The sequence below is a fragment of the Erigeron canadensis genome, chromosome 5, assembly GCF_010389155.1.
Source record: "Erigeron canadensis isolate Cc75 chromosome 5, C_canadensis_v1, whole genome shotgun sequence".
NCBI classification, from domain to species: Eukaryota; Viridiplantae; Streptophyta; class Magnoliopsida; order Asterales; family Asteraceae; genus Erigeron; species Erigeron canadensis.
In genome coordinates this window covers 9,833,048-9,905,136 of record NC_057765.1, presented here as the reverse complement: position 1 = coordinate 9,905,136, position 72,089 = coordinate 9,833,048, and the positions used below count along the sequence as shown (strand labels likewise).

Genomic DNA, 72,089 nt, shown 5'->3' with positions numbered 1-72,089 from the left:
ATGGATAAATGAGATTTGATGATAGATAATGATGGATGGATGATTGATTTTTGATTGCAAAAGAAAAGGGTTTTTATTTGGATGATGTATTAAAAGAAAAAAAAAAATGTGACGTGTGTTTGTTCTTGTTTTTGATGTTGCCTTTTTTTTTTTTGTTCAGTTCAGTCTTCCTCGAAATATAAGACTATGAGGAGTAAGACTTCCCCTTAAGACCCATCATGGGGGCATCTCATGCCATGTGACATCTTAGTCATCATGGGACTTTTTTTCTTATTTACTTGGAGCAAGGCTTTAAATAAAAAGCCTCAAATATGAACCCACAATTTAATTCATTATATATTATTAATTAAATAAAATAATTTTAAAAATGGGGAAGAGTAAAAGAAAGTGGAAAAGTATCGGGTGGGGCTCATGAAAAGTAATGTTTGAAGAGGCGTTCAAAATCTCAAGCCTCCCTCGTTTCTCTATTCAGAACGCCCCCTTGGGGCAATGTGTAGGCCGTCCGAGGGTGTTTCAGAGCGTTCTCACGCGTGAAAAGGGTAAATTAACGTCTTGCTACGGATAGTCTAAGGAATCCCTCAAAATAAGATTTGTCTACTTTTTCTTGACTAATAACCCTCCACGTTTGTTGCTCGTGTTAGGATAATACAATTTGTCACATACAAATAACACGCATACGCAAAGGAAATAAATATGTATTATATAAATTAACAAAGTAGTGAATTGTGTACCTTTTAGCAAAGCTCCAATAATCAATATAATAATTAACTAGGGTTTAAAGTAAAAACCCATCTACAATCGCACACACGACACCACTACGTATGTATATTAATACTCGATCATGAATCTCACAACCCCTTATGTTCCTTGATGTAGTCGAAACCCAAAACCCAAAAAACCCTTTTTGTTTGATGTATTCGGCCAAACCAAGGAGCGAAAAGAGATAATTATTTAGGGTTTTTACTTTCTAATTGTCTTACAAAAACCATAACCCTTAACTCTTTTATATAGGGTAAATAGTTAGGGTTTTCAAACTTGGTGAACAAGTTTGTGTTGGGTTACAAAACCCTTAACATAACCGGCCCCTTATTAGTGAAATCAAGAAGCATATGTAATTCCTAATATTCACTTAAGTCCATCTCTTTTTACATTTTTAATTAATAACCGTATATTTAACATTTAACAAACATTTATTTAATTATTTCGTGAACATATTAATTAATATATTACATTAACACATTAGTTAATTATATAGTGTATTTGTGTCAATAAATGTAACCCCATAGGCTTGAACATTTTCTGGACATACATTTATTTAACGTGCTCATATTCCTAACAAATGTTATATCCTCCTTTGTTGCCAAAATGAAAATATAATTTGTAAAACCTCCTGGGCTGTTGGGGTGGGCTGAGTTATTACTCTATTAGTAGTCAACTAAAAACCAAATTCTCCAAATGATATTTCAAATGTTAAGAATGGGGCTAAAAGGTGGGTGACAGTGATTGGTTGGTCAAAATAAAAGTCTATCAAAAACAAAGATTTTTTAAGTAAAAGATAACTAACAATAACATCATTAACGATTTCGTTAAAATAAAAACAACTTTACTTCTATTAAAGATAAAAAGACTGCTTTCTTGTTGAGAATGAAAGATCAAAACTTTGACCTTTGTTTCTAAAAATAAAGAATACAACACCGATCCGACTTAATTGGTTTATTAGAAACAAAGATTTTCAGTTTTCCAAATGAAAAATGGGAGTACGGTGTGTGCGGCTCGGCTAGGAATCATCAAACAGAACAACATATGGCATAGTAAATATTGAAATGCGGCTAAAAAGATAAGGATGAGCCGCTGTTGTGCTGCTGCGTGCTTTTAACTAACAAAACTTATATAAAATTATGTATAATAGATTTAGATAATATCAATATAAATAAAGGAATAACCGGTATGTTTCTAGAATCATATAAGTTAGGTGCTTATAAAGGTAAACGAAGGATTATATGTTTATATTTATAATAGTTAAAGGTTTGAAAATATAAAATTGTATTAAAAAATTATTTTAGAAGCACCTAGTTAAAAGCATATATGTTATTCTCTATAAATAATACTTTTTAGCATTTCATAATAATTAATAAATAAATTATTAAAAATATATCTTAATAAACAACCAAAGAACTTATCAAGATTTTAATTGAACGGTAATCAAATACACATAATTCTTTATATTTACATCCTAAAAAGTACAAACCTTATTATCTATACTTTTTTAATTAAAAAGAATAGACCCTTGTTGAAAGTTACAGGGGGGAAAATGTCAGAATTACCCTTCATTAAAACAATACCTCATAAATACGATATAACCCCACTCTAAATGAAACAAAAACACCATTAGTCTCTCAACCTTTAAAATAACTATATTAACCATTATATTAATTAAATTTACATAATAGCTCACACTACTCGTCGTCACCACCGTCAGTCGACACCACCGCCTGTCACCATCGCATTGTGGCCACGCCGACAAGTGTTTACTTCTGTTGCCCATTCTCAGGCAAATGGCCAAGTAGAAGTTATGAATAAGGCAATAGTGGGAGGAATTAAGGCAAGACTAGGAAGATGTAGATCTGGATGGGTAGATGAGCTTTCTGGAGTACTTTGGGCTCACCGGACCACCACAAGGGGAAGTACAATGGAAATACCTTTTAGTCTCGTATATGGAACCGAAACAGTCATCCCACCTGAGTTAAGTATTCCAATCCATCTTGTCATAAACTTCAATCCAACACAAAACGAGGAAGCTTTGAGAGAAAACTTGAATCTCATTGAGGAGAGGAGAGAAGTTTCTCATATCAAATTGGCTGAAAATAAACAAAAAATGGCTAAGTATTATAACAAAAGAGTCCACCCCATGTCTTTGAAGCCGGGGGACTATGTTTGGAGGAAAAATGAAGCAAGTAGAGTGGAAGACTTGGGAAAGCTTGGACCCATCTGGGAAGGACCATACTTGGTTATAGAATCAAATGGAGATGGCTCATATATTTTGGCTGAACTTGATGGTTACTCCGTGCCCAGAACATGAAACGGGATGAATTTGAAAAAATGTTATGTTTAATCAACAATATCATGGATCTATGAATCCCATTTATCTTTATTTGATCAACGAATCATGCTTGTATTTATCTTTCAAAGGAAAGAATATTTCCTTTATATCCATGAGATTATGAATGAAAATTCCTCTTTATGGTCTGATCTATGTATCCCATATATATATATATTTCATTTCATTTTATACCACAAGTAAATATATTTCATACCTTTTATTAGTCGCATCACTTATAACAGGTCATCTTCTTCAAAAAAGTTTAAAGTTACTTGGAATTTTTGCAATTTGAATTCACAAGTTGAGAACAAAATCTTGAACATGGGGTCAAGTATAGGAAATCAAAAATGCTAGCTAAAAATTTCCCAAAATCCCAAGGTACATCCTTGGATGAATTATCTTGTAAGATATAAAAAGCCAAAACAATAGGCTGAATACATAGATAATTTTCTCGTCTTTTTATCTATTGGATAAAAGGCAAGCATTTCCTATTGGGAAATGATACTCGAGTAATAAATAAAACAATAAGGTTAACCTAAATAGTCTTCATTCATACCAAGTTATGAAAGACAAGTCATTAACCAATACATCATCATTGTCAATTTGCAAATCACAAAAATATGAGTTTGAAAACTACACCAAATGTAAAATCATAACGCCGCAAACATTACAATAATAATCAAGTCACAAAATACATAAAGAAACTAATGAAAACTAGTGCAAAGCACCATGAGGTGACAAAGGTGCAAAAGATGCTGGAGCAGATCCCAGGGTAGAAATCAATGTTGGACTAGATCTCTATGTGGAGGCAAGTGTTGAGGATGAAGTAAATGAAGAAATATGCTACAAAAGCTGAGAAGTACCCATGGAGCGAGCTAAAGAAGGAACCTCGTCCACAATGGGAAACTTCTTAGCTTTATATGTCTCATCTGCTTCTTCTAAGGTCTTTCGGATATCCTTATTAAGAAAAGGAAAGTCATGAAGAAAAGGAGAGTCTGGATGATTTTTCTCTATCCACTTAAATACCTTAATACTACACGCACACTCCCCAGCTAATAAAGAAGTCCCATTAAATGTCTTAAAGGGAGAAAGAACATCGGGGTGACTAAGAAGTCTCCTAAACAAGTCGGGAAAGGCATCAAGAAAATCCTTTCTTCTCTGGGAAGAATCAGACAACTCCTCCCTCATACTCCTTTCCATGGCGAGCTCCCTCCTAAGTCTCTCCACCTCAGCCTAAGATTCAGTGAGCTCCCTCTCCCTATCTCCCAAGCTAATACTCTTAGAATCTAACTCAGAAGAAAGCCTTGCATTTTCCTTATCTTTTTCTTCAATGTGCAAATGAGTTTATAAATGTGAACTTTTGGTACTTAATGAGATCTAATATTAACACAGGTTCACGGAAGATGCAAACTAGGGTAAATGGCATATATCTATCAACTCAATATGAAGGCCAATGGACTTTACAACACACAAGAAGGCGAAACAGAAGTCAAAAGAAGAATATCTGTAAGTTGCGGAGCAACCAGCGCCACTAGGCGACCCACGACCAGAACCGACATTGTGCCTTATAAATAAAAGAATAAACCCTCAGACTAAAAAAAGAGCAGTTTTATAGCCACCACACGTCCCAAACAAACCCTAGGTCGATTTTGGTAGCCATCAAACAGGATTTGGAGCTTCTAACACCTCTGGATCTTCATCATCAACTTAGATTTTCATCTTTTTTTACTTTAATTGTTGGTAAACAATGTCTTTAATCTTTTCAGACTTTGTTATTCCTTTAATAATGTCTGGCTAGTAGGCTGAATACTTGTTTGGATTGATGTGATCATGTAGACTTTTATTTATCTTGTTTAATTGATAGATCTGTTGGATTGTATATCTTGTTTATTTATCTTGTTTATTTGTCGTAGATCCATGGTTAATGAGTTATTCATATTGTTCTTGATTCTATATCTTGATACATTAGTTTATTTTTGATGATCGGTCTTCTAACATCCGTAAATTTTGAGCGTTGACTATTTGTACAATGTAACTAGCAATTTAGTTAGTAATAATAATTGATGTCATTTGGAGGTGATTTGTATGCAATGTGTCTATTTGAGGTCAATTAGTCCTTTTTGTTCATGCAAGGACATAAGATATTCAATAAACTTTTACACCTTTGTGTGGTATGTGTAAGGTGGTAACTAGCTAGTTGTTTACACTGTGTTGGCCTTGTGTGTATGTGTGTGGTAGTGCCTAACCCCCCCCCCCCCTCCACTAATTTCTCACATACTAACTCTCTCACTATCTCTTTCTAAACACAAGAACACCCACAAACACCATTTTCTTTCTTCTTTTTGGATCCAAAAATTTATGGTTTTGAAGTATTAAATTGTTAATTAATCATTGTATAATAATAATCTCTTGCAAAACTTCAAGATTTTTGGGTCTAATTAAGTGTCCATCCTCTTTGAAGCTCCAAAAATTGGATTTGAGATTTCGGGTCGAATTGTTAAGTGTTCTATGGCTCAAAATGTTCCCTGTAACTAGTAGAATATTTCCATGTTATAGATCTAAGCGATTTGTGGTCGATTCGAGGGTAAAACGGTTATTTTTGCTTAAAAATTGGTTTTGAAAGTGGATCATGAGATTTAAGAAGTGGGTTTTTGTTTTGAGACATCATTTATGCTTGTTTATACTTGTATTAAATTGCGCTAAAGTTTGAAGCTTGATTTTGACGTTTGGTGGGTGGATTTGAGGTCAAAAACATGTTTTTTCTGCTTTCTGAAGCATATCGCGTCGCGATGCTGGTTTGTCGCGTCGTAAGTCTTGCCTAAACTTGAAAAATGGTGTTCAAGTCAAAATATCTCTCCGGGATATCAAAATATCGCGCCGCAAAGTCAATATATCGCGCCGTGAAGTCAATTTATCACGTCGCTTTTAAACCGTCCGTAACTTTTAAACCGTAAGTCTGTTTTTGACGATTCCAGTGGCCATGGAATCGTAAATGAGTATAATTTCTAATGGTATAGGCCTCTGAGTCCAAAACATGGTTTGATCATACCAAAAGTTTTGATTAAGCATTAGTGGTCAAGTCTCGACTAGTCATTGTGAAAGAAAACGTAATAATTCCTTCTCGGTTGGATCAAAGCCTTATAAAATGGATATAGTAAAGCTTTTATAGTAAAATTAGGTCAATATTGATAGGAACTTACCTCTTGAGATGCTTTAGGATTAATGTGATATGTGTATGATAGGTTAGGTTTCAGCTATCTTGGGGATTGTTTTTGCTCATCACATGTGAGTTTTGTAGCTCCCTACTCAATTGAGATTCGGGCTGAAAAGTGTACAACTGTTGTGTGTTCACTTGCTTGATTGTGCAATTATATGTTTGTCATGATTGATGACATAGTTCAATTGTGCATACGCTTGATTTTCTTGATTGATGACATGATTTGATTGTGTGTATGTTTGAGTGTCTTGGGTGATGAAATTGTTTACTTGATGGTCTTTGATGGGCATTTGTGGGTCATTTGAGAGCCATTTGTGATGTGTAGAGGGACATTGGTTAACATGATGAACATGATGACAATATACGGGTACTTTGAGTACTTGATGACATTATGGAGGCCAATAGGACAATTGAGGGACAATGGGTGCATGCGTGAAAACATAGAACTTGTTAAGATACTTGATGATATCATTATTACTTGTTCTTGCTTACTATGCCTATCCTAACTACCTTGAGTAGAATTCATTATGTGAATATATGTGTGAGGGTCATTGATGGACATAGTTGATATGGAGACATTGATTGATTTATGGATTATTTGAGTATGGATTGATTGATTTATGGATTGTTTGAGTATGGATTGATTGAGTATGGATTGATTTATTTATGATTAGGATAGTTGTACATACATGGAAGACAACGATACATTTAATGAGTTGGAGATGTGGTGGGAAGGCTGCGGCTGACCCTATATATACGCATCTATGACTCTTTAAATGTAAAGTTGTTTGAAATGTATGTGCATTGTGGATGGTTGAGTTGATGGACATGATGACTTACGTACTTGATGACATTAAACGGGTTCTTACGTACTTGATGACATTAAACGGGTACTATATGTACTTGATGACATTAAACGGGTACTATACGTACTTGATGACATTATATGGGTACTATACGCACTTGATGACATTTGGATGACATGGGAACATTTGTGAGGCATGGATGGACATGTTTGAGGTCATAGTACTTGTTTGATACTTATGGTTATCGACATTATTTGTTCTTGCTCATTATACGTATTCTAGCTATTGTATAGTTCGTTTAAGGGATGCATGTGTGATTAGGTTGTGCCACGAGCCAACCTAAATTGAGTGCTTGTACCTTTTAAGGACTTACTGTAAGTAAATTATTTGCTCATTATTCTTGTTCATACTGAAAGTGGCATTGGCATTAGAATCTTGTCATTCTTTTCTACGAACTCACCAACCTAGCATTGACCTTGTTTAGTACACTTTTTAGGTACTCTTGCGAATCCAAGACGTGATGGTCGATTGATGCTTGTGCTAGGACTTGGGCTTAAACTTATATGGTTCCAGGATTCATTTGCCCCTTACTTTGCATTATGTTCTTGTTTGTTGATGTTCGATTCACCGAATCCGTTTTTATTCATATAGTTCATGTTCTACGATAATCCCATGCCTACGCTATACAGTAATATTCTGAGCCTAGCTCGGGGTGTTACAGGTCTATAATCATTCACTAGGACTAACATACTTAGGATGAAAAACACTAATCGGTCTATAATTAGTTGTAAAAGTTGATTCAGTTCTAGCGGAAGGATCCAGAACCATAACAATAAGAATAAGTTGAACTTGAACAGACATGATCTAGTGACATGGAAACGTGCACTATGACCACCAGAGAGAATTAATACACAGTCATGGCTTAAGAGCTGAGTATAGTTAAATAGTGAATCTAATGAGAATCTGTTAAAAGGGTAGTGTGAGTCCAACTACAGCACTACTACATAAGCAAAGTAAATCTAGGTAGAATCTAAACCGTGAATAAGTTTTCCAACAGACTAGCAATGGATAGGATAGTAATTGTTATATTACATGTGATCTGAAATGGCAAACAGGTATTTGTTTTAAGTTACTTTTACTGCTTTTCAATTCTTAGTTTCTAGACTAAAAGAGGCTTCTCGCTAGACCAAATGGTTGCGGACTTCCTTTACTTTTATTGTTTTTAGTAGTTTCAATAGGAAATCGTGACAACCTCTAACCACTAGAATTAAACACATTATTAGACTGGGTTGTGCAAGTGTCCCTGCGAACGATCATGTTCTTATCACTTACTATACTACACCTAACCGGGTTCTTTGCTCGTTATTTTATTTTTAGTTTGACTTAATTACTTGTACAACTATTTTTTATAAATTTAAAACTAGGGTTTATTTCATTTTAAAAATTATTTTTATTTTTCTTAAACAAAGTACACATCACTTCTGCTTCTAAAACTAGAGTAAAATCTTTGTTGTGATATATACATAAAAAAAATTTGAGAGTCTAAAAGTGAACAAGATTTTAAGAAACACAAAGTTTTGCGTCAACAACAATGTTCATAGTAAGACTACTAAGGAGTACACAAAGGCGTTCAATCCTTCGCATCTTACATCAACAAGTTGGATGCAAATAAAACATTTAAGCACAAATTTAACTCAATCAATTGTTCAAGATGAGACAACTAGGGAGTACACAAAGGCGTTCAATCTGTCGCTTCTCATATCAACAATTGAGAGTAACAAAATCTTTTGAAAAGAAGAAAGAAAAAAGAAAAAAAAATCCTTTTGAAAATAAATAAAACTTTTTAAGAACGGGTTATACTCAGAGTATGTATAAGCCATAGAGAAATAAATAAATCATTTGAGCACGGGTTACATACAGAGTATATGTAAACCACAAAGATATAAATAAAATCTTTTTGTTATTTTTCAAAACTTTATATTTTTGTATTTGATTTTTATCTTTTCAAAATTTTGTATTTTTTTTTTTTTAAGAATGTATCAAGAACAAAATAAGTTAAGGTTCAAGATTTAACATGCCAATCTTAGAGATAAGAAAGTTAAACCTTTTCTCATCCAATGGTTTGGTGAACAAATCTGCAAGCTGATAGTCAGTTCTCACAAAGTAGAGTTCGATGTCACCTTTCTCAATATGATCTTTGAGAAAATGATATCTCACATCAATATGCTTTGATCGAGAGTGGTTTACTGAGTTGACTGCAATAGCAATGGCACTTTGAGAGTCACAATAGATAGGGATATGATCATATTTCAGACCATAATCAGTTAGTTGCGTCTTCATCCATAACACTTGAGCACAACAACTAGCCGCAGCCACATATTCAGCTTCAGCTATTGATAGTGACACACAATTCTGTTTCTTGGAAGACCAACTCACAATTTTATCACCTAAAAATTGTAAAGTACCAGAAGTGCTCTTGCGATCAAGCTTACAACCTGCATGATCTGCATCTGAATAGGCAGTTAAATTGAATCCAGTATCCCTTGGATACCAGAGACCTAAATTGGGTGTACCCTTCAGATAACGAAAGATTCGTTTCACTGCTTGAAAATGTAAATCAGTTGGAGCAGCTTGATACCTAGCACACATACATGTTGCAAACATTGTATCTGGGCGAGATATTGTAAGATACAACAATGAACCAATCATACTTCTATATCTCTTTTGGTCAAATGGTTTTCCATTTTTATCGGCATTAATACTTGTACGAGCAGCCATTGGAGTTGAAATTGAAGAACAAGTAGTCATATCAAACTTTTTCAACATGTCATGAATATACTTACATTGTGATATGAAAATACCATTTGGTAGTTGTTTGATTTGAAGACCCAAAAAGTAGTTCATTTCCCCAATCATGCTCATTTCAAAATGATTAACCATTAGAGATGAAAAGTTTCAACAAAATGTTTGACTGGTTGACCCAAAGATAATGTCATCTACATATATTTGGACAAGAAGAACATGCTTACCATGTTTGCGAATGAACAGGGTAGGGTCAATTGTGCCTTTGGTAAAGCCACCTCTAATCAAGAAAGTAGATAAAGAATCATACCATGCTCGGGGTGCTTTCTTAAGACCGTAGAGAGCCTTGTCTAACCTGTAGACATGGTTTGATCTTTTGGGATCAACAAAACCTTCTGGTTTGTTCAACGTAAACTTCTTCTTTGACATCACCATTCAAGAAAGCTGTCTTCACATCCATTTGAAACACAGTGAAATTTCTGAATGCAGCATAAGCTAAGAAAATCCGAATGGCTTTCATTCTTGCAACTGGAGCAAAAGTTTCGTCGAAATCAACACCAGGTTGTTGGCAATAACCCTTTGCAACTAATCGAGCTTTGTTCCTTACTACTACTCCATTCTCATCCTTTTTGTTCTTGAAAATCCACTTTGTGCCAATAGGTTCATCTTTTCTTGGATTTGGAACTAATTTCCATACTTTCAGTCTTTCAAATTGAGCGAGTTCGTCTTGCATAGCTTTAACCCATTATGGATCTCGAAGAGCTTCAGAAACAGTTTTGGGTTCAATGTTGCTAAGAGAAAGTGCAATAAGACACTCATTGACTGAAGTACGAGTAGTTACTCCGGCTTGTGGATCTCCAATGATTTGATCTGTAGGATGATCTTTTCGTATACGTGACCATTTGCGCTCATGAGGAAGAGGATCTTGTTGATTGACATCAACATCATCATCATTAAAACTAGAGTTTTGGTGAGAGATGGAATCATAGCTTGGTAGAACAGCTTCCTCGTAAGATGGATGATCGAAATCAAGAGGCACATATACATTTGGAGTGTTTATCGGATTGGTAATCTGGGTAAATTGGGTAGGTTGTTCTTGAACATTCACTGGAGAAGAATTATCAGGAGAGGATTGAGAAAAAGAATCATTAGAAGAGGATGAAGAACTACTACTTGAAGAAGTAGCATTTTGCTCAGAAGAACTTGATGATGATTCATGATGGTTGTCAGGAACTGGATCATGGTTCGAAACTGGTTCAACGATGACTTGAGGTTCTTCATCATGAATCGGTTTAGAATTGTAGAATTCTTCAAAAAGAATATCTAACTCATCACTTGTTGGAGCTGGAAACTTCTTGAATTTAGATGCCAAAGTAGAAGTCCTTGATGAAGTACTTGAATCACTTGGATCATTACTTGTTGGTAGCAAACTTTCTTGCTCAAAGATCATGCCCGACATCTCATTAAACTAAACATTCATTATTTCTTGAATTGTATTTGTTCGACGATTGTAGATTCGATAGGCAATCGATGTCTTGGAATAACCAACAAAGTAACCTTCATCACCTTTCTTCTCGAACTTTCCAAGATTTTCCCGATCATTCAGAGTATAACAAACACACCCAAAGATATGAAAATAGTTGATGTTGGGTTTCCGTTTGTTAACAACCTCATAAGGAGTCTTCTCAAAACGCTGATTAACAATGGACCAATTCTGAGTGTGACAAGCAGTGTCAACATCTTCAGCCCACATATTGGACGACAACTTAGAATAAGCAAGCATTGTTCTTGCAGCTTCCACTAGCGTTCGATTTCTCCTTTCAACGACACCGTTTTGTTGTGGGGTACGAACCGCAGAGAATTGGTGAGTAATGCCCTTGGATTTACAAAATTCATCAAACACGGCATTTTTGAACTCAGTTCCGTTATCCGAACGGATGTAACGGACTGGAATTTGAAGATTTACTTGAGTAGAAGTGATGAAATCGATCAAAGTTTGAGTTGTTTCATCTTTGGAGTCAAGAAACTTGACCCAAGTATATCTTGAATAATCATCAACAATAACCAAGATGTATCTCTTCCCATTTCGGCTTTGTACTTTCATCAGCCCACAAAGATCCATGTGAATCAAACGAAGAGGTGCTAATGAATTAGGAGATTTCTTTGGTTTATGAGAAGCTCGTTTAATCTTCCCAATAGCACAAGAAGGACACACATACTCACTTTCATACTTATAGTCTGGCAAGCCTTCAACAAGATGCTTGTTGACCAAAGTATTGATGGTAGGAAAGTTTAGGTGAGAAACCTTCTATGCCACAACCAAGAATTCTTTGATGTAGCTTTCGAAATGAGACAAATATTATCGGTTGGTTGGTTATCATCGAGATTGACGGTAAAAAGGTTATCATCGCGGTCGCCACACAAAATGTCAACTCCATCTAGAGTTTGAACTTTGCAAAGAGATTGTCGAAAAAGAACTTGAAGATTGTTGTCACAGAATTGTCCAACACTGAACAAGTTATGACTTAATCCTTCAAAATAGTGAACTTTCTTAATGACAATTCCATTGCGTTCAGTATCACCATAGCCTAAGATAGGAGCGAAATTGTTGTTACCAAATCGAACAGTTCCCATGAATGGTTCGATAAAGTTCTTGAGCAATGCTTTATTGCCAGTCATATGTAACAACCGTACTTTTTAATATTTTATATGTACTAGTTAGGTTGTCTATGTTCCCGCAAGCCATAGTTATACTTGAAGTTAGCAGATAAGGCCCTTAAATTAGTGATCTAAAGCTATTGATTAATTCTAATTTCAATTTAATAAAATACGATTGAACAAAAACCTTAATGATCAAATCAAGTTATAATTAATAAAGCGAGTCTCACAAGTTGAGATACCAATCAAAATTCCTACGAAATATCCAACAAATCAAGAATAGAACCAAATCGAGTAAATATAATCTTGGTGAATAAAATTTCCCACTAAAAATATAATTGGAAGTTATATGTGCGTAAAAGCGTCGAAACCTTAATAAGTAAGTATATATGCTTAAAAATAAATACAAATTTACAACCAATGACCTATGTAACTAACTAAAAATACAAAATATATCCATACACATATATATACATGACATATGCACACATATATATATTCCTAACTAAAACAACCAATTACTTACCTTTAACTAACAAAACACTTACAAAAACAAATACCCACTAAACTTATACATACACTAATATACTTACACTATAATTTAACAAAAAAAAAAAAATACTCCTAACCCCTCCAAATACCCCCCATGGCCGCCCCCCCCCTTTCCCCCCTTCACACTTCACTTTTAAATTTTATTCCTTCCAAAATCTCTCTTGAAACTCACACAAAACACACTCCTCACATTTTACACACACTAGTCATTATTCACTCTCCAAAAACTCTTCTCCCTCTCTCTTTTTCCCTCTCATTTCGGCAGCCAAAGGAACAAGGGAAAAACAAAGCAAAACTCATCTAAACACTTGTTAATAATAAGGGTTTAGGATAGGTTAAGCAAGGGTTATTGTAGGCTAAGATTTAAGGGTTGTTTCAAGGCTTGAACAAGGGTTTTGGAGAATCATAGGCCACGATTTTTCTGCCCTATTTCCTCTTCAAAAAGTGTTCTTCAAGAGTATATATCTTCATCTCTTTATTAGATTAATCTTGTTCTTGTTCATATTAAAAAGGTTTTATCAAAAGTCCATGTTTTCTTTTGAATATACACTTGATGAGGGCAAAGTTGATAGGATCTTTCTTTCCATGCTCATGCATGTGGAATCCATGAAGAAAGATCCAAGGATTCAACTAGTTAAAGACCCAAAAGTGTAGTTATATATTATATAGTTTTTGATATGGTTTTCTTGTGAAAGATGGTCATATTAATAAGTATTATGAAGGTAATATTTCTGGAAATATTTATAAAAATATAGATTTTATTGATAAAGTATTGGATCTATGAAAGTTAGCATCAAAAAGGTGGATATGTGTTGATTAGTTGTAAAGTAACTTTTTATATAAAAAGATGAACATATTTTATATAATGTTTATGTATATATTTCTGGAAAATTTCATAAAAAAATACATTTTTATGTTGATGGATTGTTGTTGGATAAAGATTTGTTGTTAAAAATGATGAGATGATTACATGCATGCTAGATTTAAGAAAGTTGGATTGTTGTTTGGATTATGAGATGAAGCTAGGCTTGTCATAAGTGAAAAATGTGTAAATATTAAGGTTAATATTCTGGAAAAAAATTATGGTAATGACAAAAATATGATTATGGAACCAAACAAGGCAAAATAGGCTTGAAATCAAAAACCGAAAGCTTGTTAAAATGCATTTTGAGCACACACATGCACCATAACTTTATGATCATGAAAATGTGATGAACATACTGGAGATATGACATATTAAAAGTATAAAACTCAAGTCATTTGATGCATGGCGAGAATAAGCTCAAAAATTGTCTTTTCGGGTCAAATAATCACTAACCGAAAGCACTAAGTTGCACCTATCACACCACCACCACCATCACTACTTGAACCACCAAAATATGATGAACTTACTGTGAATGTTGAATTTAGGATGAAAATCCATTTTGAAGTACCTTAATAGCCTAAGAAATGAGGCTAAAATCACTATTTCGGTAAACGATTTTTAATTATAAAATCCTCAATTTAAGCAAGACACAAGAGAGGTTGAATTGATATGAATTTGTATTGATATAAGTTTCCAAAAAGGCCTGGAATTTTTGGACTAAAACTCTTGTGGTGATTTGTAAGAATTTCCGTGATTTAATGAATTAAAATAGTAATTAAAAGATATATATATATTAATTAATAAATTATATAAACCATGAATCTGATCAAAGCCACTTAACCAATGATAAAAGTGACCAAAACCTACTGGGGAAAAATAACTACAAGCAAGGGAACAAGAACTATACAATTTAAAAGTGAATTATTAAGTAAAAGTCACTAATTAATCATTATTATTAAATAAATAGAAATAAGGCACAAATAAATATAAGAATCACAATGTTACAAATAAAAAGGCTTGAAAATCAGTAGATAATCCATCTATAATTATCTATAAATTTTAGAGATAATTTAAGGACTTAAAAATAATTATAAGGAATTATTTAATTAATAAACCAATAAAGTAAGTAAATAAATTAATTAAATAATATTAAATTAAATAAATAATTATAAATCAGTAACATATATTAACATTAATATTATGAGAACACAAATGTCAAATATGGTTATTAAACAAAGCATGCAATGGAAAATATATATAATACAAAGTTAAACTACCGAAATTCCAATAACCGAACAAAATCGTATGAATGACCTTTACTACCAAATGTCTTCCAACCAAATGAGGTGAACAACATAATGTACTTGAATTCCATAATTTAAACAACAACCAAAGTTGGGCAAGTCTACTAGCATACATCTCATGATCTAGTTTACTAGTCATGCGACACACACTTACGTTGTGCATATTTCGAATACCATGGTTTAGGCTTGCTTGAGGAAAGACACCACTAGCCGGAGATCTCACTTTTGATCAGCCCTCTTTCACTCTCAATTCAAGTGAGTCATAGCCCCCTTTCAAACTATTTTATGTGTTTTAACTATCGGGGGTGAAAAGCATGATATATAAGCTAAATTGCTTTTATTATTACATATATATGAAATGATTCTTGATATTATGATTTTGAAATGAAATTGTTTCGTATGTTCATTATGATAAATGATTTATATGATGAGCTTGAGTTCTGTCAAACCGCTTTCTTCGGTTCACTACTATTTACTCCGATTATGGAGGCCTGTAGTTAGTTGCGCAACTAGGTTTCGTCCACCCACCCAATTGTGTAACGGTGGAAGGTTGGTTGCCTTTGTGACAACCTCCACTTCCAGTCCGACCACGGGTGTTCTAGCTACCTTACTTAGGTCGTCTCCATGGCACGACCCCTTTTATTTTATTATTATTACGACACTTGATTGACAGCTCGTGCAAGATTTATTTATTTATTATTGGACTTTGAAAAAATGGTAGTAGTAGTGGCTCAAGCATTTACTCATCTAAGTTAATTGAATTATACCCTTGTGGTTATATGATAATGATTTTATTACGATTGATTATAGTAAGTGGAACATACGCTTTTTAAATGGTATAATGGAGGTATACTTGGAAATTCTGGTGACTCTCAAATTTTTGATTATGATGTATATATATATACTTTACGTTGTTAGTTAAAAACCTATGAACTCACTCAACTCTCGTAGTTGACACTTCTTCTTCTTCATGCTTTTCAGGTTAAAGATTTAGGTGCGTAGCTTGGACCGCCCTTTTGGACCCTAACGCTTGTTTGGTTGGACAAGTATTGCAAACATTTAATCATTTTAATTATGAATTTGGTTGTGTGATGGATTTGGACGTCATCTTTAATTTGTAATCTTTTGGCTTTTGAATGTCATTTGAAAACTTGTGTTGATGTTTTATATTTAAATCATTTGTACCATGTCGTTCTGTGGCATCTCGTGTTTCCGCCGTAGTCGGGGTGTTACATCATATGTTTTGAACACCCGGAATTGAGTATCCAAACACAGATGGTTATTTCCTGCAATCAAATAGAAGTAACCGACTTTAGGTACCCACTTGAAGACGGGTCCTTTGTGGTTAGTTAAAACAGGTAGGGTATATAACTTAGGATACGCATACAAACATGCTTTAGAATCAACATAGGCATTAACAAGCACATTATCAACAAGCACATTTAGATTAAACAAACGAACATTAACACATGAATCAAAAGTAACATGTCTACCAGCATTCAAACCATGCATATGAGAACAAGAATTAACATTGTTTACAACATCACAAGGCCTAGCCTTGGCACCATTAACATTGTTTAACACAGAGGACTTAAAAGATAAATTGTTTGACTCAACAGAAACATGCTTCTTCTTACTAACAGCTTTTCTCCTTCGCCTTTTCTTCTTTTTATCCACATTAGTGAAATTAGGTACTAATGACTTAGCTACCTATTTAGTCTCACTAATTAAGTTCTTTCCACCTGTCGATTTGACACTAAGAAGATTAGAATGAGAGTTTTGAAGCACTTTTATCTTTTTAGACTCTTTTGTAGGTGCGGAAACTTCTTGTTTCTTAGGTTTCTCATGAGAAAACCAGCCATATCTATCCCTATACCTAGTTGCCCATTTGAAGCATCCCTAGTTAGCAAAACTGAGCTAGATTTGACACTTTAGGTAATGAACTAGATTGAGAGTTAGATGAAGAAACACTTGAGTTGATTTCCAGAAGCTTCACTTTGTTGTATTTGATCTTGGAAATGGTCTCAACTTGTTTGGTTTTGACATGCTTTTCCGGGGTAGGACACTTTGTTTTTAACTTATTGATTCTTGGTTTTGAGACAGTTTTTGGTTCAGTCTTGACGAGTTTTGGAAGAACTCGTTTCTTTGAATCATGTGAAGTTGGATCTTTAGAAAACAATTTTGGAGATTCCTCTTTTGATTCAACTTTGATTTTGGTAGATTCAATCTTTTTCTCAGTTTCAGAATCAAAAGCATATTCTCTCTCCATGAATTTATCAAAATCATCTTTTGTGAAAGGTTCAACCGGAGAGATTTTTGAAAACTCAGGAATCTTGGTATCCAACTTTACATTATGGGTAGTCTCAGGAATTAGATCAACTTGAACTGACACATCTTTGGTTTCACAAGAAATTAGAGTAGAAGTATCAACACCTATACTAGCACTAAGCTTAGGGTGAACAACTAACTCTTCAAGAGAATCACAAGTGAAAAACCTATAGTAGTACCATATCAAAACTAAACTATGTGCAAGTTCGTCATTAGATAAATCAGATTGCACATAATCATCAGCTATAGTAGCAACAGTTTGACATGAACACTCAAGAGAATCAGTCAAGGTTTGGGTGGAATGGTCTACTTCAGCACTTAGATAAGTTTGAGTAGAAACATTCACACAAACTTTGATTTTGAGACTTGAGATGATCAATCACTTGTTGTTGAGAATTCACCTTTTGTTGTAAACCTTCTATTTGTTTTTCCAAAAATGTGGATGGAACATACATTTTAGTAGGTTTAGGTGAAATACCAATTGACTCTTGGTTTTGAAAATTTGATGCTATTTCTTCTAATTTGAAAATTGAAGATTCTTTAAAATTACATGAAGCATTTATAGCATCATAGTTGACCAAAAATTCAGTTTGAGGTATTTTCTCAACATCATCAGTCTCAAATTCGTCATTCAGTGGATGAATAAATTGTTGTACCATACTAAGGCGAAGAAATTTTTCATCATACAGAGGTTCAATTTGGTCTTTTGCCTTTTGTAATGGTGTGACATTCTCAAATCCCAACCCATGAAGAAGTTCCGATTTGTCAATTTTCGACTTGTTGAAATAGGCGGTAAAATCCAAAAAAGGATTTTGTTCAACTTTATATAACTTCTCTTGATCTAAAATGTATATTCTTTTTGAATTCCTCAGTTCGGTTTTTAAGATTTTCAATCTCAACACCTTTCAAAAAACAAGTATGATTTAAATCAGAAATCTTTCTTTCTAGTTCAACATTGTTTGGTTTGGATTCTTGAAGCTTTTTATTAAGAATATCAACATCCATTTGTCTAGCATTTGCTCAAAGCTACTCATTGGTCTTTTTAATTTCAAGATCTTGATTGGCTTTTTCAAGATCATGAATGGTCTTTTCAAGATTGTGACATTTATGTAATAACTTAGAATCAGGAGAGGCATTTAACTCACATTCTTTGACCAACATTTGATCTTTGTATGTTTGAAAATCTTGTTTAATAGTATCATAATCAAAAAGTAATTTTGAATATTCTTCAAAGAGTTTTGAAAATTCACTTTTAGAAAATGAAATACTATTTTTCAACTTCTTATTTTTGTTGGTTAAAGATGTGATATGTGTTGTCAAATTTGATAAAGCTAAATCAAACGACTCTTTCTCTTTAACTATTGAAAAAACAGAGTGTAGATTTACCTCATCATCCGGGTACTCATCATCAGTGCTTTCAGCCTTAAAAGCTTTGTCCTTGGCCAACCTTGCCATGAAGCACACATTTGCAGAGAGATCTTCATCTTCATCATCCGAGAGCAACAGCTATTTGTCATCTTCAGCAAGTAATGCATGACAGGCTTCCACTTGCTTTGCCAACAACATCAAGTAATGCATGACAGGCTTCCACTTGCTTTGCCAACAACATCTTCTGCTTGTAGTACTCATAGTTCCGCTTACGAGGTTGCTTGCAATCAATAGCAAAATGACCAGGAATCCCACAATTGTAGCACTTTTTGTCTGATGTTTTCCCTTTCTCAACAACTGGTTTCTCAAATCCTTCTTTCTTTTCACCATGTTTTGATCCACTTCCTTCACCATGCTCATAACTCTTTGAATGATATTGTTCCTTCTTGGGAAATGCACTTGTGGAAGAAGTGCGGAGATTGTTGTTTGTTGGCCTCGCTTTGTAGAACTTTTTCTTGAAGTGCTTGGTAACCGTGGCAAGAGCTTGATATAATTCGTCAGAAACACCATCTCTTAGAGCCAACATATCATCTCCCTCCTCATCAGACGAAGAAACAACTACCATTTGCCTTTTAAGAGCTTCAGAAACCTTCTTTTCAACAATCAATGCCAAAGGATCAGAAGATACAACTTCTGGCATTTTGTTTGATGAAGCCTTGTTTAGAACTTGATGTTCATTGAGTTTGAAGGATTCATGAAGATTATGGATGGAGAACTTGGTCAGATTTTGATGTTGCTTAATCTGTGTTCCATAATCTTCCCATTCAGGACCAAGAGCATTGATGAATTTGATGTTTAACTCAATCTCTGATTTCTTGACATTGTTCTTCCTAAGTTTATTTATGACATTGCAGAATCTACAGTAGACAGCCTCTAGAGATTCATTTGGTAATTTGCTGAAGTTGTCAAACTCAGTCAACACATTTGTCAATCTAATTGTTGAAGTTAGGTCAGATCCTTCCATTTGTCTTGCCATCTCATCCCATATCTCCTTGGCTGTATCATAAGAATCAACAGAACCATAGATTTCATCTGGCAGTGCTTTGTATAAGCATGATCTAGCTCTGTTATCTACAGCTGTTCAATCTTTTTGTTCAGCATTCAAAAGATCAAGAGTGAGTATTGCACCAATGGTGGGATGGCGATGAACTGCAAGTCCATTGAGTATGGAATCTTTAAGAAGGTGACCATTTGGTTGACATTCCACATAGTCCATAAATCTTTTCTTCCATAGTCCATAAGAACCACGGTAGAGAACTGGAGGTCTTGTGTCAAAACCTAATGCCAAAGCTTCACGAGAAGCCATTTGAAAGAGATTTGATTTGGAACTTGAATTAGAATGAAAGTTGAAAATATCAGAAGTTGAAACGATCTTGGAGAAGATCGTCCTAGGATAAGATCGTTTTGGAAGATCGTCTTGGAAGAAAGAAGTAAGACGAGTTGAAACAGATCGTCTTAGGTTTTTAAAAGAATGAGACGATTCAAGAAAGATCGTCTTGAAGAACCTTGGATGAATTTTGATTAAGTATGGAATGAAAAGTGAAATTGAATGATGATTTTGTGTTTTGGAATTGGAAACTGAAACTGAAAGAAAGTAATTGAAAGTTGAAAATTGAAACTCAAAGAATTGGAAACGAAACGATCTTGTGGAAGATCGTTTTGGATTTTGAAGACGAAAATGAGACGGTCTTGTATAAGATCGTCTTGTAAGACTGAGAAATTTTCTAAGAATTTTAAGAAAATTTGGACAGAGTTTAGTTATGAATTGGTAGGAATGAATTTGAGCAAAACCAATCAAGAATGATCAGTTACCTCGGAAGTGTGTGATTCCCAATCACAACAACTTCAAAGTATCAACCAAACCACACCAACTTACAACAGACCCTGAGACGATCTTGATCAAGATCGTCCTAGAGTTAAATAACTGAGACGATCTTGGAAAGATCGTCTTAGTATTCTGCCAAAATTTTCAAAGTATAAAACTTTGAATTGACCAAAACTGATCCTTTCGGATTAGTTAGCCACAATCAATACTTCACACCACAAACACTTGCTAGAACGATCTTGTGAGGATCGTCCTACAAGTCACAACACAGAAAGTATGAGTGAATGACAATTCAAGCACTGAGACGATCTGCAGAGGATCGTCCTAGTGAGAATCGTTTTGATATCGTCTTCTTCATCAAACCAGTATGAACAAACTCCATTGATGACTTTTAAAGTTTCAATATCTTTCGATTTACTTGGAATTAGAAGCTGAAACCACTTGCAAAACGTTTGTATTTACGTCCGCAACAAATCCTTGAACAAAATTCAGCTAAAAACACAACAGAATCAAATCCCGAAATTTGAGCGCCAAAGACTCAAAATTCAATTTCGAGTTCTAGATCGAATTGGAACTTGAAAATTGACATGATTATGTTTAAAACTATCAGGAATCTAATGGTGAACAAAAAACGATGGTTTTATGTGATTTTTCTGGTGAAAAATGATGAAACAGTGACGGTTTGAAAAACGGTTTTTGATATGAAATTGGATGAAAATTGAGATCAAAATCAGTTATGGATCGATATCAAAGTGATTTTATGCTCTGATACCACATGTAATAACACAATTTCTGCTCTTGATTCAATCTCAACAATGGCGGATCAAGTGTGTGTGTTCTTGGTGTGTTTAGTGTGTGTGTTTTCTAGAGAGAGAGAGAGGGAGAGAGAGACGATCTGGATTAAGTTGTATGTAAAAATGGATCAAAAGGCTTTTGATTTCTAAGGAGTTGAGGGTATTTATAGTCTAAAACTACAATTAAGTTAATATACACTCCTAGTCCCTCAACCTTAGAAATCATTTCACCATGTCTTAACAACAACAAAGTCCACTAACTAAAATTACAATTTATCACTATTTTTGGATTTCTAACAAATCACACTATAGTTTTAGATCTAGTTGACGACGTCTTAAAATGTTGACAACATTGCCTTGGGTAAAAATCACATTTGATTGCTTTTGGAATGATACAATGTTTATAACATATATTAGCTGCTAGAAGCACATGACTAACTTTCTAGGATGCCAATTAACCTGACGGGTTAATAGCCTTTTGCATTTGTATGCTAGTATGTCACATTCTCCCTTCTGATTTTTTTAATTTTTTTGTTGTAAGGTTTCTGCTTTTTGGTCTAGTAGTATACTTTCATGATATGACTGTTTTTGGATTTATTTTTGGATATGTAAGTATGTCTCATGGTATTATGACTATCTATATTATGTTATATTGTTACATTAGTAGGTTAACTATTGGTTCAGGACTTGTCAGTACTTTGTACAAATATCCTGATCCCGTCCCAGCTCGTACCGGTTCAAATGGGACTGGGATCGATACCCACTTTTGATTAATTTTGGAATCGGTACTATCGGTATCATACTGGGACTGATATGGGACGGTACCGGTCCCACACCCATCCTTAGTAATACCATTCATATTTTTTGTAAATTGTAACACCCTAAAATTTTAAAGTAAATAAATTAACCTTTTTGTAGTTTTAACAATAAAATATGTTCCTATTACTTTATTTTTGGATACTAGGTTAACTTAGTTGGAACTTTAGCCGATAATAGTAAAATACCCACTAAAATTAGTGATGGTCCACGATTGCACAACTTATGTTTAATTTAGAATACAAGACAGAAAATAAGCAAGAAAGTAAACAACAAGAACAATGTAAAGTTCAATTGCAATACATCAATGCAAGAATAATCATATGTATCATTGATTAAACGATGAATACATGGTTGATCTTACACTTGACTTACAAGAATACAAAAGAACACAGATAATTGCTTAGTCTAGGAAGATAAGAAAAACATAAGCAATTTCACACTTTTAGACGGCCAGACGCACTTAACACAATGTGGCTGTGTTGCTTTATATAGGGGAGAACATGAGGCAACACAGCCTGCTTTGATTGTGACTGGAAGATGGTTGTCGACTTCCAATTGGCTCATGGTACTTGAATCACGTGCCTATTGTCTTTATACCTAATCGGGTAAGAGAGAGAGAGAACCCTTGCTTTGGTCCCAGCATGTACATTTACCATTCAAGGCAAATTACAGTTAGTCAACCACCATGTGACCTTTTTGTCTTTATTTAGTTTGAATATTTCCCGCCAAGACAAGCTAGGTCAGCATGCATCCCGCTGAAGACGTCTCTTCGTCTGCTGACAAATTGTTAGGAGACTTGCTGATGACACATGTCAATTTTCAAGTCTCCTTCAGCGAATCCCAGACTTAACAATTAGAGATGGGGCATGGCACTCAGATGAGTGCCAGCCATCCTCCCAACTATTGATTCAAACTTCAGTGCCTTTTCAAAATAACTTTTCAGCATCCTCTGAAGTTGTTCATAGCTGGCAGCCTTTTTATCCTTAATGATCGTATAGATTTCATATCATTCTGAAGCCCCCAAGTTAGTCATTTTTACATCTTCAATCTTGGTTGGGGCACTGTGCCCTTCTCTTAGGAACTTCAGATTGGTTTTCGTTCCCATGGCAGCTTTGTGAACTTCAACTGCTGTAATTCTCTCTGGCTTCTTCCTATCATTCATTATTTTCAACCACCTGGCCTTTTCTACTTCAAATTTCTCCCTTTTTTCTTTTAGTAGATGCTCTAAATCAGCTTGCCTTTGTCTGTAGAGAGCTTCAGGCCCACCAGTGGTTAGCAGCATTCTTTGCTCTCTATCCATCTCATCCTTCTCCAAGAGGGCCAGCTGTTTGATATAATCAAGGTTTTTCTTCTCATTCTCCTTGTTAGCTTTCAGCCTATCCAGCTCCTCCAGGGCCTCCTCTTGAGTTTTTCCTTCAGCAGTGATTGATAAGACATCAATGACTTGAAATGTCAGTAAGTTGGTCATTAGTGGGGATGAAGTAGATTTCAACATCCCCTTTCATGACATGATCACGAATGAAGTGATACCTAATGTCAATATGTTTAGTTTTGGAATGCTGAACAGGATTATGTGTGATAGCAATAGCACTTGTGTTATCACACATGATGGGGATCTTTGAAAAATTTAAGTCATAGTCAGCAAGTTGGTTTTTCATCCAAAGGACTTGTGCACAACAACTTGCTGCAGACACATACTCTGCTTCAGCAGTGGAGATGGAAGCTGTATGCTGTTTCTTACTAGACCAACTAGTCAGCCTTCCCCCCATCAGTTGACATCCACCACTGGTACTTTTCCTATCTAACATGCAACCAGCATAGTCAGAGTCAGAATATGCAACTAAGTCAAAAGAGGAATCCTTGGGATACCAAAGACCTAAGGAGGAAGTCCCTTTAAGATATTTGAAGATACGTTTGACAGCGAGAAGATGAGACTCCCTTGGGGATGCTTGATATCTTGCACACAAGCAAGTAGCAAACATAATGTCGGGACGACTCGCTGTGAGATACATTAGAGAGCCAATCATTCCACGATAGAATGTGGGATTCACATGCTTACCATCAGGGTCAGCATGGAGATTGTTAGGAGGAGACATGGGAGTTGATTTTGTGGTGATATTAGACATATCAAATTTGGCCAGCATGTCTCGAATATATTTTTCTTGGTTTATAAAGATGCCATCAGTGAGCTGGCGAATTTGTAATCCAAGGAAGAAGGTTAGCTCACCCATCATACTCATTTCAAAATGAGAGGACATTAGTGAGCTAAATTTGTTGCAAAGTTTCTTACTGGAGGATCCAAATATGATGTCATCGACATATATTTGTACATAGAGAGCATGAACACCCTTCCTATAGATAAAAAGGGTGGAGTCTATAGATCCTCGCTGAAACTCATGAGAAAGAAGAAATTCAGAGGGAGTGTCATACCAAGCTCTGGGAGCTTGCTTAAGACCATACAAAGCTTTTTAAAGACGATAGACGTGGTTTGGCTTGGTTAGATCTTCAAAACCAGGTGGCTGCTCCACATAAACTTCTTCTTCGAGTTTTCCATTTAGGAAGGCACTCTTGACATCCATTTGATATACTGTGAAGTTTCGATAAGCAGCATGTGCCAGGAATAAGCGTATTGCTTCAAGTCTAGCCACTGGTGCAAAGGTTTCGTCATAGTCGACTCCTTCTTCTTGAAGGTACCCTTGAGCAACTAACCTAGCCTTGTTGCGAATAACAACACCATCTTCATCCATTTTGTTCCTATAAACCCACTTAGTTCCAATGGGTTCTTTGCCAGGAGGAAGAGGAACTAAGAACCAAACATGTTGTCTTTGGAATTGAGTTAGTTCTTCTTGCATGGCAGCGACCCAGGATGGGTCTACCATGGCTTCTCCAATATTCTTTGGAGTTATCATTGACAAGAAATTAACATATAGACATGTGTTTCTTGTCGCTGATCTAGTCACAATGCCCTGCTGAGGATTACCAATAATCTGGTGAGCAGGGTGACTAGAAGTCCATTTAAGTGATGGAACACTTGATGATCCTAGAGGGGCAGCGGAAGATATTTGCATTGGATCAGCAGAAGAATAAGAGGAGAAATCAATGGTAATTGAAGGATTAAGAGAAGCTTGATCAGTAGAGTAATTTGGTTGATTTAAGGTTTCAATAATGGGGTCTTCAGCAGACGCCATGTCTTCAGTGTGAGCTGAAGCATCATGAAATTCTTCATCAGCAGTGTCATCAACTTGCACATCATCAGCCAGTGATCTAGGTTTGGCTGATGCTGCATGAATTGACCTTAAGATAGGCTCAACTGGCTCAATCGTATAGATATGAGCAGCAACTTGCTCCAGCTCAGGATCAGCTTCAGTATCCTTAGTGAGTTGCTGATCAGGAGGAGGCGAGCAAGAAGCATCCTCAAACGAGTCAGCATGTAGGAGGGTTACTAAACCCATTGAAGATTTCTTCAGTGGAAGATGGCTGGATATCTTTAAGAGCTGAAGAGCTCTCATCAAAAGTGACATGAATTGATTCATCCACTTTTTGAAGACGAGTGTTGAATACTCTAAAAGCTTTGCTTATAGAAGAGTATCCAACAAAGTAACCATCATCAGCTTTAGGATCAAATTTCCCTAAATGATCTTTATTATTAAGAATGAAGACAGGACATCCAAATACATGAAAGTATTTGATTTGAGGTTTCTTTCCTCTCAAAACTTCATATGCAGTTTTGTCATGTCTTTTGACAATGAGGCATCTATTTTGGGTGTGACAAGCAGTGTTGACTGCTTCAGCCCAAAACCTATTTGAAAGAGAGGACTCACTGGGCATAGTGCGTGCTGCCTCTATAAGAGTTCTATTTCTCCTTTCAGCAACACCATTTTGCTCAGGAGTTTTAGTGGAAGAGAAGTTTTGTGAGATCCCTTGATCAGCACAAAAGGTTTCAAGAGTGTGGTTTCTAAACTCAATGCCATGATCACTTCTGAGTTCTTTGACCCTTATACTGTTGAGATTTTCCATTTTCTTAATGAATTTGATGATCTCATCCGCAGCATCACTCTTAGAACTTAGGAAGATTGTCCAAGTATATCGTGAATATTCATCCACAATTACCAAAGTGTATTTGCTACCCTTTAGACTTTGGACGTTCACTAGACCAAAAAGGTCCATGTGAAGAAGGTGAAAGCAACCCTTAACAGAGTTGGCTTGTTTAGTTTTAAAAGTTGCTCTATGGCATTTGCCTTTTTCACAAGCACCACATAGTCTATCTTTTTCAAAAGAGAGAGGAGGAAGGCCACGAACAAGGTTCTTTTTGGCCAGTGAGTTTATGGTTTTGAAGTTCACATGCGACATTCGTTTGTGCCATAACCAGTTTAACTCAGATGCTGACTTAGCAAAGAAACAAGTCTCACTATCAGTTTTGATAAGAGTGAAGTCTACAAGATATACATCTCTTTTTCTTGGAGCAACCAAGACGACTTCCTTGTTGATGTTTACTACAGTGCCTTGATGCTTATCAAGGATTACTTTGTAGTCAGCATCACATAGTTGACTTATGCTGATGAGATTATGCTTTAGTCCATTTACGTAAGCAACTTTTGAGAATTTTATAAGGCCATTAGAAAGAAGACCATATCCTTCAGTCTGTCCAGTGGAGTTATCACCAAACACCACTATAGGACCAGGTGCCTTAGTATAGTCATCCAGCAGGGATTTCGAGCCTGTCATGTGTTTTGAACAGCCACTGTCCAAATACCACACTCCTTTTCCTAGCGAGCCCTGCATGGATGAAGAAAGAGTAAGGATCACTTTATTCATCCAAACCTATGTCAGCAGGATTCTTTGGAGGAATTTCAGTGGAGGAAGTTGGCTCTACAGAGAGAGCCTCTACCAGAGTATGATGATTTCCTACTGAGAAAGGGATAGGGTTTTCTTCATTGGGGGGCAGGATGCTGGTTTCATTGCTATGAAGGTAAGCAAAGCTGCTCACAACTTCAGGAGCACTGAATTCAACCAGCATTGTGGGTTGCCCCCAAGCATTAGAAACAACCCTTTGAGAATGGGGAATTTCAATGCGCTGAGCAGCAATGTAGTCAGCAATACTTGAATTTGTGACAGAGGAAGAGTCACTGATAACAGGTTCAGTAGAGAAGTTCTCACTGATCCTGTTAGAAGAGGAAGATGTTTCAGCAGCTGTAGGGATTTTAGGTTCACATACAACTATTGGAGCATCTTTAGGACAGAATAGAACACATTCAGAAGCAACATGTCCTCTACTGCTACAGAGATAGCATTTATTGTCAGAGGAATTGCCTTGACTTTGAATGAGAAAATCCCTCAGTTGAGATGAAAGATCATTCACTCGCTGAGTGAGTTCATTTATTTGAGGAGAAGAGGATTCCATACTCTTTTGCTTGGATTTGGACTTATTCCTTTGTCTAAGCTTAGGACGGGGCATTTGAGGAACTGGACCAAGTATGGAGTCACTATTATGACTTTGAGGAGGCAAATGTCCTCTGATCATGGTCCAAGCTTGCTTCCCAGCAGGCTGAGAAGAAGAGGAACCCTGCTGAGGCAGATTCTTACGAATAGGAGTAGTAGATCTGACTTGACGCTTTGGAGTGATCGACCTCATTTGCCTATGAGGTAGATACTCCTTGTTGGAAATAGATGATTGATAGTGCTGAGAGGGCACACGTCCTCTTTGAGGAGTAATAGACCTTGTTTACTGATGAGGCAAACATCCTCGCTGAGGAGTTATAGGCCTTACCTGCTGATGAGGGAAGTATCCTCGCGGAGAAGTGTCCGATCTATTCAGAGAAGGCTGTTTTCCCTTTTTTGGAGTGACATGCCTTAGTTTTGATTTTGAGGGTAAGGAATGAGATACAACATCAGCAGTTACACTCTTTGTGGAAGGTTTCCGCTGGTGTCTTTCATCAGTGAACCTGACCCTTCTATTTACTTGTTCTATCATAGAATCTGTATGAGAAGGTTCAAGTTGAGAAGATTTAGCACCAGAAATTTGCTGGCTGACATGATGGTCCTGCTGAGGGATACCATAGTCATATGGAGCAGCAATGGAGCTTCTTTTGAAAGGTTCAGCACCTTTTAAAGATAGAGGCTGAGGAGCAATAGGTACATACCCATCGCTTGAGATATCTCCTTTGAAGGTTCTTGGAGGAGAATATTGAACTCTCCCTTCATGTGGCAACATGCCAACAATAGGAAGATGAGAGAACATGTTAAAAGTACTGGTAGAAGTACTAGCACTTTTAGCATTTTGAGAAGAGGGATCACTAGAAGGTGCTGAAGCTTTGGTGTCCATCTCAGCATGATAGTCATTTTGTCCTTTGACAAAATACCACTTCTTCATTTCATCAAGTGAGATGGAAGACGAACAGGGTGGAGGAATGGATACTTCAGGCTTTACATCATCTTTAAAGGAGTCAGCAATGGAGGCAGCAGCATCAAAGTTGCCACCAATTACTGCTTGTACTTGAGCAGGAACTTGTTCGCTCAAGCATTGATGATGGAATTTAGAAGCCTTTGACCAGGAGGTCACAATCTTCTTTAGATTTGAAACTTCAGCCTTGAGAGATTCATTCTCAAGTTGAAGTTTTTGAGTCATCAACTCATGAGATTGAAGTTCAACATGAACATTCTTCAATTTCATAAGTTTTTCAGATTTTTCACTCAACTCTACTCCAGCAGAGTTAAGTTTGGATTGAAGTTCAGCACGTAGACTTTCTACGAACTGAAGATCACAAGACAAAGACTCAATGATTTTGGTCTTGTCTTGACTTGAAGGAGAAAGAAGAGAGTGTACCTTTTTAACAGTGACGTTTACCCACTGACTTGAGGAGACTTGATCCTTGGTCAGAGCATCACTGTCAGCAAGTGCCATAAGGCACATAGCATCAACATAATCGTCATCATCAGAATCATCTGAGTCAGCCCAATCATGTTCCTCAGCAATCAATCCTTTTGCTGGGACTTTATCCTCTGTTTCAGCAACCTTGGCCTTCAGCTGATAATATTTGTTCCTATAATCATCAGCAGATTTGGGAGGATTAGTTTTGAAGGCAGCAGGATTGGGCAAGGAGACTCTACACTCCTTCTGATAGTGACCTTTCCTGCCACACCTCCAGCATTCTTCCCGTGATTTATCAACAGGAGGTTTGAGGGGAGTAATCGTTTTTCGATTATTCCACCTTTTAGAGTATTTTCTTCCAGCGACCAGGGCAAAGCCCATGAAGTCATTAAACATTTCTTGTTTTTCTTCATCATCCAGCTCATTAATGAGAGTCTGAATTGATGCTGGAAGATTTGAGGTACTGGCACCATCATAGAGATCGATGGGCTCAGTAGAGACAAAAGCAACTGGATCAGAAATAGGATGAGAAGAGATGCTGACAGAAGAAGAGGAAGAGCCAGCATGCCTTTTGGCATCAGCAGAAGCTCGAATATTTTGAGCCAATGCTCTTTCTTCAAATTGAAGAGTACCAAAAAGTTCTTCAAGATCAAAGTCTTGGATTTTCTTCGTCGTACGAAGAGTTTGTCTTAAGTTTTGCCACTTAAGTGGAAGAGAATCAATGAATTTGTGACATACCTCAAAGTTATCATGGGTAATGCCAACATTTGTCATATCATTGAGCAATCCTTTAAAGCGAGTGTAGGTGCTCTCAAGACTTTCATCGGGTAGAGAGAAGAAATTTTCATAGGCTCTTTTTAAATCAATTTTCTTGATTTTAATGAGGTCAGCAGAGCCTTCATATGTGCTGACAAGTCTATCCCATACTTCCTTTGAGGAGGGATACTTGATGACCAGTTTCATGATTTCAGTAGGAAGAGTCACTATTATCATGTTTTTAAGTCTGGCATCAAGATTTACCAGCTTTCTTTCTTCATCAGTCCATTGGACCTCTGGTTTAACTAGGTCAGTGACTATTTCAGGAGCTTCAGGTGTAGCTCCTGGAGTCCTTTGGACGTACATCGGCACATATGGACCCTCATTTAATATTGTCATTAAATAGGGTTCCACACCAGCGATGTGAAGAAGCATTCTCTCCTTCCAAGACCCAAAATCTTTGGGCTCGAACTTAGGAGGTGTTGACACGTAACCAAAGTCACGTGTGTTCACTAGGCTGGGAACAGAAGACATGGTTCTTGTTTAAAAAGAAATTTAAGAGGAATTAAAGAACAGAAATTTTAAGTGTAAACAAAAGAAGGCAAACAGATCTTGTTCCAATGATTTAGGAACGGTGGCTCTGATACCACATGATGGTCCACGATTGCACAACTTATGTTTAATTTAGAATACAAGACAGAAAATAAGTAAGAAAGTAAACAACAAGAACAATGTAAAGTTCAATTGCAATACATCAATGCAAGAATAATCATATGTATCATTGATTAAATGATGAATACATGGTTGATCTTACACTTGACTTACAAGAATACAAAAGAACACAGATAATTGCTTAGTCTAGGAAGATAAGAAAAACATAAGCAATTTCACACTTTTAGACGGCCAGACGCACTTAACACAATGTGGTTGTGTTGCTTTATATAGGGGAGAACATGAGGCAACACAGCCTGCTTTGATTGTGACTGGAAGATGGTTGTCGACTTCCAATTGGCTCATGGTACTTGAATCACGTGCCTATTGTCTTCTATACCTAATCGGGTAAGAGAGAGAGAGAACCCTTGCTTTGGTCCCAGCATGTACATTTACCATTCAAGGCAAATTACAGTTAGTCAACCACCATGTGACCTTTTTGTCTTTATTTAGTTTGAATATTTCCCGCCAAGACAAGCTAGGTCAGCATGCATCCCGCTGAAGACGTCTCTTCGTCTGTTGACAAATTGTTAGGAGACTTGCTGATGACACATGTCAATTTTCAAGTCTCCTTCAGCGAATCCCAGACTTAACAATTAGAGATGGGGCATGGCACTCAGATGAGTGCCAGCCATCCTCCCAACTATTGATTCATCGTTCCATTCACCTCTTCCATATTCTTACTAATCTTCTTTGTCATTTCCATTCCAAATAAAACCTAATCTTCCATTCAACAAAGAATTATTGAAGTGAAATTATAATAACCACATCATAGTAAAGAATTAAGCTTGGGAGAATTCAGTGTTAGGTCCAGTTTTAGCAAAACTGGCCAGTCTCCAGTTGCATCTGGAGACATTAAGATTTGTCCAGAAATATGAGAAGTCAAGTTGCATCGTACAGTTTATGCAACTGGTGACTTCCTCCAGTTGAAGATCTAACCGAACCTGAAGACGGTCCAGTTGAAGTCGAAGACATCAAATGAAAGAAAGAAACTGGCCATGGCAGCGAAGCCCAATGGCTATCTTACCAGATCAAGACTGGAGAGCATCAGTGTAAAGAACTTACAAAGCTTTACACTGATTACGAGGAAATTTCCTTTATTGCTTTATGTACCATTACCCGGATAATAGATATTATCTTAGTTTAAAGTACAAAGCAGGTTGGATATAGTATGTACTCTGACATACTTTATTTAGCATTTTTAAAGAAAAGTTCACACATCCTTAAATGCTCTCAACCATATTTGTACGGCAAAGTTGACATTCCCAATGTCAACCTTTGCCTATAAATAGAGGCCTTTGCACAACACAATAACAAGTCTTTGCAATATACTGGTGTGCTTGTGCAATATTCTCTCAATCGCAAAAAGGAACATTTCACAACTTTAAGTGTTTCGATTGACAAGAGAATTTCCAAGTTTAGATCAATTGTATTTCATAGGTTGTTAGGATATTTACATACTTGTAATATCTTGGTTCCACATCAACCATTGTATTTTGTTTATAATCAATAAATAAGATACATATGAAAAATACATATTGTCTCACCATTTACTTTATAAGTTAATTTATTATTGCATTGTATTTATTTATTTGAATTGTCACCTTAATAAGTAAACCTTCCAGATAACCTGGTATACTGTTCACCTTAACTGGTCTCGTCCAGATCTAGTGAACGTATTGCAAAGAAACTTCACTATTGACATAGAGGTGTCTCCAGTTTAGTACCATCTGATTAAGTTGGGACTTATAAGTGGTATCAGAGCAGAAAGGTTGAATTTAACATTCGATAACCTAGATCTGCTCAGATGGCTGCTACTGGAAGTGGAGATGGTTCTGGTCCTAATTTCGAAACTAATAATCAACCACCACCTGTTATACCTAATCCTGAACATGTAATTAACAATAACCCTCCTCCTCCTACCCATCCTGCTCCCAGCCATGTCCATGTGCATTATTCTAACACTCCTGTTCCCAAATTCGATGGTAACAGTGAGACTTTTGGCACATGGAAGGCCAGAATGCTTTTGCATTTTGGTGGGATAGAAAGGTATATGTTGAAAATCTTAAAAGATGGACCATATATACCTATGTCCAGTGGCATTAGTCCTCTTCTTGACCCAACTGGTAGAAGAGGTTCTAGGGAGAAGCCTGAAGACCATTGGTTTGATGAGGATCGCAGATTGGTTGACTTGGACACCAAACTGAAAAACATGATCCTTGGCGCTAATGCTTCCAGCTTCAACTCTCTAGATAAAGCCAATCTTACCTGCTATAAGTGTGGTAAGAAAGGTCACTTATGACGGAATGCAGATCTAGTCAGATGAACAATCAAACTGGTCCGTATGTCCCTAATTTTCAAAAATCTGATGAGTCTTACAAAAAAAAATATAAAAAATTGAAAGCTCAGATTGCCCTCCTTTTACTTGAAAAAGAAAATGATAAAAATAAGTGTCTGGTGGTAAATGATGAAGAAAAATGGGAACTTTCCGATGACTCATCTGATGATGAAGAGGAGATTAGAGATGTGTGTTTTATGGCCCTGGAAGATAAGCAACAACAACATCTGGTAAAGGACGATGTTGTATCTGGAAGATGGGTGGATATCATTCTGAAGAAGGTATATCATTATGATATCGAAAATGACACAGAATCAAAACTGGATATTGCTGAGTCACTTAATGGGGATTTGTTATTTGTTGAAACTGTTAGAACTGAGGGTGAAATGTATTTGGAAACAATTCTAACAGAGTTAAATAATTTAAAACCCATGGCAAGTGATTTTCAAAGTGTCAAGTTGGCTCTCAAGGAGTCAGTTGCTTTAAATGAAGCATTGGAATTAGATAACCAAAAATTAAAATCTGATCTGGAAAAAGAACAAATGGTTATCAAAACTTGGGTTAGGGCATCTGGGAGGAATTACGATGCATGCACTAAGACCATTAATGCACAAATTAGAGCCATTGGGGCTGGGGATGTGCAGATGGCAGCAGTAATTCCAGATATTCATGAACTACCTGAAAGCATCAGGATTGAAACCCCCTATGACCAACCTGAAAGTTCCAAGAAAACTGAATCTGTTGAGACCACCCCTGAGGTCAAATCTGGAGCCAAAAAGGCTAAAGCTCCAGTTAAAAAGGCTGCTGGTGAAAAGCCTTTACCTCAAAAGTCCAAAGAGCCCACGACTCAAAAGACTAAGATCCCTGCTGAGCCCCAGTCCAAGGTTCAGCTGCCTGAAGAAAATAACATTTTACTGAGATTGGAAAGGCAACTCCAACTATTGTCTAGACAGGTTCAGAGTTGCACTACCAAGATCAAAAACCTAGAAGGAACTTCAACCCCTCCAGTTGCAAAACAAAATGTTAAAGAAAAAACCCTTTTAAAGCAAAATAAAAAACAAGTTGTTCAATCTGGAACAAAATCTGGCAAGAAAAAGGGTACTGTTCCTATCATTTCAAAGAATTTCACTCCTGAAGTTGGAAATTCACCAGCTTCAGCCTCCAGTTCAAAACCACATAAATCAACTAAGACTTCCCAGGGAGAGTCTGGTGAACCCATCAGCAAATGGGTTCCCAAAGAGAACTAATAAATTCTGTGGGTATGCAGGGCGATCGAAAGAAGAATACCTGGTATCTAGACAACGCAGCTGGCCAGACTATGACCGAATGTAAGCCCCTGCTGGAAGAGTTCACTGTCCAAGATGGACCGGCAGTGACCTTTGGAAATGATGGAAGTGGAAAAACTGAAGGATATGGTATAATCAATAATGGACAAGTCCAGTTCACTAAAGTTGCTTTTGTCAATGGTTTGAAATATAACCTGATAAGTGTCAGTCAACTATATGATGATGGATATAAGGTATTTTTTGATATTGCTCAAGGTACCACATTTAACAAGGATTGGAAAGTGGTGATGATTGCTCCTAGGAAAGGAAATGTTTATGTCATGGATATCGAATCTGCTCCAAAAGAACAGTGTTTCTATACCAAGGAAAATGAAGACACCAGCTGGCTCTGGCACAAGAGGTTATCCCATTTTAATTTCAAAAATATTAATAAGTTGTCTAGAAAACAACTTGTAGATGGGATTCTTCAGATTTCCTTCAAAAAGGAAAAGCCATGTCCTGGGTGTGAGATGGGTAAGCAGAAAAGAGCCAGTTTCAAGACCAGGCAAAACTTTAGCATCACTGAACCTCTTCACATGCTTCATATGGACTTATTTGGTCTAGTGAATGTTCAAACTAGAGCTGACAAGAAATACACTCTAGTTGTTGTGGATGAGTACACCAGATTTTGCTGGGTGGTGTTTCTCAGATCCAAAAGTGATGTAGCTGCTGAAATCATCTCTCTCATCAAAAGAGTTGAGCTCAAATATACTCACAAAGTGTGTCAGTTGCGTAGTGATAATGGTACATAATTTCAAAATAAAACACTTGAATCATTTTGCAATGACACTGGTATTTCTCAGAATTTCTCTTCTGCTCACACACCAGAGCAAAATGGTGGTGTGGTTGAGAGAAAGAATCGTACATTAATTGAAGCTGCCAGAAGTATGTTATCTGAATCAGGTCTTCCAACTAGTTTTTAGGCTAAAGCTGTGGCAACTGCTTGTCATACCCAGAATCAGTCATTCTACATCAAGAGACGTAGGAAGACTGCTTATGAAGTACTCAGAAAGAGGAAACCAAATATTGGTTATTTTCATGTATTTGGTTGTCCAGTTTTCATCTTAATTGATGCAAGTCAACTTGGCAAGTTTGATGCTAAGACAGATGAAGGAGTATTTCTTGGTTATTCTGATATCAGAAAAGCCTTTAGAGTTTATAATTATAGACTTCAAAAGGTTCATGAGACAATTCATGTTACATTTGACGAGTCCAATGAAGCAATTAATAAAAGACCAAGCCTTGATATTTCTCCAGTTGTTCCAATAAATTTTGGAGAACCTGACCAAGTTCATCAGTCAGTTGGTTCTCCAGAAGATGTTTCCAGTCAATCTAGATTGGAACCAGTCAACAAGAAGAAGAATTCCACCAGTGACACACCATTCTATCCCTCCATCAGTTTCAACTTACCACAGAAACTAGTGATTGGATCAGATGTTTGTGCCACCCCAATATCAGAACATGAGTATATCCAAATTACTCCAGAAGATCCTCCAGTTTCACCTGTTCTTCAAGAAATACCTTTGAATGAAGAATTTCATGATCCTAATCGTGAATTAAATGATTCTGATGATGATGTTGAAGTAGTCTGGACTGATCCTCAACCAGTTGCTACAACTGTAGAGGCTTCCCAGGTGACTTGCACTGATATTGTACCACATAATCCTAGTCAATATACTAGATGGACTGCAGCACATCCAATTGATTAGATTGTTGGAGATCCATCTAGTGGGGTTCAGACTAGAAAAGCCACCAGTGAACAATGTTTAAACGTCACCTTCTTATCGCTGATTGAACCGAAGAAGATTAACGAGGCTATGGCAGATCCAAGCTGGGTTGAAGCAATGCAAGAAGAGCTCAACCAGTTCGAAAGAAATAATGTTTGGGAATTAGTTCCTCGTCCACCTGGCTTGAAGAAAGAGCCAATTAGAACCAAATAGGTCTACCGAAACAAGATGGATGAAGATGGCAATGTTGTCAGGAACAAGGCCAGATTAGTTGCCAAGGGTTACTGTCAAGCTGAAGGTGTTGATTATGATGAAACTTTTGCTCCAATTGCAAGACTTGAAGCCATAAGAATATTCTTGGCGTATGCAGCCCATCTGCAGTTTAAAGTCTTCCATATGGATGTCAAAAGTGCATTCCTGAATGGAACCTTGGAAGAAGAAGTGTATGTTCAACAGACACCAGGTTTCATCGATGATAAGCATCCATATTGGGTATATAGACTGAACAAAGCTTTGTATGGTCTTAGACAAGCCCCAAGAGCCTGGTATGATACCTTGACCAAACATCTTCAAAAATGACTTTAAAAGAGGTGCAATAGATAATACCTTGTTTATCTTGAAAGAAAAAGGTAATATCTTATTGGTACAAATTTATGTTGATGACAATATATTTGGGTCTACTGATGATGGAATGTGTAAAAGGTTTTCAAAAATCATGTCTCAAGAATATGAGATGATTTTAATGGGTGAATTAACATTTTTCTTAGGTTTACAAATTAAACAAACCATGGATGGTATTTTTATTAACCAAGAAAAATATGTCAGAGAGTTGTTAAGAAAATACAAATATGATTCAATCCCATCAAAAACCACACCCATTTCAGCTCCATTAAATTTGGATTCTGACCCAAATGGCAAACCAATGGACCAAAAAGAATATCGTGAAATGGTTGGTTCACTGATGTATTTAACTGCCAGTCGACCAGATATAATGTTTGCAACATGTCTATGTGCCAGATTTCAGGCTAACCCAAAAGAATCACATTTGCACGCTGTCAAGCGCATCTTCAGATACCTGAAAGGGTGTCCTAGCCTTGGCCTTTGGTATCCCAAGGGCTCAGGGTTAGATCTAATGGGTTATTCAGATTCAGATCATGCAGGTTGTAAGATTGATAAGAAGTCAACAACTGGTGGTTGTCACTTTCTTGGAGGAAAACTGGTAAGTTGGACCAGTAAGAAGCAGACATCAGTCTCTATGTCCACAGCAGAAGCTGAGTACATATCTACGGCCAGTTGTTGTGCCCAGATTATCTGGATCAAGAACCAGTTACTTGATTATGATCTCAAGTATAAAAGAACTCCAATATTTTGTGATAATACCAGTGCAATTGCTATATCTCACAATCCGGTGATGCACTCGAAGACAAAGCATATTGACATCAGGTATCACTTCATTCGTGACCATGTTATGAAAAGAGATATTGAAATTCATTTCATCCCCACTGATAAACAGTTAGCTGATGTTTTTACAAAGCCTCTTGTTGAGAAAACTTTTAAACACCTCATCAGCGAACTGGGTATGTTGAATCCTCATTAAAACTGGAGAGGCCCTCTAGTTGGGATAGTTCAGGTGATCCTTGATTGGTTGGAGATTGAACGCCTTGATGTACTTGAAAACCAATCCTTGATCAGATGGATCTCAATTTTAGGGGGAAAGACTCAAAATATTTTTCTAATTAAAACTTGTTATATTTTGAAAAATGCATTTGGAGAACCTCTCCAGTTGAAACTGGTATCTGGAAAACTCTCCAGTATATTAGTTTGGTCTTGTCTCAAACTGTAGTCTAACTAGTCAACCAAATTTCATAACGAATGGTTTAATTGGTCAATAGTGGTGACACGTCTTGCACTCAAGTACTTTTATCTAGTTGCAACCGTCATCAGACGTGTCAAGGTCATTTTTGAAAAAAGGTAACACTTTTTATTGGGATTGTAAAAGGTTAGTGGGCGAGTGAGAAGTTATGCCGTCGTAGCATTTAATGCTCGGCAGTAAAAACTGTTTTATTTTCAAAATTCGAATTATTTTTCATTAAAATGTCAAATCATTTTTTATTTTGATTATAAAATATCTTTTTGGATATTTACTTTTGGAATTCATTTCAATATAAATACCCACATTTACTTCCAAACAAATTTACTTTCTTTTCACATTCCTTCATTTACTTCCCAATCATCAAATTCAATTCATTTCTCTCTGTGCTTTTTAAATCAAGAACCCTAATTCCAAAGTTCTCAATTTCAATTTCATCTCGTACTATAATGGCACCTAAATCATCCCGTTCTCGTGACATTAATCTCTTAAAGAGAGCTTATGTCCCCTCACCAGATGTTAGACAAGCATCTGGTGCTCCTGGTAACACTACGCTCATCAAATTAAACCCAAACAATCCGATTGCTAGTTTACAAGGAACCCAAGGTTCTGATACCCTCATTGGGAGTATCCAACAATTTTTGAAGGATAGTCCTATCGGCCCACAATTTTCTGCACACCCCACAAAGATGTACCATGATTATGTTTGTGAGTTTTGGTACACTGCCGCAAATAATGAAGATAATTCTGCCATCACCTTTACACTAAAAAATGGCACTATTCAATGTACCTTAACTGCAGAAACTCTCAGGGATGCCCTAAATCTCAACTACTTAAGACCTGGAGAGTCTTTCGTAGTCATCCCTTACCAGAATATAAATTTTCGCCAGACGCTCTATGAAATGGGGCATACAGAGTGTTTGGATAAAGGCGTCCTGAAGACAAAGGGAGCCATGACCATGAAGGGACTTACTCCATCCTGGAAGTACTTCATGGTCCATCTGGTGGAGAGTATGGGTGGGAGTTCTGGTGGTCTTGACCAGATTAACTCCGCACAGGCAGAGATGGCTTACTGAAGACAAATGGACTGAGGGTGGACTTTGCTGACATCTTGTTCAGAAGTCTAGTCAAAAAGCTGACAGGCACCAGGGGACTTTGCATACCATTCTCCAGGTACCTCTCTCTGTGTTTCAAACTTATTTTGGGGAGAGATGCATATAAAAATACAAACTCTGATTTCTCTCTCCCTGAAATGTTAAGGAATTTAGACTCTCTTGTCTCTTTAGACACTGAGGTCCCAATTCCTGAAAGAATGCAACTGGCATTCGCTAAAACTGACGCACCATTACCAGGTGGCTCAGAAAGGAAACTGGGCGGGACTCAAAACAATGAGGGACCCACCGGTTCGTCCTCTAGCATTGTGACAGTTATTGTGCCTGAACAACAGTCTAACCCCGCCAGTTCCAGTCAAACAGTTTCCATTTCACATACTGGGGACCTCCCAACAGGTGTCCCAGTTCCCCAAAGGGCTCGCAACACCCAGCGACGGTCAAGATCAGTACGAGCCACTGATCAAACAAACCCAGCTGCCTCCCAACAGGCAATTGGAGATAGTCAAATGGGAACACTGCAGGTAACCACTTCCGAAATTTCTATAGGAGGACGTGGTGAAGATATTATTGGGTCAACCCAACCCATAGTATAGTCTGTGTCAGCACAATAGGTCAATAGCCAAATTTCTGACACTCTTGCACGGATTGACGAAGCTTTTGGTGAGTCACCACCAGAGGTCGAGATCCCCAACTCTACCGCCAGTGATGTTATGGTTGTGGATAGAGCAACTATAACTGAGGCAATAGTGACCTCTATTCCAAGTGAAACTGCTTTAGTAGTTGATGATCCGCCAACTGATGCTACTCTTCAGGAAACTGACCAAGTACATCAGGAGTCTGAGCCCACTACTCAGCCATCGATTACATTCATGGATCTGGACATGAATGATAATGATCATGATATTCTAATAGAGTGTTCGGATTCTGAGGAAACTGCTTCTGACACTGAGAATCTTGATGCCTATGTACAGGATCAAGTCCCTTCTTCTCAGTTCAGTCTTCCAGATGTTCCAGTTTCAGTTTCACCCACTCTCATAGTAAATCCCACTTTTGCACCAAATACTTTATTAACTCCATGTCTAGAAATAAACACATGCCACCACCACCGTTCAGCACACCTGAGCATACTCAGCCTGCTGAACAAAATAGTTCATTTGCTCCTTCTTTTTTTTTTTTCTTTTGCAACTGGCCAGGCTGATGATGAGGTATCCATTCTATTACCTCCACCAGTTACTAAAGTTGCCCTTACTGCTGGTCCAGTGACACCTTCTCCTCCGTCACTGGACAGTCAATTTGTCTCCTTTACTGCCGACATCAAAAACCTTATTGATAGGGTGGATGGTGTTCAAAAGACAATTGTCAAAAACACCAAGTCCTTGTCCAAATAGCATAAGGAACACATGACAAAGTGGTTGATCTGGGCATCAATAAATTCACAATAAATGAGGACTTAGTGGTGAAGAATCTCAATGAGTTGGTCACTGGCTGCAATAATTTGGCAACAACTCTGAAGGAAGCCTTTGACCTAACTCAATCAAAGGTTACATCTTCTATCTCCAATCTATTGGGCACTACTGTCAGATCATCAGAAGCAGAACTGAAGGAGTTAGAAAGGCAGGTTAAGGAATTAGTTGAGAAACCTGGTCTTGATATAGTTGAGCTTGGACAGCAGTTATCTACTTCAGTTGGTCAGACAATTGAAGAAACTTTGGTTGCTAGAGAAGAGGAATTGGTTAAAAAGGTGATGTCTGAGATCACCAAGATTGCTTCTCCTCAGGTTGATCTGTCCCCAATAACTGCTGAGATCACCCAGTTGAGGAGTAGTCTGGACACTCTGGCCACTAAGGTATCTGAACATTCAACCGCCCTTGATAAGCTGACAATTGAATTGGGCAAAGAAAAAGAAAAGGAAATGGTGTCTGCTGGCCTCTCCCTAGATGACCTCAAGTTGTTGAAAGAATTAAAGGATGGGCAAGTCCAAATTGGTGATGATGTCTTGGCCCAGTCCCAAGAGGTGAATCATCTATGGAGATCTTTTAGGATGATGTGCTCAATTTTCAAGGAGTGCAAAGAACATCAATCGTGGCAACCTCTAGACCGATTGCCATCCGACCAATCTGATTGGGATGCAATCCGGGGAGATCTAGATGCTGCCAAGGGGGAAAGAAGTCAGGTTGTTGCTCCTAGAACAGTCATCCCTGAAAGCTCATCTGGCCAAGTACAAACTAGTGTGGCTGGTGAGAATGTGGAGGCTGCTGGTACTGATGCCAGTCAGCAGGTTATTGAGCAGTTTGAAGATGTGGCTGATCCCAGGGGGAATGTTGATAAGGGCAAAGGGCAGGTAACTGATGAATCTGCCAAACCAACTGGTACTGAAGTTATGCTTGAAACTGGCAATATTGATAAACTGCCACCAGTGTCTAATTCCGAAAGTAAAAGACTAGCAAGGATGGGTAAGCAATTTAAAGAACAAAGGAAATGGGAAAAACAAAATCAAAAACTCGCAAGGGCCCAGATTTTTGACTTGGGTGCCTTAGATGCAGTGATGCTGGTTTGTTGGGCATCACACTGGAACAATACAAGAAAATCAAGCATGACCAGAGGATTATTGGCGTACTTAATGAAATGTTGGATATACAAACTGACAAAGTATATCCAGACAATGAAGCTGAATATGATGCCAAGAATCTGAACTGTACAGTTGAAAAGATCAAGGAGATTCGGGCTGGTGGGATTCAAAAGAGAATTGACCATGTCAATAGAGTTTTGAAAAGGGTATTGAATCCACCAAAGAGGTCCTCTCAATCAAAGCCCAAGCCACTTCCCAGGGATGCCAATCTAAGAACTTGGTTAGAGCCAACTGGTGAGGTTTCCCATGAAGATATTAAGGCTGCTGTGCAACATGCTGGAACTGGTGCCCCCAAACTGGAAAATGAATCAGATGCCAGAGCCTATTATCAATCAATAATGAGCAAGAGAAATCATGCTGGAAAGATCACTGCAGTTGATGTGACCATCCGGCCAGGTACCAAAACCTTTCATTTATCAGTCAATTATTCTGGAGGTCCTTTTGTGAAGACTGAGAATGCTTAGGTACTTGGATATGGATTTTCTAAGTGGTTTGAGATGGTGAATATTTTGGAACAAAAGCCAACGAAGAATAGGTTTGAAAACGTGTGGTTAAGCTTATTGAAACACAAGATTGATCATAAAGAACAACTGGAGGAAAAGCTACACATCGACCCTGAGGATGGTAAGCCCATTGGTTCGTTGACCAAAAGAAGGAGAACTGGCGAAGGGCCATCTGTTTAAGTTCTACTTCTATTTTTTTATCTACTTGTATTTTATTTACTTTCTTGTAACTTATGTAATTTTTACATCTTGTATATACAAGTTGCCAGATTGTAACCCACAAGATAGATAAGTGATAAAATCTAACAAGTTAAAAAGAAAAATATCTAAGGCATTTGATGATCTATAAAAATGCCTTAGAAAATTAGATAGATTTTGTCAAACCAAGTCCTTTCAAGTTAACACTTGTATAGATACAAACTTGAAAAGACTTTTGCATATTTTTGGACAAATAGGGGGAATTTGTTAGGTACAGTTTTAGCAAAACTGGCCAGTCTCTAGTTGTATCTGGAGACATTAAGATTTGTCCAGAAATATGAGAAGTCAAGTTGCATCGTACAGTTTATGCAACTGGTGACTTCCTCCAGTTGAAGATCTAACTGAACCTGAAGACGGTCCAGTTGAAGTCGAAGACATCAAATGGAAGAAAGAGACTGGCCATGGCAGCAAAGCCCAGTGGCCATCTAACCAGATCAAGACTGGAGAGCATTAGTGTAAAGAACTTACAAAGCTTTACACTGATTACGAGGAAATTGCCTTTATTGCTTTATGTACCATTACCCGGATAATAGATATTATCTTAGTATAAAGTACAAAGCAGGTTGGATAAAGTATGTACTTTGACATACTTTATTTAGTATTTTCAAGGAAAAGTTCACACATCCTTAAATGCTCCCAACCATATTTGTACGGCAAAGTTGACATTCCCAATGTCAACCTTTGCCTATAAATAGAGGCCTTTGCACAACACAATAACAAGTCTTTGCATTTTTACACTTTGCAATATACTGGTGTGCTTGTGCAATATTCTCTTAATCGCAAAAAGGAACATTTCACAACTTTAAGTGTTTCGATTGACAAGAGAATTTCCAATTTTAGATCAATTGTATTTCATAGGTTGTTAGGATATTTACATACTTGTAATATCTTGGTTCCGCATCAACCTTTGTATTTTGTTTATAATCAATAAATAAAATACATATGAAAAATACATATTGTCTCACCATTTACTTTATATGTTAATTTATTATTGCATTGTATTTACTTATTTGAATTGTCACCTTAATAAGTAAACCTTCCAGATAACCTGGTATACTGTTCACCTTAACTGGTCTCGTCCAGATCTTGTGAACGTATTGCAAAAATACTTCATTATTGACATAGAGGTGTCTCCAGTTTAGTACCATCTGATTAAGTTGGGACTTACATTGAGTGTTTTAGGGGGGGGGGGGGTGTATGTCGACATTTACAAGAAGGAAGAAGATTTTGTAATCTCAAACCTTAATTCTAAGTCTTTTCTTGAAGGTAAGAATTTCGTTAATATAGTTATAATTATCTTTAAGAATTAGAGTTCATGGGTATTTCAAATTGGGGATTTTGCTAGAATTGAGTTTATGTATGATTTTCCCCAATTTCTTGTATATTACAGTTATTAAGTTGTATGATAAAGTTAATTAAAGAATATGAGTGTCGACATTAAGACCTTAATTATGAAAGAATGATGATTTTACTAGTTGAGTAAAATAGTGATGATGATGATAGTTTGAGGTCACCAAATGAAGTTTTGAAAGAAAAGGAACTCGATGACAAAATGAGATGATAGTTGGTTAGGAATGCTAGTGATATGTTTATATGACTAAGTTGAGTTAGTCAAGAAAGTTAATATTGCTTTACATACAAATTTTGTTGTTATGATAGGTTGAAAGTTTGTTCTTTTATGTTTGTGGTTATTTTGAGTTGTTGATTGTGTCACGAAGGAGAAGAGTATTCTTACATATCTTTGTATGTATGTTGGGTCGATTACCATATGATGGTAGATTCCGTGTGTGGCAATCCATTTGATATTGAGCCTAAGTAAGGGCATTATTTGATTATGAGCCTTAGTAGGAGCATAGCCTAAGTAGGGGTATTTGTTATTGTATTGTTATGAATGTAATCATCTACTTATATGGATCCATATAGTACGTTAGTGCAAAGGTGAGCATGTAGATGTGGTACTATGGTACCATGGGCTACATGTGATAGTCCTTTGCACATCGCCCTCCTTCATATGTGTAATGATATGTAAGTTTATTCACTAAGCATTCGCTTATATTTTAGTTGTTTACCCATTTTGTAGGTGATTCCGGAAAAGGGAATTAAGTTGTTGTTGATTTGGAGTTGTTAAGAAGAAGTTAGCTAGAAGTCTTGAAGGTAAAATGTCCATTCGTGGGAGAATGGAGTTTTTTGTAGATACCCAGTATTACCACCTTGTCATGGCACATTTGGTTGTTTCTAGTAAAGCTTGGGTTCATACATTTGCAACTAAACATGTTTTTTTACCCAATATACGACAACTTAGGCAAATGCCCATTTATGTAAAATGAATGCTTGAGAGATGGGAAACGTGCTCAATATCATTCAAATGAATATCTTTACTATGTTTATAAATGTGTCAAATACTTGTTAGAATTAAGTAACGTTGTTCCATGAAATTTGAAAATGAATTTGGAAATGATGCAATTTGAATCAAGTGTCAAATTTGGTGTTTGATCCTGTCAGTCCAGGTTATTCAGCGCATGGGAGGATCCATGAGGCGCATAACTGAGTTCTGATGCGATATATCACGCATGGCTAGGTGGATGAAAGTCTTCTGTTCGATTTTGCGATGTGATATGTAGTGCATATTTGACCCTTGAGGTGCACATTCTCGAAAAAAAACTTATTATTCCTAAATCGAGTCAAGTTTTTCATAAATTAATAATTATTTAGATTAGTTTTTTCAGCATTTATCTAACTAGGTTATATTTGAAGCATCAACAAAGTGTTGTGGCATTCACTCAAGTCAAAATGTAGATATAACTATATAGGTGTTCACTGAATTGGGGTTTTTTTTATTTGTTCATCAAAATATTTGAACAACATTCATTCTTGAGAAACTATCCCATTGAAATTAGACTTTACTTTACATATTCCTTTGTCGATAAAGTGGAAGGGATAACTAGAAAAGAAAAGTCAACCAAAAAGTAAACTAACTTTTTAGACGTGTGGCGTGTATTTTTTTCCAAACTTGTATAATGGAAAAACTTATTTACTAAACTAGTCTAATTTTAAAAATATTTACCATTTTAGTTATAACTTAACTTAGACTAAACCCATTCATCAGCTATTCACCATCTCTCATCTTTCAGATTGGATTTAAAACCTTTTTTGCTTTTTGGTGATTGATTAACTTGTGGTAACAATTCTAATAAGTCCCTATGTATTTATCTTTAATTACGTATACACACATATCAATTTAATAGTGACCTTTTTTTTCCTTATCTTAAATTGTTTTTGCTTTCTTTGTGTTTCTCCATCTTTAATTTTTGTTTTCATCTGCAGTTCATACAATGAACCAATTGAATGTAGTTTTTCACACGAATCAAAATGAAGATTTCAATATAACATCTCAAATTGTTGTTGTGAACATTCAATGTTTATAACGTTTTATGAGATGAAATTAATTTGGATGTGTGTTTGAAGAAGATGGAATTGAAGATGAAATTAATTTGGATGATGTGTTTGAAGAAGATAGAATTGAAGATGAAAGTGAAACACAGGAACATCGAGATGAAATATCAAATGGTTACATTGAAATACGTTCACTTACACCGGTTTAGATGAATAATTGATTAGAGTATATTGAGTTGGGAAAAGATATTTCATATTCTGCATTCCGTTTGAATTATTTTTGTTGGCACATGGTACCCATTATCCAGTTAGTTAAAAACGTTTAGGTGATGATGGTCACATATCAAGTACGCGTACATGAGGGGACCAATGCATAAGTTTGTTGTTGTAATGTTGTAGTATGATTTTTGCAAGGTAAGTAATATTCGTACCACAAAATTTGATAAGTTTATCACTATTGTACATTGCATATTTGTACAATATGCTATAAAACATGTACAATGTGGTATATAATCAAAATATGTGGTATGATTATCACTTTTTTTTTTGTAATGTTGTATTTGTGTGCGGGGGATACCAGTTCAAATTCTTGAGGAGATACCAATTCAAATTGGGAACCCACTAGTTCAAATTCTTGAGGGAATACCAGTTCAAATTGTTATAATTTGGGTATTTGTATTGTAGTTTTACCCAAAGAAAAAATGGGGAGAAGGGCATAGGTTGCTGCCAAAGTGCTAACGGATTTTTTTTTATTTTGTATTTAATATTTAATAAGGTTATAACTAAAATGATAAATAAATTTAAAACTATTATTCTAGTAATTAAATAAGTTTTCTTAGAGGGTGTTTGGCCTAGCTTATTTAAGGAAGCTTATTGCTTTTTTGGCTTTTATTTCATAAGACAAGCTATGTAAAGTGTTTGTTTTAGCTTATTAAATGTAAGCATATGGGCTTATAAAAGTTACTATTGAAAAGCCCTTTAAACATTCGTTTTTCAACACAAGCTAAAAGCTTTTTTAGGGTAGGGATTGTAAAATACCCTTAAACCTTTATATGGCTATGCTTTATTCTCTTTTTCCATAACCCACCGTACCTTTCCTTTTCTTTATTCTTTGACTTGCTCATCTCGCTGCACACACAGCCACACAGGTATGATTCTTGTTTTCATTTTTTTTTTCCATTTTGTTCATCTTGATCTCATTATTTTCTTTACTTTCATTGTTTTATATACATCTCTAATTATATTCATCTTAATCAATCGCTATTTGCTTATCTATTGCAACTATTATGCTTGAATTTTTGTTTCATTCTTTCCATTGCTTTCATTATTTTCTTTGCTTCCATTCCTTTTTTTTTACATTGTATTACATAATAATACATTGATGATCAAAACTGAAAATTGAGTAGTAGGTATGTTAGTAGGTAAAATTAGTTGCCTAGTTAGGCATAAATGTCGTAGGTGTAAGAATGGTGTAAGAATGCTTAAAAATGGTGTGAAACTCATAAATGTTTCTGAAACGTTTTTTAGGCAAAACAAAAGTGCCTTTCTTGTATCTTTAATGGGTAGTAAAGCTCAAAATATGCATTTTCCTGCATCTTGTACCTAACCATCATTAATATGTAGTAGAGCCTACTTCTTGCATCTATATAGACAATTTCTTGAATCATTTCTTCATACTTGGTCTCATGGACCTGAACCATGATAATGATGTTGTTGTCACAAAAACTAAGAAAAAGAAATTCAAACCACTATGGACGGATTCTGCCCATATGATATTTCTTGAGTTATGCTTGAATGAGATTAGAATTGGGAACAAGCCAACCGGTTACTGCAATGCCGTTGGGTATAAGAACCTGGAGAAGTACATGAAAGACCGTACTGGGAAAACTTTTGACCGCAAGCAAATTAAAAACCATTGGGAAGGTATGAAGAAAGAATGGAAGTTGTATGATCGTTTAATGAGACTTGAATCTGGAATTGGGTGGGATCCCGTGAGAAAGACGATTGATGCATCGGCTAGTTGGTGGGATGAAAAAATAAAGGTAATATTTTGTAAACTGTTATTTATAAAAAAAAAAAATTCTAATATTTGCTGAACTTATAAATTGTATATTTGTTATATGTACAGGCAGATAATGACCTTGCCAAGCTAAGAGGGCAAAATTTAGAGATGTATAAAGTTTTTAACGAGCCTTTATTTCGAGATTATGTTGCTGTTGGAGATAACACAAAGACTCCTTCTGAGTTTCAGAATGATAAAGATGAAGACCTCATTGAAGGGAAAGGAGATAGTCACGAGATCAATGTTTCTAGTGATGATCAGGAACCTATTTTTCCCGAAAGCAGTTCAAGTAAAAGGAAGAAGTCTAAGAATAATGCCTCTTCTCGTTCAACTAAGGGAAAAACTTCAATAACTTCTTCATTTGAAGATAAACTTGTTGATGTTATGCAAGCTCTATCATCGAGAAGCTCACAAACGTAACCACCGCAAAACTTATCACCTTCCACCAAAGAATGTATGGACATTGTGTTAACCTTTCCCGGTTTTGAAGAAGGTTCAAGGAATTACTGTCATGCACTAGACATCTTCTTAAAAAAGCAAGCTCGTGAAAATTTCATGGTTCCAACAAGTGACATGGCAAAGATGGAGTTTTTAAAATATCTAATGGATAAGTGATTTTTCTTTAGGCTTTGGCATTCTCTTTAGTTGTGTGTTTCCTTAGAATTCTTTAGGATTTGGCATTCTGTTTAGTTGTTCGATCTTGTCTAGCTGTGTTTTTCCTTAGCATTCTGGTTCTGTGTGTTTCCTTAGTATTCTGGTTCTGTGTGTTTCCTTAGCATTCTGGTTATTTAACATTCTGGTTAGCTATTTTTATTTATCTACGTGTTTCCTTAGCATTCTGGTTATCTAGATGTGTGTTTTCATAACATTATGGTATTATTTAACTCTTATGTGTATTTAGTTGCTCGTTTCCTATATTTGTGTTTTTTAATAGGATGGATACGGATAGTGATGAAACGGATTCTGATAGAGAAGCAGAAAACATGGCGGAGGAGGAGAATAACTGGCTCTTATTATGTGGTTTAGCGATTGAAGGGATAATAATTAGTGCAAAATTGAATAATCCACGCATGCTTTGTCACACGTCTTCTCGCACAGGAAATGTCTTTATTCATGAAATTCTTAATGGTCACCCGAGACGTTATTATGAAGTATTTAGGCTTCATGTACCAGTATTTAAATCGTTATGTTCTGATCTTTCAACGCATTACGGGTTGAAACAAACACGTAATATTTCTGTTCACGAGTCAGTTGGGATTTTTTTGATGACTTTAGCACACGGGCTGGGAAATAGATTGGTCCAAGAAACATTTAATCATTCTGGATAAACTATTCATAGGCATTTTCATCTTGTTTTAGAGTCGGTGCTTAAATTAAGTGGAGACATTATAAAGCCTAGTGCAAATTACAATGAAGAAGTACCGTCACAATTTTTGAACTCGAGACATTATTACCCGATTTTCAAGGTAGTCCATTTACTCTAATACACATTTTATTTGTAACTTGAGATAATTAACCAACTATGTCTTGTTTTCTAGGATTGCATTGGAGCTATCGATGGGACACATGTGAGGGCATCTGTTCGAGAACACGAGCAACCAAAATATATTCGTAGAAAAGGATACGCGACGCAAAACATAATGGCCGCATGTGATTTTAACATGTGTTTTACGTTTGCATGGGCTGGATGGGAGGGGACGGCACATGATACTAGAATTTTCAATGAAGCATTGCGTAGACCCGAGGTTAATTTTCCACGTCCATCGGGTGGTGAGTAACATTCCATCTTTACAAAAACTATATGTTTTCCTTATCTTTTTATATAAGTAATATATTATCTAATTTTATTCATTTATAGATAAATATTATGTTCTTGATGCTGGATATCCAAATACGAGAGGTTATCTTGCTCCATATAAAGGAACCAAGATTCGTTATCACATACCTGATTTTCATCGTGAAAAAACGACTGCTAGTCGTGCTCCTAAAGGAGCTAAAGAGATATTTAACTACCATCATTCATCATTGAGAAATGTCATTGAACGAACTTTTGGAGTATGGAAAGCTAGATGGGAGATATTACAACATATGCATGTGAATTACACATATGAGACACAAGTGAAAATCCTGCTAGCATCTATGGCGGTTCACAATTATATTAGAAAGAAAGATGCATGTGATGATGGATTTATCAAGGCGCAACGAGAGTCTTACACTCCAAATAATGGTATTCATGGTCGAGGATCTAGTAGCATTGATGGAATCGATGAAGACACAAGTACAAATCGTAGAAAGGATGGTTTATATATGAGTGTTGTTAGAGATATGATTGCAGGAGATCTAATCCAATCAAGATGAATGTATTATTGAATATTGATGTATTTTCTTTTTAACTCTAGTACTTATCATTTGGAAAATTAAGAAAAGTTATTCAAAAAGATTTGTATAACTCATAAAACAAAGTGGATACATTTGACATATAAGGTATTTGATAATATGTAAGCATACCCATTTTGGTCATTTTACCAACATAAGCTAAATTAAAAAAAGCTAAGCCAAATACTTGAAAGGTGCTTATTAGCTTACATCATATAAGCTAATCCAAACACCATTGAAAGAGTTTATAAGCTTATAAAATAAAAACATAAGCCATTTATGAAATAAAAACATAAGCTAAAAAACATAAGCTAGGCCAAACACCCCCTTATTATACTAGTTTGGAAAAAACTCAAAATAATGTAAAATGTAGTCAATGTTGTTGGAATGTCAAAAAGAAATTTTACGAAGCTTTAAAACTATGCTCTCTTTTGAATTGATCAACTTTCACCGCTATATGAATGACAACGAAAGTAGATCAAAATTTTAATTCTCAAACAACTACGATTAGATGATGTAATACTAGACATTTATTGAGACCTTTCGATAGTTCAATCAATATCAATATATAAAGATATAACAAAAAATGTTTATTACTTATAAATAATGAGATTGTGGGAAATCTTTTTGAGATTAAGAAATGGAAAAAAATGATGCACAACTTAGTGGTTTTGAATCCCCTAGGGGAGTACGTCTAATTCTTTTCCTACGTACCCGCTTCTTAATGCACCCTGAAGTCCAAATACGCCTAGCTAGAGTGTGTAGACAACACACATTCGATGGAATTAACGTCTCATAAATATACTTGTTTAACTAGCTAATCAACCCGGGTGACTACCGGGGCATTATTAAGAAAATATTAGTAAAAATTTCTATATTTGATTACACTTAAACCAATTACAACCTTTATGTCTCGTATCTTCATATCCGAGCTAATCTATCAGAGTAGAAAGTATTCACTCAAGTTAAAAATATATTAGTAGTCATAAACACATCGTTTAACATGGGTACTAACTTGTAAAAGTGCCTTAATTAGGTTCCCCAATAATTAAAAAAAAAAAAAAAAACTCCATATATACTTGACTTCAAAGCCCACATCTAAACTCAGAGTCTTCAACCTTGCTTGCAGATTTAGGCTTACTTGATTGGAGTGATAGCTGAGTTTCGTTCATCATAACGGTTATAATAATGTCTCCCTAAAGAAGCATGATAATCAGTACCAACAGAAGACGGCAAACACTTTGTGAACTCGTCAAGAAGATCACTTAGATAGTCAAAAAGTGCAACAACCTCATGCAAGACTTCATTTATTCCCTTGTGTTCTTTCTCATATATGTTCTAGATGTCAAAATATGACTTATAAACATGATTGTCATTTTTGAAATACACTCCTGTTTAGAACTTTAACCAAAATAGCAACAACGATAAGGATTAATGTAAAGCCTCGAACGACAAGTTTTGTCAACTATACCTGTAGATGTACATGATATTCGATGTCTACTAAAAAGTCCCCATATTGATGTGAACCTATTTTGACCCAACACCCAACTCACCTGCACCCATTTAGCTACCTCTGTTTTGATAAAGATGCTTCTAGTACCCAAACAATTCAAACTGCATTTTGGCTTCCAAATAACACTATTATCTATACGTACTTAAAATATGCAGTTCCAAGCACACTTGATATCGGAAACCTTAAAAAGGTAAATGAGTAGTAACATGATAGATAAATGTCATTCCTAAAACAATGATAATAACTACCCGGTAGAATAATATCCGACTTCTTCTTAAATTGGTCATATGAATGTTAAAATTATACGATGAGTGTATTTGTAAAGATACCTCTACTTTAAATTACTTTACATTAAAAGTTCGGATTATTTTTGTAATAGCGTAGTTCACCAAACATATTTAGCACCTTGTTTATTAGTAAAGCTAAAAAATTGGATTGTTTGCTGCCCATTTTGACCAACACTTTAGACTCCTCCATTTTGAGACAAAACTGTTATGAACTCTTATTCAACCCACCCGGTTAATTTGTCACTTCCAAACTCAACTACTCAGCTACCGATAAATATTTCACCGTAAAGAAAACGAAAAGCAAACCTCTGGATATAGTGTTCATTATTGACTTATATGTCTTCTTTATATGAAAGACAATCGATGTAAGTCTAAATTAAGCAAGAATATGTTGTCAGCTATTACCGATTATAAAAATTTAAGTGGAACTTAGAACATGGCGAGAACATATGCCTTGAATAAAGATTTCACATTCCTCTGAGTTTCACCAATCTTCACACTCATTGAAGAAGGTGATTCATGAGTGTTGGTTTGATATGATTTTGAAATCGACTGTATCATTCTAGAATCAACGGTAACTGTTGGTTGCTTTTTCTTTTCTATCAACCTTGAGTTTTTTGGCGGTGCCATATATAGTGACTAGAATTAGGTCTTAAAAATAAAAACCTGTAATTAAGATGAACTGAAACAATAGCACACTCCCACAAACAATATGTAATAGTGACTTGAATTATTTCTTACTTAGATAGTGAGTTAATTATTCATGGGAAACTTTTTGCTTATCTTGTCTTTATTGTTTTAGAACTCTAGCACCCTACACTACCACATACATTCATAACAAAAGATACCCATACAACGGCTTACTATAGAAATTAATCTGAATTTATAGTTATTAAAAAAGCTTCAAATAACGGCTCTAGAGCGTTTCCATATGAATTAGGTTGAGCGTTACCCAACCCGACCCTTACCAAACAAATGACATTTTTGAACCGTAAAGAATGAGCAGTAACATTATCTAAGGAAGAAACACATGATACAACTTACTCTACAAATAAAATAAGAACCCGAAAATTAGAAATCTCAATTACCACTTGTGTCTATCTTTAAAACCATGTTTTATATTTTGATTTCTATATATCTTTAAAACCGCGTTTCATATAAATCAATAACAATGAATCAAATCAATAACAACCAAAACAAATATCTTTATCTCAAATCTTTGTTTTCAATCTATATAAATTAGATTTATCAGACACCTTGAAGGAAAAAATACAGATTAAAACCCTAAACTGAAAGTTGGAGATACCTGATTTTTAAGTAGGTGTTGATAGAGGCTTATCCGGCGAAAACCCTAAACGGAAGCATCTTTAAAAATCGAAAATCATTCTAAAACCCTCAATCGAAAGTGTTAATACCTGATTCTGAGTCATTGTTGATATTTGTTTTTTCCGGCCAAAATCCTTCCGGTGAGAAGTGTAACACAAAATTAAAATAGAAATCTAAGAACATGGAAAAGAAGTGTATGGAGAACGAATACCCCTTTTATCATTGACTGGAGACTAATTTCACAGAGCATTAATGAATTGAAAAGAGAGAAAAAAAAAAGATTTGAATAGATAGAAGAAGAATTGTAAAGTTGGCATATTTGGTTCAGAGCAAAGATCTTCATCGGAGTATAAGAGAAAGATTTGTTAAAAAGTGGAAGAGTAATTAGGGAACCGGAATTCGTTAGTATGAATTGTCTTTGAATTTTACACGAAGCGGGATTTTTTAGAAGAAGTGGGGGAGGCTGACACGTGGCAAATTTTTAAAGAATTTTTAGTTAGGGAAAGTTGTTTTATTAGGGAGAGAGAAGAGAAGTGAGTATAGAGAAATTTATTATTCTAATCTAAAATTAGAATACTACGTGCATGAAATGCAGATACAAAAAACAAAATCAATTGTAAATATTATGATAAATGTTTATTTATGTTATGTACCTTCTGAAAGGAATCATATTTCCCATAGTCGTCATCCTCGTCCTTTGTATAGCTCTCATCTTCTGGATCCTTTTGATTTTTCATATCATCCAAAAGTTCTTCAAAATCCTCACCATAATCAATCCCAACTAGTTTATATATCATATTACATAATAAAAAAGACATTATCTCTTATTATCAAATTAATCACCACTAATTGAAGAGATTATTCAACAAACTATAAAGTAATATCAATAATATGAATTTAATTTATATATATCCAGCTAAATATTTCTGAATCCACCTTCCAGCTAAATATTTATATATATCCAGCCAAAACTCCAGCTGCCCTTTGTAAATATTTCTGAATCCACCTTTTCCAGTTATATTTTCATCAGAAAAGTTATTAGTGGCGAATTGTATATCTTCGATCGAGTGGGCCGGATTTTCCAATCAGCAAACTCGTTGATTGTATATGCCATATTTTAGGTAATCAGGTGATACTATACTAAAATTGGTTTAGATCATGAATTTGAATTTAAGATACGAAGATATACCTCGATCTCCTTTTTAACTTATTTATTGATTTAAAATTGTTCACAATAGCTGGCAAGTCGTCCACGAAATGTGTGAAAACATTTTTTTTTAATATTCAACATATAAAATACGGAGTATAAATTTAATATTTTGTATTCTTATGTTTTGATAAAGTTAAAAAGAGATTAGTTCTCTCGAATGTAAGAAACTTTAAACGAATGTTTATAGTAAAAAATAACTAAAACTGTGTGTATTGTATGTAAACAACTTTGAAATAATGTTTGGTGTATGTAAAAATTTCGTTTCAACCAATTACAATCTGACAAGTGGCACCTGTATATGGTTGTCACGTATATTTTCTTACATACAATAAACATTTTTTCAAGTTGCTTACGTACAATACACATAACTTTAGTTTTTTCCTATTATAAATATTCGGTCAAAGATAATTACATTTCAGGAAACTAATCCCAAGTTAAAATGTTAATAATCGGCATGTCTGTCACATGATAACATTTTTAATGAATACTGGTTAGGCCTCCGGCCGTCCATTAAATAAATCTTAATTCTTGACAATTAATTGATAATAACCAGCTGAAGTCTCCATTAAATCTTGCTCTCCGATTTCCATTTTTGTTGCCATGAATTCAAAACAAAATAAGGAGGTTTGGGTTCAAGCTGATTAGTTGAACCATATGTGTATAAAGTCGTTTAACCTGTCAATCAAATGAGACGTGTATCTGTTGCCAATTCCTATGAAATGAACTTAATTGCAAATACAGAGTGTATATATACTCGTCAAAGTAAATGATATCTCAGGGGCAAAAACACTTTTGACATCATCATTTGGTATATATCCAGTTTTTTTCGAAGGCGTTTTCAATATATCGCGTTTAATTAGCAGATTTTGATGGAATTTGATAGAATTGAAATTAAATTTCATTTCTTAGTGCGTTTGGTTGTTCAATGATAATGAAGTTTCATTACATTGGAATGTAAATATTTTCTAATTTGATGGAATCTTCATTCCATGGGGACGAGGGGAGAAATCTCATTCAAACGCTTTGGAATTATTGATTTGCAGTAGTTGATGGCAATTATTTACTGTTACAGACAAATTTGAAAACTATGGCGCATCGATCTACTTTTACATTACATTACATACATTACGATAATTAATATTAGAGTTAATTGCAAAATTGGTTCCTGTAGTTTGTATAATTTCGGAATCGGGGTCCCTATTCGTCTTTCTTCGCAATGGGGGTCCCTATTTTGACTATTTTTCGCTAAGTTGGTCTCTTTTTGACAGATCCGTTATAAGGGGTCGTTAAGTAAGCACGTGTTCAGCATGTGCAATGGTACTTTCTTATTTTTCCACCTCACCAGCCCTTACAACTGCTGGTTTCCGCTTTCACTATTTACCCTAATTGATTTTTTCACCCCACCAACCATTACAACCGGTACTCTGCTTCTCAATGTATATTACCTTCCTTTCACACATATATTTATCTAAACACAAACACACATATAACCACCATTACACCGCCGACCATCTCCACCACCACACCGCCTGCTATCGCCACCTCCTCACGGCCGACAACCTCTGTCACTCTTCTCTTTCTCATTGATGCCATCCACTAATATATGTGTATGTGTGTGTGTGTAGTTCTACCACCACAAACACGCATACCCTGTCGAAACTTGTGATGTTTTCCAACGATTGGTGCATTGTTTTGTTCCGATGATGATTTTCAAGGAGTTCTCGGAGAAAGCTCACATTGTTGTTGATTGAATTCTGTATAAGCTGGATATTTTTATTTGATTTTTGAATAAGTATAAAAAAACCCAAATGATAGTGGGTGAATATTACTTTTAGAGATGAAAAGGAAAAGATTCCAATAAAAAATGAAAACAATATGTGTTTTCCAAATTTTGGTTTAATTTCATAATGGTTGACTAGATTGAATCAAACATATAGCGTCTTTATTCTTATTGGTGTTTTTTTTAACTGGGATGATCATGTATATTAATCTATGATTATATACATTCCTGAAGTTGAACTTAGATATAAAGATTGATATAGATGTAGATTTGTATTTGTTTGGATGTGTATGTGTTTGTATATATATTTGTTTTGATATAGAGATTGATATAGATATAAGGGTCATATGTATGAGTGTATGTGTTTTATGAATTAGATATGAAAATGTTTATGTATCAGTGTGTGTGTATGAATCTGGGTGAAGAAAGAAAAAAGTGATTGTTGGATAAGAAAAGGTGGCAAAATACGAAAGTACCCCTGCACATGCAAAACATGTGATTACTTAACGACCCCTTATAACACTACTAGAGAATCTGTCTATACCCACGGATTTTCCCACGACAAAAAATCCGTGGGAAATCTTCCCACGGATTACCCATGAAATGGAGTTGAATTTATATAATCAAGTTATCTTTATATTTTTCCACGGATTTCCCACGGAATACCCACCAAACAAATATATGTGGGAAATCCTTGGAAAATCCAAAGGAAGTAAAAAGGTATTCAAAATATTTTCCATGAATTTCCCACAAATATGAAGTCGTGGGAACTTTCATTTATTAAATATTGTCTAACTTCCGTGAGTAATCCGTGGGAAATATTTCCCACAAAATATCCACGGATTACCACAGATAGAAAATATCTGTGGAAAGTCCGTGTCCCACGGATTTCCCACAGATATATCTTAACCATGGGAAATCAGTGGGAAATATTTTTCAAAAATATGTTTAGGTAATCTGTGGATAATCCATGGGAACGATTTTTCCTCGGTGGAAGTCATACTACAAGATCAGGCAGCTTTCTTGGAGCTAGAAAAAGATTGGTTAGAAATAAATATATCCAACTTGTGTTTTACCAAAGGGGGACTATTGTTATTTGCTTAGTTATGTCTTAAATTTGACATTTGTAGGAAACATACTTGGGTTGTCCACCAAAAGTGTGACAACCGTCACCTGAGCGTATTTTCCCGAAGTACTTTTCCGGTCATGTTAGTTCGTTTCATTTATGTACGTCCTTAGTCTTTAAGACCTTATTAATGAAATAGCTGAATTTGTGTTCTTTTCAGGCTTTGTGAGGAGTTAGACTTCGGAAAGAATGTGCCTGGACTCGAGAACCGAAGGAATACTAGTTGTCTTGTGGAAATGCCAATTTAAGTAAAGTACTTAAAGTTAAAATAACTAAAGATTTAATTATCAAACATGGTCGTGTTTATAGTCGTTTGAAAGCAATATAAAAGTTACAAATAATTATGTCGACAAAGTATAATGAGTGTCGACTTTTTGTTAATTGTCGAGTTAAATGAACTTTCTTGAAGTTTAAAGAAGTCAAAATTGAGTCAAGACCTGAAGGGACTATAAAAGCCCTAAGTTCTCCATAATAAACGCTTTACTCACAAATTCTCTCTTTTCTCTCCCTCTTGCTGCCGTCCTTTCTTCCCCATTTTTTTCTTTCAATTTTTGATCATCGTCAACATCAAACAATCATCTTCATCTCAATGTTTTGTTAAGGTAATTAAAGGGTTTTGATTCTAAATTGTTTCCCATGTAAATTTCATATAGTTATATATACATATACTTTCCTTTTGGTTTTTAAATATATATATATAATAAGATTTATATACCTATATATATACATGATGGTTGTATATTTTTGTATATATATAAATCTTTACTTAAAAATCCTTGAAAGCACGTTCTTATTCTTGATTTCTTCAAAAAATTGTTCATGTTTATGTGTTAGGGTTTTGGTCAAAATTGGTCAATCTATTTCCTTCTTCTTGTTCATGTGATATTAGAACTAGGTTATGCTTCACGTTCTGTACCAATTTTTGAGAAGTTATAAACTCTTCGGATTAAGTTTTCTAAAAACTAAATTTTGTTTCTTGATTTTCTTTCTGATCGTCCATGAATAGGGTTTTTTTATTAACTTCTCTACTTAAGTTCTCTAGTTAAACTCTTTGTTTTAAACTCTATGTTACAAACTCTCTGAGTGTTTGTTGCTATGTAAAGTCGACAAGTTCTCCACCATATAAACTGTCTAAACTCTTCGAAATAAGTTCTCTGCCTAAGTTCTTCAAACAAGTTCCCCAAACAAGTTCTCTAAATAAGTTCTCTTGATATATTCTTTGGACAAGTTTTCTGAAGTAAGTTCTCCGAAATAAGCTCTCTAGAATAAGTTCTTTAAATAAGTTCTCTAAAATTAAGCTCTCTGGAATAAGTTCTTTAAATAAGTTCTCTGAAATTAAGTTCTCTGGAATAAGTTCTTCGGAGTAAATTCTTTAAAAGATTAAGTTCTTTGAAATATACAAACTCCGTGTCATATTTAATTAGCGAAGAACTTATAAACTCTCTAAATTAAACTCTCTACTTAAGTTCTCTGAAGTTTATTAAATACTCTAAAATACTAAACTCTCTAAAACGCAAACTTTTTCGACTAAACTCGTTAGAAGTTAAACTCTCCGATATATATACGTATGTATAAGTTCTTGTTTCAGTGGTCAAAGACAAAACTTTAAGTCATCGACATTTCAAGTGTTTACAAGTACAACAAATCTATTATATACATATATAATACGACATTACACAAGACATAATGGCATTTCCTAAGACAATAGTATAGGATTTGGACGTTTGCTATTAAGTAAGTACTTACTGGGTGACTTGTGCACAGTGTAAGACATTTGGACAGATATTGTTCGTGTTTCAGGTGTACTTGACTATTCGTGTTCTTGTTCGTTCATCTAGGATATTTATACTTGTGCTGTTTTCAGGTGAGTTTCGTAGCCCCTCTTTTTACAAGTTTTGGAGTGGAAAGTATACTTGTTCTTTTTAAACAATTTTGTCGATTTCTGTTTATGTTCAATATTGAGCCTGTGCGTATAGAGTTACTTATGTCATTTGACGTGCTTCTGTCTTGTTGTATGTGTGTAATTATGTGTTTGTTGTTGTGCTTCATGACGTGCTTATTTGATGTGCTTTTTATGTATTGGAGACTTGAGACTTTGAGACTATGGACTAAGGCAGGTACTGTAAGGCCAGACTTTCAGACATTGAGACTTTGAGTACTTTGGGTACATTGAGTACCTCGGACTTTGAGACTTGGACTTGAGATTTGAATAATACTTTGACTTATATGGCGTAACTCTGCTCATTATATATTGAACAAATACTTATTTTGACTTAAAAGAATCGACAAAAGACTTATTTCTTCGACTAGATTTTTTGACAAAACCTACGAACTCACCAACCTTTGTGTTGACCCGTTTTAGTATACTTTTCAGGTACTAAGGCTAATCAGGGACAAAGACTACTATGCTAGGACTGTACTTCAGAGATTTATGCTCCATTGCTTATTGTCAGACTTTAAGGCTACATGCCTTAGACTCTCCCGTTTATGGACTTATTGTATTAAGCTGTTCTAGCATTGTTATGACTTTGAACTCATGTTTTGGGAATATATTTATTATATTCTATTTCATTTAGTAGTATCTATGTAATTCCATGTCGTGCTGTACTTTTCAAGACACCTCATGTTTCCACCAACGGTGGGGTGTTACAAAAAGTACACGAAACCTTCATTACCAACCATGTGAAGAAAAGGACAAATCCTTTTGTGCCGAATCCGTCAGGGATCTTTAAACCACCATCGGAGTATGTTGATGAGAAGTCACGTTTATTTGTTGTAAGTTTAGTTACTACTTAACATAAGACTAAAGATTATTTTGTATCTAAGTAGAATTAAATATAAGAAATCAATTAAAGCAACATCATCTCTAATTTGTTTTTATATTTTTGATACTTTATATAATAGGAAAAGGTAGAAGGATTATTAATTGAGAAGCATGGCACTAATGAATTAGATTACCCAGACTTTGATCCAGATATATGGGATGAGTGTACTGGCGGGAAAAAGAAAGGGAAATTCTATGGGTCGAGTACTTCAAAAGATCCTTGTTACGTGCTGACGGGTACACCATCTTCACTGAGCACTTGTACCTCATATGCTACACAACAACAACCACAAGTTTGCTTATTAACTCACACTTCTATCTGATTATGATTGTTGCAAATAGGAAAGGTTGAATGATTATAGTTGCTCGGTTGATACTTGCTCGATGCTTAGGCTTGCTAAGTAAACCCTAGACCCTTTACTGACCCTTGACCGTTAAGGTTGATACTTGCTCGATGCTTGGGTTGCTTATTAACTCACACTTGTATCTGATTATGATTGTTGCAAATAGGAAAGATTGAATGATTATAGTTGCTCGGTTGATAATTGCTCGATGCTTAGGCTTCCTCGGTAAACCCTAGACCCTTTACTGACCCTTAGGGTTACTTGCTTGATGCTTTGTAACAATTGCGACTTTTGACTATTTGGACTCGTGTACATTTGACTAATTAGTAAACTAGCATATATATTATCAAGTACAATTTGGAGTTCAATTATGTGCAATATGTTCATGTAGGTCAATTTACCCCTTAATATGAGTTTTGTATGCTATTTGTGTATAACTCATGTTTGATGTGATGACAAAAGTTGAAAATGTACAAAAGAGGCTACTTACCTGCTATAATACTCTAAAATAGTCTAAAGTTGAAAATGTACAAAAGAGCTACTTACCTACTATAATAGTCTAAAGTAGTCTAAAAAGTTAAAAATGTACAAAAAGAGACTACTTACCTACTGTAATAGTCTAATGGTGCTGGAAATTAAAAATAGACTACTGAAGACAAAGAGATTTTTTTACTTAGGGTAATAGTGTAACATTTACCATTTTTACTTATGTCTCATCTACCCAATCCCTTACAACTTTCTCATCCATTCATTCATATCATCTTATCTCTCTCTCTAAACCTCTCCAAGAACACACACACATACACACATCTCTCTCGCTCTCTAAATTCTTGGGTTACTAACGGTTGTTTCAAGCTAGATTTACATAGGAATAATCATCCTTATCATCATCTTAGCAACATATCAAAATTTTGAAAATCAAAGTATAAGAATTCTTCCCATCTAGCTCAAATTTCAGGTCAACAACTTGGAAGGGGTTTTGGTAAGTTACATTTCACTCAAATCAATCATTTTATGTTTATTAACATGTTTCTAGTCAAACCCAAGTGTTCTTGAGTCAAATTGCAAGTCAAAAACGAAGTGGGTCAAAAATTAAGGTTACAAAGTGGGTAAATTAAGTCAATTTCGAATCTAAGCTAAAAATTGATGTTTTGAATCAAATTTTGAAGTGTTTTATGTCTAAATATGTTCATAAAATCTGCAAAAAAAACGAGTCCAAGCTTTCTAAGATCTGATTTTAGGTCAATTAGGGTTTTGTCAAAAGTCAAAACGGGACAAAAACTAATTTAACACAAAAATGGTGCTATAGAACGAAATTGTGATGTGGGTTATGTTCATTTATGTCTAAAAATGAGTCTGAAAGAAGCTCCTAGTCGAATTTGAGGTCAAAATAGATTGGGACGAATTTGGGTGTGTTTGGTTACATGGTTTCAACTAGTCGAAAGTGTACAGGTCTGTTTTTGGAAACACCGTAACTTGTTCGTTAGAGATCTTCAAGAGTCAAACCCTATATTTCTGAAAAGGTCTTTGAGCCCTCTACATTTTCTAAGAATTAAGTTTTGTCTCAAAACTGGTCTACAAAACTGGAAGTAGACAAGGGAAAAACTGAAAGTAGTCACATTATGAAAATAGTCTACGAATGAGTCGAGTAGTCTACAAAGAATCCTTTGAGCTTGTTGACCGTCCATGGTATTTGAGTCGACCCATACCTTCTTGTACACATTCTTTCGGGTCCATTGGTTTCTTGTTCGAGTCTATTGAGTCGTTTATGGTTGGGAGTCATAAGTAGAACAAAGTGAGACTCTTAACTTGTATTGTAATGTATATATTGATAGGTTGTGGACATTTGGCGGTCGTTGGATGTTTATAGCCTGACTTATACTTGTAATTGCTTGAGCCAAGGTGAATTTTCGTAGCTTCCCTTACTCTTTAAGAGTCGGGCTGAAAAGTGTACTTTGTCCATGATGACAAATTGTGAATTACATGTTGCGTGAAGGTTTTGATGACGTGCAATTATGTGATTTGTTGTATGGTTACTTGTGTATGCATGATGAGTTGTTTTAGGATAGTTGGGTATATATGGAGGATGATAATGCCTTTGAAAGGTTGGAGATGTGGTGGGAAGGTTGCGGGTGACCCTATATATAAGCATCAAAGGCCTTTCAAAAGTAGTATCATAGGAAGTATATACACATGGTGTTTGGTTATGTGTGGACAATGATGGCCATGGATGATCAATTTACGTGGAATGAATGAAATGAGGGGCATGATGACAATACAAACGGGCACTTTTAGTGCTTGATGACATTATACGGTACGATATGTACTTGATGACAATTATGGATGACATGAGGACAATTGAGGGACATTGTGTGCAAGTGTGAGATCCTTGGTCATGTTAGATACTTAATGGATGTCTAAATTCTTGTTCGTTATGATTGTTTATGTGATGGATGGCATTGGTACGTGTTTTTGTTCTTTCTTTCCTACGAACTCACCAACCTAGTGTTGACATTGTTTAGTACACTTTTCAGGTAACCAAGATAACCCAAGAGCTTGATTGCATTGCTAGAAGTTGGACTATGACCATGGATCCGTGATTCATTTCCCATTGATGGGACTCGCTTAGGATCATGAGCCATCTTTTGATATCATATTTGTAAAACTCTTGACGGTTGTATGCTCCTTGTGCTTTTGTAACTTATAAACTAAATGTTGGGTTCACGGAATCCTTTTATTTTCATATAGTCTCGTTCTACGATAATTCCATCTTGTGTCATGCTTTTCGGTGCATTTCGAGCCTAGCTCGGGGTGTTATATGCTTAGGGTTACTCAGAAAGGTTATTCAATTTAGAGCACCATTCTGTACTCCATTTTGGCAAATATGAAACATTATTTATAACAGAAAAACATGATCAAACTGTTCAATGCTTGTTAATGCTTGTTAATGCTTGTTAATTTAGTTATAAGCATTAGTTATAGCCGTTCTGTACTCCATTTTGGCGAATATGAAACATCAGTTATAACCATTCGGTTCAATGCTTGTTATATTAGTTTTAGCTAGTAGCTCAAACTGTCCAAGTGTGTTAATTATCTCGACAAAAGGAGCTCAAACTATCACTTGTATCTTGTATCTGATTATGATTGTTGCAAATAGGAAAGATTGAATGATTATAGTTGCTCAGTTGATATTTGCTCGATGCTTAGGCTTGCTCAGTAAACCCTACCCTTTACTGACCCTTAGGGTTGATACTTGCTCAATGCTTAGGGTTGCTTAGGGTTACTCAGAAAGGTTGTTCAATTTAGAGCACCATTTTGTACTTCATTTTGGCAAATATGAAACATTAGTTATAACTGGAAAACATGATCAAACTGTTCAATGCTTGTTAATTTAGTTATAACCATTCTGTAATCCATTTTGGCAAATATGAAACATTGTTAATTTAGTTAACCATTAGTTTTAACCATTATGTACTCCATGTTGGCAAATACGAAACATTAGTCATAACCATTATGTTCAATGCTTGTTAATTAATTTTAGCTAGTAGCTGGAACTATCCAGGTGTGTTAATTATCTCGACAAAAGGAGCTTAAACTGTCCAGGTGTATGAAGGTGTTGATTCACATTGACATTTATTCTACTAACTCTGTTTAAAGAATCTCACTAACAGAAGATCGTAATCATCAAAAAATGATTTGGCCTATGAATAAAATGAAGATCGTCATCATCAAAAAATGATTTGGCCTATGAATAAAACGAACAGTCTATAACCATTTCTATTATTGGGTAATATATTCTACGTTCAAGTAGGTTACTTGATAGAGCCTCGATGCACCGGAATCAATTTAAAGTTATATTCGGCAATCTTACAATGATTATAGTTGTAATATCTATCATACCTTCATACTCTATACCATTTAGACATTTCTAAGAATGTTATTATTTCCGGGTACAAATTTTGACCTAAACTTTGGAGGAGATGCAAGCAAGGCATGAGAAACAATAAAAGAAGATCGACGAGATGAAAAAGCGTGAAGAAAAGCAAAAGAAGGAACTAGAAGAACTAAAAGGAAAAAGTGAAGCCGGAACAAAAGAAATGAAAGCCACCATCGCCGCCATGATGAAGTTCTTACCCGATATGACGCAACCGGCACCACCGACCTAAATCTTAGGATTTGTTAAAAACTTGTTAGTTTGAATTATTTTCAAAACTTTAACTTTTAAATGATGTGTATGAATGTTTTGTTGATGGATGTATCTTGATTCTTAGGTAATGGATTATTATGCATTTTAGTAGTTTGATTATTGATTAATTACTTTTATAATTCAATTGGTGTATTTAGATATACAGGGAGGAAAATAGAATAAAAAAATTATATTATATTATTAACTTAAAAATGACGTCCGTGGGAAATATGAGAGTACTAACCGTGGGAAAATCGTGGGAAATAAACCCGTGGCTAATCTGTGGAAATTTTATCCGTAGGAAATTCGCGGGAAAAAATTCAAAGAAATCCATGGGAAATCTATGGGAAACCTTTTTGTGGATAATTGTTGGTGCATTTCCGGGTGACAACATCATTATAGAAGTTTTTCTTGAGTCTATTGAATATGTACTTGTAATGAACGTTAAGTTTTCGCATGTAATAAGTTGAACTCATGTCAGTCAAACTCGTGTTGAACCGGTCAAACTTGTGTTGACTTGGTCGAGCTTGACCTACACGAGCTCGAATTAGTCAAACTTGTGTTGACTTAGTCGAGCTCGACCTACACGAGGTCGACTGATCAGACGTCATCCCAGTCCGGTCCATGTTTAAGTCTATATATATAGATGTAAGGTTTAGGTTTCGGTAGAGAAAGAGCGAGAGAGAGTTTGAGTTGCAACTCATGAATCTCTTAGTTATTTTCGTTTTCGTATTTTCCGTTTACGAACTTGGTATCTTACTTGTAATTGCATTTACTGAAGTAATATACGGTTTTAGCTCTTATTCATATTCGTGTTCGTGTTGTTGATTGCTTTTGTATAAGAATTTCCGCACTTATACATTAGATACTTAATCTCGTTTGATCCGGTAGCATAGGGACTTTCAATTGGAATCAGAGCCAACGGAGGTATTCTATTTGTTCGGGATTAACATTTCAGCAATGATTAAGGTGTTTTCTTTCAATTTTTCGGTTCAGACAAGCTTCAGCCGCTCCACTCGAGCTCGACCTATCAAGCTCGACCTCGACCTTTCAAGCTCGACCTCGACCTATCAAGCTTGACCTCGACCTTTCGGCTCGACCTAGTGAAACTCGACCTAGTCTAGCTCGACCTAGTCAAGCTCGACCTAATCAAACTCGACCTAGTCTGGAGCTCGACCTAGTCAAACTCGATCTAGTCAAGCTCGACCTAGTCAAACTCAACCTAGTCAAGCTCGACCTATCCTAGCTCGACCATCTGGAGCTCGACCTATTCGGGCTCGAATGACTAGGTTCCGATTTTTCTTGTTAAACTATATAATCAAATTTTGTGCTCCAAGTGATTGGGTTTTTAGAATTTGCAATTTTGATTATGTTTAGGTTCCGAACTTGTCTGAATATTGAACTTGTAAACTCTTTTGAGTTTAGGTTCGATATTTGTTAATCGATAGTTTTGAACTTGTAAACTTGATCAACTTTGGATTCTAATTTATTACTTTTCAAATTGTCAAGAACTTGTAACATTGATTTAGTCTTGGTCTAAGCTTGTTGGAATATTGAACTTGTAAACTCTTTGAGTTTTGGTTCGATTTCTGTAATAAAGCAATAGACTTGAAAACTTGATCAACTTTAGGTTCTAACTTTAGACAACTCGAATCAATGACGACTAAAGGTCTATCCTTTATAGAAGATTCCGAGAAATCTTAGAGGGAATTTAATACTAGATTAAAAAGGTTGTTTTGGCAAGGAGCTACGGGGTTATCTCTTGATTGTATATGTGAACAATTGTGTCATGATGTTGTTATGGCAATGAGCTACTGTGTTATCTCTGGATTGCATATGTGAACAACCGTTGGATGATGATGAAAATGGGAGATGTGTTGTAACCAAAAACAAACATATAGGTTGTTTTAAGAATTTTGTAAAGAAAATGGGGGGATAAAAATTTAAAGCTTCCATGTTTTCTAAGCAAAAATCTTGGATGTACGTAGCAATGAAGATCATGGTGTTTCGACGGGGTTTAGTCATGGTATCTTTTTGGTTTTAAATCTGTGTGACATGTGTCCGACCTAGTTTTTGGATCAAAGGCGCCTGATTAAAGATTAGGTGATTCAAATGAATCAAATCAAGATTGAAGACCGTGATTGAAAATCCGAGTAAACTGTTCATGATCTTTGCTTAACATGTGTTTGGGATTTTGTCGAAAAGCTTTTGTGATAAAGTTAATCATTTGTAGCCGAGTAATTAAAAATCAAACCTTTATTTAATGCCTATGATGTAGAGATGATTAATCCGGTGACTAGTGAAAAGGTTGCAGATTAAGTGGTTCTCTATGTATTTTGGAGATGCTTACCTTGAGGGGGAGATTTGATATGAAAGACTTTAGGTGATTGGTGGATTCATGAAGATACAAGACAAAGTCAGACACTATTGGTTGAGGACATGGATCTTGTGAGTGTTGCATATCTAAAACTTAAGTTACATAATTTCTTATCATTGTGAGAGTTGATTAAAATAGATGCTGATTGTTGGAGATTTAACTTCTTTATCATATGTCGGTTAAGCTTGAAGATCAAAATAGATTGAGCGATGTTATTTTGCATAATGTCTGGAGTGATGACATCCTAATTGCATGAGGAGGCAATGATGTTTGTATTGCTTTAAGGTGATGATGTTTGGCATGATAATATTGCTTGGAGCTTAAATTGGTTGTTACTGTTCAGGGGGAGAATTTCAATCTGAGTATTAGATTTGTTAATTGTCATAAGGGTACAAAGATTTTGCAGTTTGAAGATCAGTGTGCAATGCATAATGATCAAGTCTTACCAAAAGAAGACATAATATTATTAGTTAACGAAAATTTATTGATTGCAGATTTTTTAACTTATGATTATCAGAATTGATAGCAATAGTCAAGGAGTGCTTGATTGGGCATTTCTGTTACTATTTCCATGCATTACAAGTGAAGACTTTGAAGATCGATGAAAACTTTTAAATGCTGATGTCAAGGGGGAGTCTGTTGCTGCATTTCCGGGTGACAACATCATTATAGAAGTTTGTCTTGCGTCTATTGAATATGTACTTGTAATGAACATTAAGTTTTTGCATGTAATAAGTTGAACTCATGTCAGTGAAACTCGTGTTGACCCGGTCAAACTTGTGTTGACTTGGTCGAGCTCGACCTACACGAGGTCGACTGATTAGACGTCGTCCCGGTCCGGTCCATGTTTAAGCCTATATATATATAGATGTAAGGTTTAAGTTTCGGTAGAGAAAGAAAGAGAGAGACAGTTTGAGTTGCAACTCCTGAATCTCTCAGTTGTTTTCGTTTTCATATTTTCTGTTTACGAACTTGGTATCTTACTTGTAATTGCATTTACTGAAGTAATATACGGTTTTAGCTCTTATTCATATTCGTGTTCGTGTTGTTGATTGCTTTTGTATAAGAATTTCCGCACTTATACATTAGATACTTAATCTCGTTTGATCCAGTGGCATAAGGACTTTCAATAATCTGTGTGAAAGAAAATCCGTGGTAAATTGGTGGGAGGATAAAATCCGTGGGAAAAATACAAAAACTTTTCGTTGAAAGTCTGTGGGAAATCCGTGAGTATTGCCGTGGGAAATTCCGTGGGAATATTTCCCACGAATTTATGATCATGGAAAAACCGTGGGAAAATTCATGGGAAACATTTTCCCACGCCACTTTTAACGGTGACCACAACCCGTACGTGGGAATTCCGTGGGAAAACAATCATTTCTCACGGATTTTCCACGGATTTGTCCGTGGGTAATTCGTGAGATGGACCAATTTTGCAATTAACTCTTAATATAAATATACTCGAGTAAATATACTTTTGATCATGAATGAAACAGACTGGAAAAAAAATTTTAAAAAGAAAATCGCAAGTCACTTTCTAATTCAAATAATCACGACAACTTTGTGATTTTTTTATTTGGAAGCACGTGGTTGTTTTAGAAAGTCACTTTCTTTTACTACTATTATTATATTATATAGATTTTTCATTTGGCTCTTAATAACAAGTGTACCTTCAATACAAAAAACTATTTTGTGTGGTTGTTTTAAGAAGATTTAAATTATTCTACTCTTACACTTGAATTACACAAATAATGAATATGATATCCATTGGAAAGGAAAAAGAAATATGATAAGAGCCTTGCAAACAACATCAACTCCAGTACTAAACAAAACACCATCACTGTCAATTTGCTTCATGTTAATCTACTCAACTAATATTCAAGACAAAATGTTAGCATATGCGAACAGCATTATTACTAACATGTTCATATTGATTACTAACGTATACGAGTAATTATAGTGTCACTGGTAGTTATTTGGAGGCATGTTTTTTGTATAACATGTTTGGAAAAAAAGAACAAAAATGCTAGGCAATATACACCAGAACTCCAGAATCAATCAGCTGCGACACAAACTAAACATTTACGGGTTATTAGATTATCATCAGGTTTCAAACAAGTTAACCCAGGCCCAGACAGTGGCCTGATGTTTATGAAAATTTAGGCCCATGCATGGACTAGACCCTTGTATACCAGGTTTATTGGGTCCGGGCTATATTTGGTGCGTTCAGCGGTTTTCTCTGCCAGCCCACAATTTGCTCGCCCCTAGATATTAATATGATTGTGACAGCAGACTGGTGGTACCCGACGATAGGGTTAAAACTAGTTTCGTGATAAACGTGTTGAGAAAAAATGGATTGAGATAGAAACTTGAAATACCACTCGTATAAGGGAATGAGCTTTAAAAAATTTCAAATTTTGTTGAGTGTGCTATTCCTTTTGACTATAAAACCACGAATTCAAGACTGTTGTAGCTTGTAACCCAGATACCCTATCTGAGGTGAGAACCCAATGGTGACATTTCTCCGGAGAGTACTTCAGTTCTAGTGGTCAGCTCACAACGTAACCAAAGCCTACAAACGCAAAATCTAGAAATGCTAAACTGTAATTTACAAACTACGTGGAAAGCTTGTCTTTAAAGTTTAAAATTTCAAATAACCACTACAAGTCATAAAACTAAATGATGCAGAAATGTCCAGGTACACTAAATTGGAGAAACGAAGTGAACTAGAGTATCCAACTAAACTGAAGAAGTTAAGTGAAATGGAGAAAACTGGCCAGATAATGCCACCAGAACAAGCAATGTTGATTTTGCCAGTTGTCGCCCATTTTAGACAAATATTTACTGAACCAGTCCAGTCACCAATGGTAACACTTCTCCAGTGGCAAGAGTCTCCAAATGCAGCCAGAAGTATTCCGCCAGAAATGATTACCAATGAAATGTTCAAGTGACCAGCTCCAGTCACCAGATGGAAGTTCCAGAATTAAAGTCTCCAATGGAAGTCCAAGTGTCACTTTCCAGTTTCACAATGAAGTTTGTTTTTGTCGTTTGTTTGTGGGGTCCAATAAAGGAAGAATGACAGCTGTCGAAGAAGAAGACAAGCAAGGAATTAGTGTCCACGTTATTTCTAACGGTTTGTGGGCCCTCTTGCAAAGGAATCTTTCTAGAAGTTTTATCTGTCCATTTTCTATTGGCCAATAAATTAGTGGTTATCCTTTACCCATGACAGCCTTTTGTTTATTTTGTTTCTGTGGCTATAAATAGAGGCTTTATTTCTCATTGTAAAAACAGATTATGTTGAATTGAATAAAATTAATAGCGCAACCTCTATTTCTTAAAAATCTTCATTTACCTTTATAGATCTTTGATCTTGGTGGTTTGTAGTGACCCCTTTATCTATAATTGTGGTGGTTCGTCCTTTATCAATTATAGTAGTGAGGTCTTTAAATCTTTGATTCCTTTATCTGTGTTTGTGGTGGCTAGACCTTTATCAAACATAGTGGTGGATTGGAGTGTTTCCTTTATCCTTAATTCCGGTGGCTCGTCCTTTACGAATCTTGATGGTGGATTCTTTTATTTATCCTTTTATTTTATTTTCTGTTTTTGTTGTTTGCTTCATATAAACCCAGAAAATACCAAAAATATTTAATTCCGTTTTGTTCAATTTCTGCCGTGCTTGGTTTTTGCGTGTTTTACGCATCACTAAAAGGGTTGAAAGAAATGTCTAAAATTGGTGAAAAGGGGATATTCAAGAAAAAAAAAAGCAACAAATTGTTTTTGTTCTCAAAAGAAAAATACAAATTATGGAAACGCCAATTGGCAGTGGCAAATCTACTCGACCCATCAACTAATAGGTTCTTAAAAGGTACTAATTCATTGACTTCGTGTGCAGGGTTAATTGTTCTAGCCACATTGGTAAAGGTTGGTCTAACAATAACCTTTTTTATTATTTATCTGATCAGATTTGAAAAATAGTTTAAAGGTTTTGCTAAATATGTTTGAATTTTCATTTCTATCTTTTTTATTAAAGGTTGGCCCCACACGACATCGTCACAAAAGGTTGTCGTAAAGTACATTAAGAGAGGATAATATAGCGACAACAAAGATGCGACGACAATGTCGTGGCGATATATTTTTTAGATGACAAATGCCACATATAATGACGACGCTTGTCATCGCTAAATGATGTTTTTCTTGTAGTGCTTGTAGTAATCCCATAATGCCATATACATATTGCCGTAATCTCCTCTTCCTATAATCCCACTGCGTGCATGATTCTGGGACGCTTTTTCATGCATTTCAGCACTAAAAGCTCGGACGGAACCAGCAGTGATTGTTTTTAGTTTTGCTTTTGAAAATTGAGACTCATTCTGCAGGATGAACCATTTCTTAGGCCTCTTCTTGGACATAAGGAATTGAAACCCCATACCTAAATGTGTTCAAAAGGTTACACAATAAGGCATTTAGAGGTATTTATACACACACATGACAAATACATTTTAACCTCTTCTAGAAAAACAAACTTCTAAAGTTGAAAGAAAGTAGAATTAAACACCATTAAAAACAAAATTCCAGTTTTATAAAGAATTCACTATGTTGGAATATATAAGTCGATTTGCTTGTTGTAGTACCAAAGATTCTGATGCAAAGATATTTTTAAGTACTGTGTTCTATAAATATATCTTCTTCT

General features: G+C 35.6%; 3 protein-coding genes across 3 annotated transcripts in view; 2 read left to right on the top strand and 1 right to left on the bottom strand.

Moving 5' to 3' along the window:
* Positions 1-47,087: 47,087 nt before the first annotated feature.
* On the top strand, positions 47,088-50,488 carry LOC122600409. The gene is made up of 4 exons (XM_043773120.1): positions 47,088-47,136; positions 49,410-49,516; positions 49,589-49,820; positions 49,909-50,488. Exons 3-4 carry the CDS (start codon positions 49,691-49,693, stop codon positions 50,406-50,408), a joined length of 630 nt encoding a protein of 209 aa, XP_043629055.1. The 5' UTR covers positions 47,088-47,136; positions 49,410-49,516; positions 49,589-49,690; the 3' UTR covers positions 50,409-50,488.
* LOC122600408 lies at positions 47,222-48,883 on the top strand. The gene is made up of 2 exons (XM_043773119.1): positions 47,222-48,030; positions 48,117-48,883. Exons 1-2 carry the CDS (start codon positions 47,674-47,676, stop codon positions 48,468-48,470), a joined length of 711 nt encoding a protein of 236 aa, XP_043629054.1. The 5' UTR covers positions 47,222-47,673; the 3' UTR covers positions 48,471-48,883.
* A 21,089-nt stretch (positions 50,489-71,577) lies between the features above and the next one.
* LOC122601162 (putative receptor-like protein kinase At5g39000) overlaps positions 71,578-72,089 on the bottom strand; it is a 1,823-nt gene continuing 1,311 nt past the window's right edge. Inside the window, exon 2 of the mRNA XM_043773931.1 lies at positions 71,578-71,828. Within this exon, the coding sequence (XP_043629866.1) occupies positions 71,578-71,828 (251 nt within the window). The remainder of the gene's footprint in view (positions 71,829-72,089) is intronic.

Coding starts and splice junctions, on each gene's coding strand:
- LOC122600408 (XM_043773119.1), top strand. CDS start 47,674: ATGGACCTGAACCATGATAATGATGTTGTTGTCACAAAAACTAAGAAA. Junction 48,031..48,116: donor GGTGGGATGAAAAAATAAAG/GTAATATTTTGT, acceptor TTATATGTACAG/GCAGATAATGACCTTGCCAA.
- LOC122600409 (XM_043773120.1), top strand. CDS start 49,691: ATGGCCGCATGTGATTTTAACATGTGTTTTACGTTTGCATGGGCTGGA. Junction 49,821..49,908: donor TTTTCCACGTCCATCGGGTG/GTGAGTAACATT, acceptor ATTCATTTATAG/ATAAATATTATGTTCTTGAT.